At 40.2% G+C, this 72,089-nt stretch overlaps 2 protein-coding genes and 1 long non-coding RNA gene across 3 annotated transcripts in view; 2 read left to right on the top strand and 1 right to left on the bottom strand.

Annotated features, from left to right (window-relative positions):
• acte1 (actin, epsilon 1) overlaps positions 1–5,315 on the bottom strand; it is an 11,026-nt gene extending 5,711 nt beyond the window's left edge. Inside the window, exons 1-5 of the mRNA XM_083561387.1 lie at positions 5,168–5,315; positions 4,691–4,831; positions 2,730–2,858; positions 2,524–2,634; positions 983–1,067 (exon numbers count right to left, since the gene is read on the bottom strand). Of these exons, the coding sequence (XP_083417513.1) occupies positions 983–1,067; positions 2,524–2,634; positions 2,730–2,858; positions 4,691–4,819 (454 nt within the window). The 5' untranslated portion in view covers positions 4,820–4,831; positions 5,168–5,315. The remainder of the gene's footprint in view (positions 1–982; positions 1,068–2,523; positions 2,635–2,729; positions 2,859–4,690; positions 4,832–5,167) is intronic.
• Positions 5,316–11,756: 6,441 nt separating this feature from the next.
• Positions 11,757–71,135, top strand: LOC310737014 (transmembrane protein 263-B). The gene is made up of 3 exons (XM_083561162.1): positions 11,757–11,916; positions 13,230–13,341; positions 66,839–71,135. The coding sequence occupies exons 1-3, from the start codon at positions 11,911–11,913 to the stop codon at positions 67,117–67,119; spliced, it is 399 nt and encodes a 132-aa protein (XP_083417288.1). The 5' UTR covers positions 11,757–11,910; the 3' UTR covers positions 67,120–71,135.
• Positions 31,978–37,618, top strand: LOC310737196. Its single transcript, XR_014536780.1, has 3 exons — positions 31,978–34,393; positions 34,546–34,844; positions 35,034–37,618. It is a non-coding gene; the product is annotated as an uncharacterized lncRNA (long non-coding RNA).
• Positions 71,136–72,089: the final 954 nt, after the last annotated feature.

The following is a 72,089-nucleotide window of genomic DNA, read 5'->3' as shown; positions in this document are numbered from 1 at the left end:
TCCCATGTAGTTCTGGGCTGATTTCTCACCTTCCTTAGGATCATTGAGACCCCACGAGGTGAGATCTTGCATGGAGCCCCAGTCCGAGGGAGATTGACAGTCATGTTTAGATTCTTCCATTTTCTAATGATTGCTCCAACAGTGGACCTTTTTTCACCAAGCTGCTTGGCAATTTCCCCGTAGCCCATTCCAGCCTTGTGGAGGTGTACAATTTTGTTTCTAGTGTCTTTGGACAGCTCTTTGGTCTTGGCCATGTTAGTAGTTGGATTCTTACTGATTGTATGGGGTGGACAGGTGTCTTTATGCAGCTAACGACCTCAAACAGGTGCATCTAATTTAGGATAATAAATGTAGTGGAGGTGGACATTTTAAAGGCAGACTAACAGGTCTTTGAGGGTCAGAATTCTAGCTGATAGACAGGTGTTCAAATACTTTTTTGCAGCTGTATCATACAAATAAATAGTTTCAAAATCATATATTGTGATTTCTGGATTTAATTTTTTAGATTATGTCTCTCACAGTGGACATGCACCTACGATGACAATTTCAGACCCCTCCATGATTTCTAAGTGGGAGAACTTGCAAAATAGCAGGGTGTTCAAATACTTATTTTCCTCACTGTAGATGATCGCTTATTTTTATTATTTCATAATTAAGACTTATTATGTTATAAAGCTAAATCATTTTTGGCCAAAAATATTTAATGTCTTGATAAGCATGTCCATTAGTGTTTAGTGTGCTTATACAGTACATGTTATATATAGTCATGCACTTCTCCGTGAAAAAGTGCAGCGCTGTTTCTTCCTTAAAGTCTACTTTTAACTTCTTCATCTTCTTCTCGTGAGAAGATTCGACTACTGCTAAATTATTTAAGGAACATTCCAGCCACAATCCATCACTTATATATAATCTATTCATCAGTGGGTTTTAATGTCAGTGAGAAGAGAGAAGCAGGGAGTTGGTGTGGAAACGGTGCTCTGACCTGTGGTACGGCCGGAGGCATAGAGGGAGAGCACAGCCTGAATGGCCACGTACATTGCGGGAACATTGAAGGTCTCGAACATGATCTAGAATCACACAAAGCTTAAGTAAGCAACACTGAAGCTAAAAAAAATGTGATTTTAATTACAGAGATCAATCCTTTCTATGGAGTGGAGACCCTCAACAATATCCTAACACTCATCAGGTAAATTACAGACATCTGAGTGATTATCGTTATCTTAGTACGCTGTATAAACAGAAGTTTGTGGACACTTGAGCATAAGATTCATATGTGCTTTTTGAACATCCCATTTCTCATTTAGTTTCGATTTGATGTTATAATAACCTCCATTAGATTTTAAAGTTTGTTTGTGGAGATTTGTGCTTATTCAGGCACAAGGCTGTTAGTAAAGTCATGTACTGTATAGGTGAAGTGAGGAAACCTGGGGTGCAGTAAACGTTCCAATTCATCCCAAAGTTTGTTAATAGGGTTGAGGTCAGAGGTTTATAGAAGGAAATCCCACAACCAATAAAGCATATCTTCATTCAGCTGATGTTGTGCACGGGGGCATTGTCATGATGGAGTAGGTTTGGATCGCCTAGTTCAAGTGTAAAGTGAACTTAAATGGAAAATTTCATGCTACCACATCCAAAGGCGCCCGGTACAATTTTGTGCCCACAGATTTGTGGTAAGAGTTTGGGGAAAGACGACAAATTTTGCTGGAAAAAAATCAGGTGTCCCAATACCTTTGTCCATAAAGTATATGCCAAGCCAGTTTTTTATATTTGAGTAATAAAAACTCTGGAATATGCTGTTGAAAGGATATATATATTTCCAAAATTCGCCAATAATTCTACTTTCCGGACTGCAATTTGGTGATGTTTTTAGCTTTATGGTGGGATTTTCACAGTAAACTCCTGCTATTCTTAGCTCTTAGCATGCATGCTATTCAGGTTATAAGATTTTTAAACATGCATGATTACAAAACACTGATATTGAAGACTCGTTTTTATAAATAAATGTTGTTAAACAGGTAGTTTCATTATATATATATATAGAGTTCATACATTGCTTAATTACTTTTAGATTAAGCTTCTGGCATAGAAGTTACTGTGGATGCTGTTGCTATGGAAAGGTAACTTATTGTAATAAATGCAATAATATAAACCTGTGATTAAAAAATCTAATCTATAGAAAATACAAATGCTGTTAGAGGAAACTGTGATTGATCTAATGGCCAATCAGGATTAAGGTTTCTTTATATGGCTTTGAAAAATGCCCTCAAAATGTACTTTATTGATGATCAACACGAAATTTGTTTCAATGCTTTGCGATGTTAATAATAATAATAATAATATTAATAATAATAATAATAATAATAATAATAATATTAAGATGACATTCATGATACGTGGGAATTTTTTAATAGGAACTCCACCAGCAGCTTTGCTCTCACTCCTCAAACAGCTCTGTCTCGCTCTACTCATTCGGATCCAATGTAAATACAAAGACAGGCGCAATTGCCATTGTGAGTGGTTCACCTGAGTCATTTTCTCCCTGTTGGCTTTGGGGTTGAGTGGAGCCTCAGTCAGGAGGACGGGGTGTTCCTCAGGAGCCACACGCAGCTCGTTGTAGAAGGTGTGGTGCCAGATCTAAAAAGTTCATCAATACCGGTTTATCACTGCTCACCTATATATTATGCAGCAGTCATGTAGCTCTGTCTTACTTCACACTGTGAGTCAAATACCTTCTCCATATCGTCCCAGTTGGTGATGATGCCATGCTCAATGGGGTATTTGAGGGTGAGGATGCCTCTCTTGCTCTGCGCCTCATCTCCTACGTAGCTGTCTTTTTGACCCATGCCCACCATCACACCCTAGAAAGAAGACCATTTAGCCACTCCACATTTAACATAGTACTACCTTTTTTTTTTATGATATAAAACATAATACACAAGAGCATGCAGTAAAACTTGAATTAGAAATATTAATAAATATGGGTTCTTAACATGTTTTATGTATCTGGGAAATGTATTGAATCAAGCTTGATCAGTGTGTGTGTGTGTGTGTGTGTGTTTGTGTGTGTGTGTGTGTGTGAGAGATGTTTGCTTCTTTAACTTTACATTATAAGGCAAATCGTGCTGAAAAGGACTGACAATATATAGACTCCAGTATACTAAAGTTTTGTAAAAATGCAACTTAATGACACCCTTTTTCCTTTCTTTTCCTTTCTTTTCCTTTCCTTTCCTTTCCTTTCCTTTCCTTTCCTTTCCTTTCCTTTCCTTTCCTTTTATTCTATTCTATTATTTTACCTCCCTTTCCTATCCTGTACTGTCCTGCCTCTTTTCTTCCCTCCACGTCCCATCCTTCCCTTGCCCTTCTCTTCCCTTCTCTTCTCTTCTCTTCTCTTCTCTTCTCTTCTCTTCTCTTCTCTTCTCTTCTCTTCTCTTCTCTTCTTTTTTTCTTTTTTTTCTTCCCTCCCTGTCCCATCATTTCTTCCCTCCCTGTCCCATCCTTCTCTTCTCTTCTCTTCTCTTCTCTTCTCTTCTCTTCTCTTCTCTTCTCTTCTCTTCTCTTCTCTTCTCTTCTCTTCTTTTTTCTTTTTTTTCTTCCCTCCCTGTCCCATCCTTCTCTTCTCTTCTCTTCTCTTCTCTTCTCTTCTCTTCTCTTCTCTTCTCTTCTCTTCTCTTCTTTTTTCTTTTTTTTCTTCCCTCCCTGTCCCATCATTTCTTCCCTCCCTGTCCCATCCTTCTCTTCTCTTCTCTTCTCTTCTCTTCTCTTCTCTTCTCTTCTCTTCTCTTCTCTTCTCTTCTCTTCCCATTTCCTTTAAACCATGTGGACTTGTTTAGTGTATTTTTATCCTTTGTTTAGTGTACTGGCTACATCTGCTTGTATGGAGCCACTCTAATTGGCACCAATTATGTTTTTCAACGGCAATTTCATAGTCACTAAATTCATAACTAAATTATCATCTTGATCTTGGAATGATGGCTCAAATCACCATAAGTGACTTTCTTAATAGATTTTTTCACACATTTCTTCCAACGAATTCATCAAAGTGCATGTGTATAGAATAATGTTATCACAGTGTAACAACATTTGGACATTTGGTGGAGAAAAACAGTTTTTAAATGTTTTACTATGGCCTCAATATACCACTTTAAAGGCAGGCTTTGTGACCAGAGCAGCTTCTGTACCCCAGAGAAGTGTGTGATCACTTGTAAGTCAGTGTGTACTTGTAAATACACAACTAACAAAGCAGGTCTTTGCCTGAGCAAACATGGCTTATGTGTCATTTTTGATTAAACTTTTACTTTGAATCGAATAATGATAATTAGTTTCTTTTCCAGAAGATTACAGCCTCATAGGATGTAATCATAGGCAATAACATACGACAATAACGTGCATATTACTATTATACATATTATATGATTTAATCATTCATTTATTTATTTAAAAATATATCTCACCTTTAAGCAGAATCAGTAAGAGCTTTATTTATGGAAACATAGATATAAACTATGACCGAAACTAATGCATTAAATTGGCAACCCGCAAAATTCAATAAAATGGAGAATAAAATTTCATAAAAAGGTTTTATTCTTTCTGTGTTTCCCAATACCAAACGAGCTATGTGACTCAAGGGTGGGGAACCCCTGGACTAGACAACTCAAGAGTGTGTGAGAGTGTGTTAACAGCTTTACTGTACCTGATGGCGAGGACGGCCCACGATGGAGGGAAACACAGCTCGGGGAGCGTCATCTCCCGCAAACCCTGCCTTCACCAGGCCTGAGCCATTATCACACACCAGGGCTGTGGTCTCTTCTTCGTCACACATGATTTACCCCCACTGCCAATGTAGCATGCACATACACAAACATTAGACACACACATCATACAAAATTGTTAAATTCTGTAATAACTGCCTGGGTTAATCAAGAAAGCAGATTGTCAGATAACAATGTTGACCTTCTCCTGACCCCATATAACAGTCGTACACCTTAAATTCTCCTCTTATTCAGTAATTCATCCTCAGCAATTTTTGTTTATTATTCATTTACAGCAGTGCAGCAAATAAAAAACTTTTGTCACAAGCAGTAGGAATCGAGCTGAAACTTTTCTTTATACACTCGGTACCTTTTTATTTCACACACACTCAATTAAACCTCGCATCTCATAGACTCACCTAGAAGACTTAGATAAGGAGGCCTGGAACGCTGACTTCCCTGCGAGAGAGAGGGAGAGGAATTGAATCAGAGAGAGAAATAGAGTGAGCTTGCGATTCACCTCGTGCCTCTATTTAAGCCCAACACTGCAGCTGAGCCATCGCACAGCCGCCAGACTCAACGCCTTTTTAGGACACGATGCACCCCTGCGACACACCCACGTGCATAAAGGTAGACTGTCCTCGGTGTCCCAGGAATCCTGGAATCCGTCCCACAACAAGCGGCTGTCCATGGGTATTTAATATTAGACGCTAATTTATTGCCCTGTAGGACAGTCTGAGCTACAATGAAGAGTTGGGCAGTAAAGAATGGGTGAAGAATGGCATGCCAGTATCTGCTATAAATAAAGCAATAGGCAATGGTCATAATGGTGATGTGGCCGTTTGTCTGACGACTGTTGACTGTTTGGGCATTCCAGCATGGCTACGAGGACGACCTCGGCCAGCAGGCCTTCAAAGGACATTTTTCCACACGGGTAATATGGGTGTGGAGAATACGCCAGCGTGCCAGGTCTATTTTTCTACAGAAAGGGAAGGATCTTACACAGGAAACAATTGACTTATAAATGACAAATCGAGACGTATTGTAATAACTATATGAGTGCATTAACCCCTATACACACTTTATTATGCACTCGGAAGCTCCGGTTTTCTCATATTCAGTTCTTTCGACAGATGAAATGGTCCAAACCAGTACTTGTCACTGTTGTGGAATCTTCAAGAGTATATCTTTAGTACCTTCACTGGGTATATTTTACCAGGAAAGGTACTTACTCTAAAACTAAAGCTACTATAGAAGTATATGTTCTTGAATAATTTTAAATGTATATGTTTCTATGTATTATATAATAATACTGATTGATGGACTGACTGATTTATAGACACTTAAGTATAATAGAATGCATTATTGAGAGTAGAAAGAAAAGGTAAAGGTTTATCAATGTTTTTTTTAATATAAATTTGTGTTAATTAGACAATTGCTGTTTTTTTGCAGCATTAAAAGAACTATGATATGCATAAATAAATAAATAAACAAATTTATAAATGAATGAATGGATAGATGAATGAATGAATGAATGAATGAATGAATGAATGAATGAATGAATACTCAAATGTTCCCGTGAAATAAATAAGACACAGATTTTTTCACATTTTTGTGACCTTTCACTGGAAAGTAAACTGTATGGGGTCAAACATTTGACATTGTTTTCCTCTCTCACATTTGGTGATCTCTGACCTAACTCCACACCTCATGTCTTTTTAGGGGGAAAAGAGTACACCCTGACCCCACACACACACACACACACACACACACACACACACACACACACACACACACACACACACACACACACACACACACACACTCACACACACACGTACACTCACATTTCACCTTAAGCAAACAAGCCTTTCTATTAGGATTCCCCTGTCACCACGCAATCATGTGACCGGCACTGCAATTGTCCCATAGCTCACATTCTTCTTCACTAAACTTAGAAACAGCTCCTCCATTCTCACTGGATGCAGCAGCATATTAATGAGGCAGAACCGATGGAGTATGTGGACGAGGACGAGTGGGAGGTTTACAGTCAATTGTTCTGTTCTTTAAAGAAAATTGGGAAAGTGAGGAAAGTTAATGAGGGTCATTGTATGACATGGAATAAAGGTAATCCTGACCTTTCAGTACCTGAACTCGTAATCAGATCAGAAGAATGGCGTCTCAAACAACTTTCTAAGAGTGTCGTCATATTGATTCTGCTTTCAAGCCATTTTTCTGTAGTCATTTAAAAAATAAAAATCTTATTATTTGACACATTTTACCAATTGTTTTCATTTTCAACAACAGTTTTCCGAATTAGTTATTAAATACGAACTTTTGTTAGATAGAATATGGATTTATGATATTTGCATTCTGTTTTCATGTACATTTCACACAGTGTCCCAACATGTTTGGAATCGGGGTTGTACACATACAGTACATACAATATGCTGCATGTTGGATACCTGTACAATCACTTTATTGGAAATCTGTATTATTAACAAAACTAAGACCGTGTGCAAATATCCATCACTCTGGCTGAAACAACCTTGTTGAAGTGAGAGGAGATGCCATTTATATTGTGGATAACCAGCCCGGTTTGTGCTGACATGAAGCGTATAGTAACTCAAATAAGTCAAGTCAAGTCAAGTTTATTTGTATAGCGCTTTTCACAACAGACATTGTCTCAAAGCAGCTTTACAGAAAACAACAGTGAAGGTGAATGGTGTGCGTTTGTCCCTGATGAGCAAGCCGTGGCGACAGTGGCAAGGAAAAACTCCCTTAGATGTTATGAGGAAGAAACCTTGAGAGGAACCAGACTCAAAGGGGAACCCATCCTCATTTGGGTGACATCAAGAGTTTGGTCATAAATCTTTCAACAATACAGAACAATTTGTGATCATCATAAATAAGCACTCTTTACAACTGTGGTGAGCTGAAAAACATCTCAGAAAGCACAAAATATCAAACCTTAAGGTGGAGCGTTTGGGTGTAAAAATCTCAGGAGATGAGCAGTTTCTATCCAATCAGAAACTAAGCACCATGAAAGGGGTAAAGTCAAAGAGATGGAGATGTTTCATGTTTTGATGTGTGGTTTAAGCAGAACTTCAGGAGTGTATCATGATGGTATGCGCTGTGCTGCTGATACAACACATAATTGGCTTATGTGATAACTGTATGAATTTGCAGGTGTTCCTAATAAAGTGGATAGCAGGTATACAGTTGTGTATGAGGGATGATGTGTGTGTAATACTTCTTCATAAATACAGCAATGCACAAAAGTGTACAGTCCATAGCCGTGCGGTGTGTGAGACACATAGACGCAGAATCTTTTGATCGTGTTTGAAATGCATTCAAACACACTTAGTATTTGATGTGTGTGCGCGTGTGTGTGTGTGTGTGTGTGTGTGTGTGTGTGTGTGTGTGTGTGTGTGTGTGTGAGTGACTGCTATCAGGCTTCTGTTTTCGCTGATGCAGACATGGCAGTCTCTATTCTCCTAGCATTTTCTCTACATATAGACTTCTTTGAATCAATACAGCTGAATTGTATATTAAAATAGTGAATCTCCACACCTCAGGCTTGCTCTTATTCATTTATTTATTTGTTTGCTTGCTTATTTATTGTTACTCCTACTGTCCTTCGGAAATCCATACCTAGAAATTGAATGTCTAATGCTAATGCACCATACATGACCTTGCTTTCAACCAAATGCTAATTCAACCATTTGCTTATTTACTCACGTAATGACAGAAGAATACAGTAAATACAGTGAGGAAAATAAGTATTTGAACACCCTGCTATTTTGCAAGTTCTCCCACTTAGAAATCATGGAGGGGTCTGAAATTGTCATCGTAGGTGCATGTCCACTGTGAGAGACATAATCTAAAAAAGAAAATCCAGAAATCACAATGTATGATTTTTTAACTATTTATTTGTATGATACAGCTGCAAATAAGTATTTGAACACCTGCCTATCAGATAGAATTCTGACCCTCAAAGACCTGTTAGTCTGCCTTTAAAATGTCCACCTCCACTACATTTATTATCCTAAATTAGATGCACCTGTTTGAGGTCGTTAGCTGCATAAAGACACCTGTCCACCCATACAATCAGTAAGAATCCAACTACTAACATGGCCAAGACCAAAGAGCTGTCCAAAGACACTAGAGACAAGATTGTACACCTCCACAAGGCTGGAAAGGGCTACGGGGAAATTGCCAAGCAGCTTGGTGAAAAAAGGTCCACTGTTGGAGCAATCATTAGAAAATGGAAGAAGCTAAACATGACTGTCAATCTCCCTCGGACTGGGGCTCCATGCAAGATCTCACCTCGTGGGGTCTCAATGATCCTAAGAAAGGTGAGAAATCAGCCAGAACTACACGGGAGGAGCTGGTCAATGACCTGAAAAGAGCTGGGACCACCGTTTCCAAGGTTACTTTTGGGAATACACTAAGACGTCATGGTTTGAAATCATGCATGGCAAGGAAGGTTCCCCTGCTTAAACCAGCACATGTCCAGGCACGTCTTAAGTTTGCCAATGACCATTTGGATGATCCAGAGGAGTCATGGGAGAAAGTCATGTGGTCAGATGAGACCAAAATAGAACTTTTGGGTCATAATTCCACTAAACGTGTTTGGAGGAAGAAGACTGATGAGTACCATCCCAAGAACACCATCCCTACTGTGAAGCATGGGGGTGGTAGCATCATGCTTTGGGGGTGTTTTTCTGCACATGGGACAGGGCGACAGCACTGTATTAAGGAGAGGATGACCAGGGCCATGTATTGCTAGATTTTGGGGAACAACCTCCTTCCCTCAGTTAGAGCATTGAAGATGGGTCGAGGCTGGGTCTTCCAACATGACAATGACCCAAAGCACACAGCCAGGATAACCAAGGAGTGGCTCTGTAAGAAGCATATTAAGGTTCTGGCGTGGCCTAGCCAGTCTCCAGACCTAAACCCAATAGAGAATCTTTGGAGGGAGCTCAAACTCCGTGTTTCTCAGCGACAGGCCAGAAACCTGACTGATCTAGAGAAGATCTGTGTGGAGGAGTGGGCCAAAATCCCTCCTGCAGTGTGTGCAAACCTGGTTAAAAACTACAGGAAACGTTTGACCTCTGTAATTGCAAACAAAGGCTACTGTACCAAATATTAACATTGACTTTCTCAGGTGTTCAAATACTTATTTGCAGCTGTATCATACAAATAAATAATTAAAAAATCATACATTGTGATTTCTGGATTTTTTTTTTTAGATTATGTCTCTCACAGTGGACATGCACCTACGATGACAATTTCAGACCCCTCCATGATTTCTAAGTGGGAGAACTTGCAAAATAGCAGGGTGTTCAAATACTTATTTTCCTCACTGTATATATATAGAACAAAAGTTTCAAAAGTTTGAAAAAATTCATAACCGTAGGTTTCATATGCGCTATTTGAACATTTCACTCCACATTTAGTCCTCGTTTGCTGTTAAAATAAAATAAAAGCTCCACCCTTTTGGGAAGATGTTCCACTAGATTTTGGTTGTGTTAGTGGAGATTTATGTTTATTCAGCCACAAGATTTATGTTCATTCAGCCTTCAGCCTGAGTAAGGTCAGGTACTGATGTAGGTGAGGTGTTCCAATTCCTCCCAGATGTATTCAATTGATTTGAGGTCAGCGCTCTTCTGAAGAAATGTTTTTTCCCCCCTGTGATTCCACCATGGAGGCCTGACTTACACAGTCTCCTCTGGACAGTGGATGTTGAAATATATGTGTTACTTGAACTTTGAGAAGCGTTTATGTAAATCTCCGTTTTCTGGTGAAGGAGGACCAGTCATGTAGCTTTTTCACGTATCTGTACTTTACTGAAGTGTTTCCATTTCGGGCGACTTTTACTTTAACTTCATTAAATTTTTAAGTCAAATCTCGTTCTTTTTACTCGGCTACATTTCGTGAAATCCTTTTTGTTTACAAGTGGATACAAACTTAACTGGTCAAACACGCAGCAATCCATCAATCAGAGTCTAGCGCCGCTCTGTTTTGAACTTGTTTTGATTAGCGCTTGGTGGTTTTTATTGATCACCAACACACAGTTCAGCATCAGTTCAACAGCAAGCAGAACATTTTGAGAGGAATAAATGGGTTGTGTACTTCGTCCACCCCTGGGGAAGACATGCAGCTTGGTTTAAAAGAGGCAGATTGATACGGAGGACAGATGATGTCACCACTGTGGTGACCTCAAACAGGAGCAGAAGAAGAAGAAGAAGAAGAAGAAGAAGAAGAAGAAGAAGAAGAAAAATGATAAGAAGTAGAAGAAAATGATGAAGAGGAACAAGAAAAAGAAGATGAAGAGAAAGAGGAAGAAGAAGAAGAGGAAGAAGAAGAAGAAGAAGAAGAAGAAGAAGAAGAAGAAGAAGAAGAAGAAAAATAATAATAATAAGAAGAAGAAAATGATGAAGAGGAACAAGAAAAAGAAGATGAAGAGAAAAAGGAAGAAGAAGAAGAAGAGGAAGAAGAAAAAGAAGAGGAAGAAGAAGAAGAAGAAAAATAATAAGAAGAAGTAGAAGAAATTGATGAAGAGGAACAAGAAAAAGAAGATGAAGAGAAAGAGCAAGAAGAAGAAGAAGAAGAAGAAGAAGAAGAAGAAAAATAATAAGAAGTAGAAGAAAATGATGAAGATGAACAAGAAAAAGAAGATGAAGAGAAAGAGGAAGAAGAAGAAGAAGAGGAAGAGAAAGAAGATGATTATGAAGAGGAAGAAGATGAAGAAGAAAATGATGAAGAGGAAGAAGATGATGATGAAGAGGAAGAAGAATATGAAGAAGATAAAAAGTAAGATGTAGATGAAGAAGAAGATGAAAAGGATGAAGATGAAAATAAAGATGATGAAGAGGAAGAAGAGAAAGAGGAGGAAGATTAGTAGTTGTATTATACTAATGCGGAGCTTTAGTGCCCCCTAGCGTCAGAAATAAAAAAATCTTTATAATCCATAATTCCGTAAACATCCTAAACGTCACTTCCTGTTCCAGTCAGCTGCAAACACATAGGTAGAAGATCTTCGTGCATATTTTCGAGCCGTAGCCTGTGTTTATTTCATGGTATAACTCCTGCTCGACCTCCATTTTTTTTCTTTATAGGCAAAAAAACCCGCTGATTATTACCTGTGACTTCAGTGATGAAGGTGAGTGTGAACAATTGTGTTTTGGTTCGCATTCTAGGCTTTGCGTCATTAGCATCACTCACACTGATCCAAAACTATTGCTAATTTTCCGCTTTCAACACCTTAAAATAGATAGTGACATATTTACCCAAATGGGTTTGGCTTTATGTATATTTTTGGCGTTTGTGCTCTAGGATGTTGCACAAGGATATCGTATTACCATAGTGACACAGTGGGTTTTGTTCCAAACGCCGTCCGGGTGGAAATCTAGTGCACTACGAAGGCTGTAGAGCGTAATGGGGGGAAGGGCACTTTTGTAGGGTGTAGTAAAGGATTTGGAACGCAACCCGTGATATAATCTCCAAATGCAAAGGGGATTTGTCTCATTCCCCATCAGACCTGCAGCCAGCATGCAGAATGTTACTCAGAGACCTGGGCGCAAAATGGATCTATTTTATATATATATATATAAGTCAAGTCAAGTCAAGTTTATTTGTATAGCGCTTTTCACAACAGACATTGTCTCAAAGCAGCTTTACAGAAAACAACAGTGAAGGTGAATGGTGTGCGTTTGTCCCTGATGAGCAAGCCGTGGCGACAGTGGCAAATATATATATATATATATATTTATTTATTTATGGCTTTTAACAAAATAAATATGCCTACATTATGTTTCTGTAGGCAGGCCCTAAAGAGAAAACATTATACTATACAATTAAATTTTTTTCCTATTAAATGTAGTCAAGTTTCTTGTATATCTGTAGTGATCTGGGCTCAAATACCACTCTAAATCCAGAAATACAAATACTTTCAGACATAGTCTTGGTTTAATTTGTTAGTTTTCCACTTCTGGTAAAACGTTACAATTATTTTAATGATTCGTCCTGTACCACTCTTGCTTTCAACCAATGAAATGCTCTGTAACGCATGTATGCCCCGCCCACAGAGGTGTTATAATGGGGAGTGGGAGCTCACTGGTTAAGGCTCTGGGTTACTAATCGGTAGGTCTTGGGTTTGAGCCTTGGTATCGCCAAGCTGACGCTTTTGGGCCCTTGAGCAAGGCCCCTTAACCCTCTGTGCTCCAGGGACGCTGTGCTTTAAACCAAGCTTCTGAAAAATTCACTGTGCTGTAATGCATACGTGATAAATAAATAATAATAAATTTCTTGGTTTATATATTTCTCTGTGGCCAAATGTCCATTGTTAATTTGTTGATAAATCGAATTGAATTGAATTGAACGAAACGAAACCTTTCGCCTGGTTGGCGTTTGGTGTGAGGAGAAACGTGTCATTTTGGCTGAAATGTTTGGGTGTGGCGACTAATCCTCCTGCAGGGCCTCAGAGCAGAGAGCGGCACCATGGAAGTAACAGACGAGAGCGTTACATCGCCCGCCGATCCAAACAGTGACGACCTCCCACCGTACCTGCGTGAAGATCCACCAGAAGGTACGTCACAATCTTATTTCTCTCTCTCTCTCTTTTACTTTCCTCTTGAAATTTCATCTCCGGAGCCGGGATCTCCGATCCTGATTCCCGAACAGCTGAACATATCTTGGACAGCTTACACTTTAATGTGAAATTCCTGCAATTTTTTATCCATGTGTAACTTTCGATTGTGATCTTGCAACTAGTTTCAGAGCAAATAAAGCGTTCAACAGCCACGAGCTATAAGATGAGGTTTGTCCTGCGAAGACCGGATCAGTGTTGAGGCAGGAATCGGTTTGGAAAAGGAACAGGACAGGAACTAACATGTATATTGGCGACCTAATATCTATCACACATAGGTTTCTCACAATGCTGCAGGTGTTCTTATAAAAGAAAAGCCGTGAAAACCGTGAAGGTTCTGTAGTTTTGGCATTGGTTTCAACTAGCAGTTGCTACATTCACTTCACAGCATGAGATTAGCAGCATTTATATGGTAGGAGAGAAAAAAAAAGAGATTTGATGGAAACATCAGAGGGTAATGACCAGGCCGCGTTTCAAAGCTTCTCCATGTTCTAGTGACTCTGAATGGTTTTAATGAGAAATCCAGATGTTTACTTTTATGGCATTTGTCAGCCACCCGTGTCCAGAGAGACTTACAGATATCTCAGTAATACAGCTGAGTAGAGGTCGACCCATTAATCAGCATCGATATTAGATTGCTGGCAAAAACCCATACTGATAGTTTTTCTGGGTTGCAATAGTGGCTGAGAAGGTTGTTTATACATGTGTGACTGCGGGCTGCACAGAAAGCACTATATTATGCGTATTATTTATAATATTTTAATTATATAATAATATTTATGAATTAATATATACATGTTTTTATTTCATTTAGCACATTTTTCAAAATTTCTTTAATTATTAATTCTTTTTTTAATACATAAATTTTACAGTTTTACTTTCCAATTATCGGGGACGTACAATCAGACCTAGCTATCAGTATCGGTAAAATCCACTATCGGTCGACCTCTACAGATAAACAATTAAGGGTTAAGGTTTTTTCTCAAGGGCACAGCTCATGTGGCAGCTTGGTGGTGCTGGGTTTTGAGCCCATGACCTTCCAAATATAAATCCAATCCATTTTATCCACTAAGCTAAATTCGTATACTACATTCATATCAATGGATTCTATGCAAATGGACTCCCTTTGAATGTAACTAATGGTTAAGAGATGAAGTGGCAGTTGAATGGCTCTGGGTTCCTGGCCAGAAGGGTGAAGGTTCAAGCCCCAGCAATGCCAAGCTGCCATTGTTGGGCGACAGAAAATGTTAAAAGCGATGCAGGTATACAACAAGTTTATGGGAAAAAGTTACTCTTGGCTAGCTGGCAATCTAGGAAATGAGAAGCACGATGGCATTGATTTAATTACTTTAAAGGAAAGGCTTTAGAAGCGGTTTTGAGGAGAGCATATGGATGAGGTGGGAAGGGGTGGTAGCTTAGTGGTAAAGGTATTTGACTTTGGATCCATAAGTCATGAGTTCAGATCCCAGTCACACCAAGGAGCCACTTATTGGCGCCTGAGCAATGAATGAGTTGTATTAAAGATTTTCTGATTAAGAGCATCTGCCAAATGTCTTCGTTGGACGACTTACTTTACTCCTGTAGGAGTCCTGCATGTAGCTCTATGTGGTGTGATGTAGCTCTTTGTTGTTTTATGTAGCAACATGGATCTGGAGAAATGTTGCCTCATTTCACTGCCTCAGCTATACATGGTTGAAATGTAGATTTAGAGAGTGGTGGACAGAGTAAAGCCCTGCCGCATTACTTTCTTCCGCTACCAGCGTGTGAACAGGACGTGACGTGGGTGGACGTATGATGGAGTATTTCTGTTTTAAATACCCTCCTTGCGATTTAGGAAAGTTTTGGCCCTTGTAGAGTTCCACACACAGACACCAGAGCAGAAGCACACCCACCACCATGCTTCACCACACTTCATCTGAGCAAGTAATATAAGGGAAGTAGATCCTTGTTATGTACTCATCATATAGACGTGTCTTGCTGTAGTTATTGTTGCTGCTGTCGTTCTCGATGTACAATTTCAGACTCGGGATCAGATCTGTACGGCTGGATCTGATTGTTCGCCGCAGTTCATTTGTAAATGTTCTGTTCCTGCTTTATTTATAGCGACATGATAGCATTTAAGATTAGCATTAGATTAAAGCGAAACTGTGTGTGTTTTGTCCCCTTTAAAGATTTAATATTCAATATTTTTTTAATGCATAGCTATATTTAAAGGGAGGGCACTTATAAGGAAAAAAAAATCTGACTACACGTTTCCTGGATCTGTATAGATCCTCTTTCAAAAGTTTCTAGGACGTCGTACAGAATGAAGCCGGCGGCTCGAACATGCATGTCCCCTGTGCATTCGACTTCGTCAGATCTCTCGGTTTGAAGCCTAATACTGATTGCAAACGCAGTGATCAAAGGATCCTCGCTGACTAAACAAATGCTTAATGAGGAAATAAGCTATATGGGAGGTAAAAAATATTGGGGCACCCGTTTTAATAGCTATATGTAGTTCTTTTCCAAACTCACCACAAATTTGAAGGCAATTAAATGTAAAGGACGTCTTTGGATACGGTAGTTTATAAATAAAGGAGACCCAAACCTGTTCTAGGATTCAGAATCCTATGGTCAGGTGTCCACAAACCTTTTTTATGTCGTCTACAGTATGTAATGTTGTTTCTTTGCACCAGGTGGCAGTATGTGTTTGCGAGAGGCAGTGCATGGAACCGGCGTGTACCAATTGTGCGTGTTTTTTTCTTTCTTTTTTTTCCTCATTAGTGTTGTATGAATTCCTGTCACTATCTTCAGAGCTTTTGCATTTTTTCATTAACTCAAGCAAAAGTTCATTAGCTGCCGGACGCTTTAAGTCAACATCGACACGCAGAAGTAAACCAGGCGGCTTTGTGATCAGATTTTATTCTCTTCTTGAAGGAAAACAAGGCAATAATCTGCAGGTGAACAGTGTACAAATGAAAATAGGATCGCTTTAGGATGAGTGAAGGTGATGCTGTAGAAACCCTCATCCAGGGCGACTTACAGCTGAGCAGGAGAGGGTTAAGGGCCTTGCTCAAGGGCCCAACAGTGGCACCTTGGTGGTGTAAAGTGCCTAAGCTCCCACCTAATTTTCATGAGGTCACATCCCATCCTGTGGTGTGCTGTAGACTATTTTATGGTTGTCGAAGTCTTAAGCGTTGATGTCTGAGTTTCCGGCGTGTACCATGAGCTCTAAAGTCCTCCTAAGCCCTGAAGTCTGAAAGAAGTTCCAGGACAAACCTGTTCCAGCATGACAATGTCGGATGTTGGAATAAAAACCTGCACGAACACCCGCTGTTTGTGGAAAAGTTTGGACGCCCTATTGGATAAATTTAGGAACGCTGTTTTCGCACTGCAGTGTGGACCGTGAAAACGTAGGCTTTCGAAAACAAGGGCTGGAATGTTAATAATCGGAAGGCAGGCGTAAATGACGCGGATCGAAATCGCTACGATTTGGATGAACAACTTTTGGGCAACTTTTAGGCAAAAACGCCATTTTAATATTTGATCAGATTAGTGGAGACGTTGCCTAAATCTACTTCCGACTTCAATTTGACTTCAGTGGGATTTTCCTTTGGGAAGAGCACAACCTGTGGTGAGGAGTTTTATTTATTTATTTATTTTTTTCAAAACCTAGATCCTGCAAAATGTCCAAAATTGAAAAAGTCAGTCGAGTATTCTAACGATTATTCCATCGATTAATCGGATCAGAAGTCCTTTTGCTTTATTAAAGAGCGATACTAAATAAAAGAGAGAAAATAAGACGGATCTTTTCAAATGAACAAGTAATTTGTTTCCTTTTTAGAAAGGAAAAAAAATAAGTTTTGCTGAAATTTCATACAAGAATATCAGTGAAAACTAAATTAATTTGGGGCATTTAATTGGCGTATTACAGCAAAATCCAAATACAGTTGCGTTTAAAAAGTCCCTCTGCAGTGGCCATGTAGAGCAGGTTATGGGAAAATATTTGTTAAATGAAACTCATAATTATTCTCACTTATGTATTTATTAAATCTCACACAGTATCCTGATGTGTTTTTTTTTTTCCATCTCCCTGGAAAAGCTGCTTGAAATCGATGTAAAATTCTTTAAAAAAAACCCACTTTTCTTTGAATTAGTTTAAAATGATTCCAAACTTTGGGAAATTTGTTTGCGTTTTCTTTTGAATCTTCATCTCGATTCTGCAGCGTCTTCTGTGTTAAACCTGTCCCAGAGTTTAGCAGGCGGTGCGTCAGTAATAATGGTCCTTGGGAAACACAGTTTTCCACGTTTTATTATACGGATTAAACAAAGCATTTTTTAATCGAGTTACTCGAGGAATCGTTTCAGCCCCAATTCTGTTGTACCTCGGTAACTTCTTATATATATATATATATATATATATATATATATATATATATATATATATATATATATATATATATATATATATATATATATATATATATACAGTGAGGAAAATAAGTATTTGAACACGCTGCTATTTTGCAAGTTCTCCCACTTAGAAATCATGGAGGGTCTGAAATTGTCATCGTATGTGCATGTCCACTGTGAGAGACATAATCTAAAAAAAAATATCCAGAAATCACAATGTATGATTTTTAAACTATTTATTTGTATGATACAGCTGCAAATAAGTATTTAAACACCTGTCTATCAGCTAGAATTCTGACCCTCAAAGACCTGTTAGTCTGCCTTTAAAATCTCCACCTCCACTACATTTATTATCCTAAATTAGATGCACCTGTTTGAGGTCGTTAGCTGCATTAAGACACCTGTCCACACCATACAATCAGTAAGAATCCAACTACTAACAAGGACAAAACCAAAGAGCTGTCCAAAGACACTAGAGACAAAATTGTACACCTCCACAAGGCTGGAAAGGGCTACGGGGAAATCGCCAAGCAGCTTGGTGAAAAAAGGTCCACTGTTGGAGCAATCATTAGAAAATGGAAGAAGCTAAACATGACTGTCAATCTCCCTCGGACTGTGGCTCCATGCAAGATCTCACCTCGTGGGGTCTCAATGATCCTAAGGAAGGTGAGAAATCAGCCCAGAACTACACGGGAGGAGCTGGTCAATGACCTGAAAAGAGCTGGGACCACCGTTTCCAAGGTTACTGTTGGTAATACACTAAGACGTCATGGTTTGAAATCATGCATGGCACGGAAGGTTCCCCTGCTTAAACCAGCACATGTCCAGGAACATCTTAAGTTTGCCAATGACCATTTGGATGATCCAGAGAAGTCATGAGAGAAGGTCATGTGGTCAGATGAGACCAAAATAGAACTTTTGGGTCATAATTCCACTAAACGTGTTTGGAGGAAGAATAATGATGAGTACCATCCCAAGAACACCATCCCTACTGTGAAGCATGGGGGTGGTAGCATCATGCTTTGGAGGTGTTTTTCTGCACATGGGACAGGGCGACTGCACTGTATTAAGGAGAGGATGACCGGGGCCATGTATTGCGAGATTTTGGGGAACAACCTCCTTCCCTCAGTTAGAGCATTGAAGATGGGTCGAGGCTGGGTCTTCCAACATGACAATGACCCGAAGCACACAGCCAGGATAACCAAGGAGTGGCTCTGTAAGAAGCATATCAAGGTTCTGGTGTGGCCTAGCCAGTCTCCAGACCTAAACCCAATAGAGAATCTTTGGAGGGAGCTCAAACTCCGTGTTTCTCAGCGACAGGCCAGAAACCTGACTGATCTAGAGAAGATCTGTGTGGAGGAGTGGGCCAAAATCCCTCCTGCAGTGTGTGCAAACCTGGTGAAAAACTACAGGAAACGTTTGACCTCTGTAATTGCAAACAAAGGCTACTGTACCAAATATTAACATTGACTTTCTCAGGTGTTCAAATACTTATTTGCAGCTGTATCATACAAATAAATAGTTTAAAAATCATACATTGTGATTTCTGGATTTTTTTTTTTAGATTATGTTTCTCACAGTGGACATGCACCTACGATGACAATTTCAGACCCCTCCATGATTTCTAAGTGGGAGAACTTGCAAAATAGCAGCGTGTTCAAATACTTATTTTCCTCACTGTATATATATATAAAATTTTTCCTTGTGGATAAATGCTGCTCTAAATCAATTGCTCTCGTCTTGTAACCTCTCGCTTCTGCGATCTCTTGCTGCACATGTATTTTTTATTCTACGGTAAATAATGTAGCGTATTTATTACTCAGAGTGCAGCGAAGTTTCATTTTCCCGCAGTTGCTGTCAGACAGCTGTTATGTAACGATGATGTGCTGCAACCTACATTCATTAAGCGTCGCCGTGTGCCTTCGTCTTATTCGTCTAGACGTTCGTCCGATGTGTAACTTTGTCCATTCGAGAAGCCAAAGGCCACATTTAAAAAAAAATAATAAAAAAAAGGGGCATTAATTATTATTTTTTTTTTTTTTAAGTATTGCGGACGAACGTCTTCGTCAAACACGTCGTCACACTCTGAGGGAGAAAAAAAACACCGTGTTCCTGCTCTGTCATACGGATCCGACTGGCTGCTCTGCCAGAACACAGCCGCTGTCGTTCTTCCTTCTAAATGAGGACAGTCCCCTGCCGTCTGGCTCCTGATTGGTCATGTGACTTGGCGCTCGAAGATATTCGCTTGAGCCTGTTTGACATTGTGCAACGAGATCGGACGCTGTTGTGTTTTTTCTTTTTAAAGTAGTTAGCATTGAATTAGCATCGTGTTTCGAAGAATAATGGAAAAACTCCCGTCTGTCGTCCTGTCAAGATTTCACCAGGACAATCTGCGTGTTTTTTTATTTATTTATTTATTTATTTGCTAGCTGCATGTCGGTCTTGCTTTCTCTTCCTCTTTCAGTCTGTCTGTTTGTCTGAATTTGAACTCCTCTGTCTGCTTGATTGTCATTTGGAATTTTTTTCTTTACTGTATTTATTTATATGTCTGCTGTCTGGCAAATTTATTTATTTTTTTTCCTTCCATCTTTCTGTCCGTCTCTGTTTGTCGGTTATTTGTCAGCAGCGACTAACAACCATCAGCCTCTTGTCTCTGTCAGTTTTTCTTTTGTCTTTTTGTCTGTCTCTGTCTGCCAGTATGTATGTGTCTTTTAATTCTCTGTCAGTCTGTCTCTCTCTCTATCTGTTTGTCTCTCTCACTCTATCTGGCTTTCTCTCAGTCTCTCTCAATCTCTCCTTGTCTCAGTCTGTCTCGCTCTCAGTCTGAATCTGTCTCTCACTCTGCCTGTCTCTCTCTCTGTCTCAGTCTATATCTCTCTCTGTCTGTCTGTCTCTCCCTGTTTCTCTGTAAATCTGTTTCTCTCTCTCAGACTCTCTCTGTCTGTTTTAAGTCTGTTCCTTGTTTGAAAGTATGTCTCTAAGTCTATCTCTCGTTGTAAGTCTCTCTCTGTTTCTCTGTAAATCTGTCTCTCTTTCAGACTCTCTCTCTCTCTGTCTCTCTCTTTGAAAGTATCTCTCTCTCTCTCTCTGTGTCTGTCTCTCTTTATTATGTCTCTCTTTGTAAATCTTTCTCTTTTTGTCTGTCTATCTGTTTCTCTGTAAATCTGTCTCTCTTTCAGACTCACTCTCTCTCTGTCTGTCTCTCTTTGAAAGTATATCTCTCTCTCTCTCTCTCTCTCTCTCTCTCTCTCTCTGTCTGTCTCTCTTTATTATGTCTCTCTTTGTAAGTTTTCTCTTTTTGTCTGTCTATCTCTGTTTCTCTGTAAATCTGTCTCTCTTTTAGACTCACTCTCTTTCTGTCTGTCTCTCTGAAAGTATCTCTCTCGCTCTCTCTGTCTGTCTCTCTTTATTTTGTCTCTCTCTGTAAATCTTTCTCTTTTTGTCTGTCTCTCTGTTTCTCTGTAAATCTATCTCTCTTTCAGACTCTCTCTGTCTGTTGTAAGTCTGTCTCTCTTTGAAAGTCTGTCTCTCTCTCTCTCTGTAAATCTTTCTCTTTATGTCTGTCTCCCTGTGTCGCTCTGTAAGTTTGTTTCTATAAGTCTGTATCTGTTTGTCTCTCTGTCAGTCTCTCTCGCTATAAATGTGTCTCTGTGAGTCTTTCTGTCAGTCTGTTTATCTGCCAGTCTCTGTCAGTCACTTTATCTCTTTTGGTTTTTCTCTCACTCTGTCTTTCCCTCACACTCATTAGTGTATATATCCGTGCAGAGGTGTAGTGTGAGCTAATGGAGCTCAGGCTTGCTATTTTTCTCTCTCTGGCTCTCCCGGGTTGGTAATGAGGTCGTTCTGTGCTTTGCCAACACAACAGGTTTTGGTGGGGTAACAGGAGGACCTTAACACAAAATAACCAACTTTCACCTAGCGCCATCGGTTTACTTACAAAAACAATAAAACAAAATGACGCTTACTCCGAAACTAGATCCAGTCACGACCGACACATGTGGGAGCCAGAGGTCAGGGGATTGCTAGCATGCTAATGCTAGGGCAGATTACACAGAGAATATAGGTCTCATTGTATTTTTGTTTTCCTCTGCACCGACTTGCATTTCTCGTTATCACACTCATCCAGTCAGTAGCAGGTGCTAGCCATTAAAAGGCACGAATGTTACGAGGAGGGAAAAAAATCACAGAGACCGGGTGTGAGCAGATTTTTCGCACGTATTTCATTTCGCACGTATTCGCTGCGTTTACCTGGCTCTCTGAAAGAGCGCCCTCATGAAGACGTCTCGGCTTCGTTTGCATCTTTGATTATATGCTCGGATGAAGGGATCGAGGTGTGGAAGAGTCGAGGTGTAAAACAGACGCTTCCTGTTACTCCGTCTGGCATATTAGCATTTTTCTCTTACTTTAACTGGCTTTGTTATTCTCTCGATCTCATGTTCTCTTCATGGATGTTTCCAAAAGACGCACCTGTCAGGAACGGGTATTTGAAACGTCGCGTAGGCGTAAGTAATTGGCACGTGCGGAACGCCGCGCCGCTCTCTCCGCCTCGTCGAGGAACTTCGAGTCCCGCTGTGCACCTCTGTGCTGCGTTAAATAAATCCTCATTCACGCCGATATGTAAAAAAAAAACTGGTGAGCATGCGGTCGGAAAGATCTCAAGGTTCAGATTCTTTCAGCTTTAATGTCATGGCTACCAGCTGATATGGACAAAAGTATTGGGACACCTGACCTTTCCAGCCATATGTGCTTTTCAAAACTTCAAATTCGAGGCACACAATTGTAACGGATGTCTTTGAAAGTAATGCATGAAATTTTCAATACAATTTTCAATACCCCTGTTAAGGCTGCAGCTATCGATTATTTTAGCGAATATTCTACCGATTATTCCATCGATTAATCGCATAAGAAGTCCTTTTTCTTTACTAAAGAGCAACACTAAGGTCATGTCCCTAATTATAAATTTTAGTTTAAAAATTCACATTTTCTCTTTGTTTTTTGGCCTTTCGTTCACACTGAGGCGACCTCTAGAGGCGAGTCACTGATGCTACAAGCTCTTTGTTGAAGTGTGTTTTCTTGATTCGTTTTGGATGTAGCTTTATTCGGAGTGTTACTTTTTATTTCGGTTTGAATGCACGACTTAAATTTTCAAAAATATTTATATTTTGTACTATTTAACATAGTGTTATGTTTGTTTTATTTTAAAAAAATTTTCTCTGGTCGATTAATCGGTTATCAGCAAGTGCGATCCAACCTTGCTATCGGTATCGCTAAAATCTTTTGTTCGACCTCTCATGTAAAGCTTATCTTCATGGAGCTAGTTTTGTGCGTCTTAGTTTTTATAGTGTAAAGGTCAACCGATTAATCGGTTTTGCCAATTAACCGGTTTTGGTAAAAAATCGGCAAAAAAATCCATACAGATTTTTTCCAGCTTCCTGTCCGCTGTCAATACGAGAGCGGCCTCTAGAGGCGAATCGCTGATGTCATGTGCTGTTTTTTTTCGTGTTTTTACACGCGAGACCGCGCGCTGCACGGAGAGCGCTGTATTATATTTATTATTTAGAATTTATTCATTATATAATTATATTAATGTATATATACATATTTATTTTCTTTAGCACATTTTCATTCAGTACTGTTTTTTTTTTTATGTTTGTTATAAAGTTCAGTACTATTTCACATGGAGTGTTTTATTTTTTTTTAAATGTATTTTAAAATCTATTGGTTGATTTTAATCTGTATTTTTTTTTTCAATCGCCAATTACAATCCACTATCAATCAACTTTTAATATGATGTATACTTGGTTGTACAAAATGTTGGCTTAATGTTGTATTTCTTTTCACTTATTTAATGTCTTATTTTTATTTTTGTTGTTTTTGTTTGCTTTATTCCTTGGTTCTCCGTGGGTTTCTCTAACGATCCACTCATGCTATTAGGCTCCAAAACATTCATTAAGATGGCACCAGAGATTCAGCCATTCTTTTAACGTTATTTTCTCATTTTCATTCACATTCGCCTTTTGAAAGCCAGCTGCCACACACGCACACACGCGCGCACACACACACACACACACACACACACACACACACACAGAAAAAGGAAGTCATTCGATCTGATTTTTTTTACCTTTTAATAGCCAATTGGTGCAGTTAGAATAGCGTACATTAGCATTGTCTGCTAATCCCTATTATGAACGCTAGTGTTGTTGAGCGACATGTTCTTTTTAAAGTGCGCTGATATTAAACGACCCCTCACGGTCTGCAGCATCCTGTTACGAACGGCTACCGAAGAGGACTCCGACAGTCGGATGAGCTAATAATAGAGCGAAATGAAGCTTTTATTGACTTTTCCTGCTTGTGTCCTGTTTGCTGGGGGCCGCGTGAGCCACTCCATCATCCTGACAGATCCAGTGCACACGGATGTGTGTGTGCCGCAGCGTGTGTGATGCTCTGTGAAAGTATGATGGATGGGCTGGTGGGCCGGACGAGGTGCGAGGCACAGCGTCCACCTGTGTTTTCGGCCTGAGTCTGTATTTTTTCTAATTTTTTTTTTTTTCTTTTTTGGCCTCGGGCAGAAAGATGCCACATCGGCATATGCAGCGATCACAGGGTACGAGTCTGGTGATGGATTACTGGGAGAGGCAGAGAGGGCAGATACTGAGTTACTATATGGTCAACATTTTCATCTGCCATTATGGCACAGGCTAAAAGAGCCAAGAGTGCAAATTTTATCTTTCTTTTCATCTTAATTTCTTTCTTTTTTTTTTTTAGATTAAGGATGAATAATACAATATAGCTTATAACTCCTTTATTAAAATTGACCAGCACAAAGAACACACCTGTTTAATTAGAATTAACAGACTCAAAAGCCAAGCCTCCTATACATATAATAAGTGACCTAGAGAACGTGTCCTTCACTTCAACTAACTTTCCCAGAGGCCACGCCTCCTTCACTTAAACTTCCCTACCCAGATGCCATGCCTCCTTCACTTGAACTGACAGACCCAGAGGCCACGCCTCCTTCACTTAAACTTCCCTACCCAGATGCCATGCCTCCTTCACTTGAACTGACAGACCCAGAGGCCATGCCTCCTTCACTTGAACTGACAGACCCAGAGGCCATGCCTCCTTCACTTGAACTGACAGACCCAGAGGCCATTGCCTCCTTCACTTGAACTGACAGACCCAGATTCCACGCCTCCTACACTTGTACTTACAGACCCAGAGGCCACGCCTCCTTCACTTAAACTTCCCTACCCAGATGCCACGCCTCCTTCACTTGAACTGACAGACCCAGATGCCACGCCTCCTTCACTTAAACTTCCCTACCCAGATGCCACGCCTCCTTCACTTGAATTGGCAGACCCAGAGGCCACGCCTCCTTGGCTTGGCGGACCCAGAGGTTACGCCTCCTTCACCTGATTTAACAGACCCTGAGGCCACGCCTCCTTCACTTGAATTGAGGGACCCAGAGGCCCTTCCTTCTTCAGTTGAACTAATTGAACCAGAGGCCACACCCCCTTCACTTAAACTGGCCGACGAGGCTACACCTCCTTCCTTTGATCTAACAGACCCAAGGGTCACACCTAATTCACTTGACCTGACCGGCTCTGAGGCCACGCCCCCTTTACTTGAACTGACAACTACGAGGCCACACCCCTTTCCCTTACCTTTTCAAATGGGGAAATATGCAGTAGTCCTACCAGAACGGCAGCTGTGATCCTAAATTGTAATAAAAATGTTTCTAAAAAATGTTTTGTATTTAAAGTAGATCTCAGAGAATAAAAGAAATATAAAATGTGGTTTTGGACAGAAAAGTGTTCACATCGAAGGAAAACAGAAATAAATCATAAATTGTGAACAATTGTAAATAAAGACCATTACATGAAAGGGTGTTACTAATTGGTCTGATTTCCTTTTTTATCGATTGCAGAATGATGCACTGCAGTTTTTATACGTTAATAGTTACATTGAACAACAGTACATTAAACAACTGCTGTGCTTGAAAACAGCTTAAAACTTTAAACATACAGCAAAAAAACAACAACAAATGAGTCCAGACTGCAGAATGCAGCCGCAGCAAAACCATCAAAACTATCATATTCTCTAAAATAATTCCAGTAGGAGGGAAATTGATGTCCTGGCAAAATAGCTTCATAAAATGTTTTGATTTGTTCGTACGCAGCATACAAAGCTGATCATGTTAGGAGTGAAAGCACCGAGCCAGAATAAACACGCATGCATTACTGTCCAAATCATTTCCGAGTTCACAGTTTATGGTTGGTTTTTTTTTTTAGCTCTCTGGGAAATCTGTGTGATTATGGTGCTTTCTGCTGAACTGTAGGAAAATTCCTGCAGCTTCTCATCCATTAACCACACAGTCACACTGCGGTGTCGCGCACACACACACACTCAGGGCTGCGTCTCACACCGTCTGCTTTATCACAGCCAAAGAGAGGAACTTTAGGTGGGGAATAAACTCTGAGGCTAAACTTCAAGACTGCTGCTTTAAACTTAATGTGTGTGTGTGTGTGTGTGTGTGTGTGTGTGTGTGTGTGTGTGTGTGTGTGTGTGTGTGTGTGTGTGTTTTGGTGGGGGGGGTTAATGCCGTCTGATTTCTTCTGATCATCAAACATCCAGTTTCTGTGAACCTGTTCAGATCCAACGGTCATGCCATGGTCAAAATTACTGAGAATTACTAAGATTACTGAGCTTTCCATCTTTTAAATGTTTGGCCACGCCTCCTTCACTTGAACTGACCGACCCAGAAACCACGCCTCCTTGATTTGAACTAACAGACTCAGAAGCCACATTTCCTTTACTTGAACTGACTGATCCAGAAACCACGCCTCCTTGACTTCAACTGACTGATTCAGAAGCCACACCTCCTTGTCTTGATCTGACTGATTCAGAAGCCACACCTCCTTCACTTGGACTGACTGTTCCAGAAACCACACCTCCTTCACTTGAACTGACTGTTCCAGAAACCACGCCTCCTTGACTTTCAACTGAATGATTCGGAAGCCACACCTCCTTGTCTTGAACTGACTGATTTAGAAGCCACACCTCCTTCACTTGGACTGACTGTTCCAGAAGCCACACCTCCTTTACTTGGACTGACTGTTCCAGAAGTCACACCTCCTTGACGTCAACTGAATGATTCGGAAGCCACACCTCCTTGTCTTGAACTGACTGATTCAGAAGCCACACCTCCTTCACTTGGACTGACTGTTCCAGAAGCCACACCTCCTTCACTTGGACTGACTGTTCCAGAAGCCACACCTCCTTTACTTGGACTGACTGTTCCAGAAGTCACACCTCCTTGACTTCAACTGAATGATTTAGAAGCCACACCTCCTTGTCTTGATCTGACAGTTCCAGAAGCCACACCTCCTTCACTTGAACTGACTGTTCCAGAAGCCACGCCTCCACTTGAACTAACTGAGCCAGAGGCCACGCCTTCCACACATGAATGAACTGTTCTCAGACAGTAATGGCACAAAGGTGACACAAGCTCTCGCCTGAAAAAAGGTAGAACGTGTTTATCCGTTCTTCTCACCTCCACTCGTGTCATGATAATGACAGGGTGCAGGAATGTGTGTGATGACTCCATCATTCGCTCCTTTTGTTTAGAGGAACGAGAGACTGCGGAGCTTCCGTTCCCCTCAGTGCAGGACGAGCGTAAAGTCCAGTGACGAAACACACCGGAAATGATCACTGCTTATTTTCTCTTTCACTCTGTTTCGCTTCTTTTTCTCTTTCTTTCCCTCCTATCCATGACTCTTTCATTCTCCCAGTCCCATCTTGCCTTTATCATCCTCTCCATCTCTCTTTTTCTTGTTTTCTCTTTCTCGTACTCCAAGCACATTTGCATTTTTATGTTTCTCTCTCTCTCTCTCTCTCTCTCTCTCTTGCTTTCCTTCACACTATTTCTCCATCCCTTTTCCACTTTCCCTTCCTCCCTTTGTCTCTCTCCCTTTTTACTCTTAACACACATTCTGTTTTTAGACTCTTCCCCCATCACTCTGTTCTTAGACTCATCCTCGCTCTCTTTTTCACTCAACTTTCTTTCGTTTCAGACTCTTCCTCCCCCTCTCAATCTGACATTTTTTTTTCATTCTTTCCATTTATCTGTCTTTTTAGAGTCTTGCTCATTTCTGCTCTAAATGGAGAGAATTGTGTGAGAGGGAAATAATTGGATAGAATTATGTTTGGAACAGTACAATATTCTCTCTCTCTCTCTCTCTCTCTCTCTCTCTCTCTCTCTCTCTCTCTCTCTCTCTCTCTTTTTATCCCTGTTAGATGTGATGTGTGTGGTAGTTACACACAGTGTGTCTTTTCCCTCTTTACCTGCTCTTTGTGTTTATTCATGCTGACATTTGACTTTATCTCTAGGTCTTCTTTATCCCTCTTCCTCCGCGGATCTCTCTCTCTATACGTCCTCTCTCTCTCTCTTTCTCTCTCACAGTCTTTTTTTATTCCTTGTCTCATTTCTTATCGTGTTTCTTCTTTCTTTATTTAGAAAATAATGCCAACGCAATCTCTTCTACATTTCCCCCTTCTCTCTCTCTCTCTCTCTCTCTCCCTCTGTGTCTCTCTCTCTCTCTCTCTCACACACACACACACACACACTCTTTTTCCCTCCATCTCTTCTCCTTCCTATCTATCTATCTATCTATCTATCTATCTATCTATCTATCTATCTATCTATCTATCTATCTATCTATCTATCTATCTATCTATCTATCTATCTATCTATCTATCTATCTATCTATCTATCTATCTATCTCAGTCTCTCTCTCTCTCTCTCTCTCTCTCTCTCTCTCTGTCTATTTTATTCCTTGTCTCATTTCTTGTGATGTTTCTTCTTTCTTTATTTAGAAAATAATGACGATGCAAACTCTCCCTTCATCTCTCTCTCTCTCTCTCTCTCTCTCTCTCTCTCTCTCTCTGTCTCTGTGTGTCTCTCTCTCTCTCTTCCTCTACCGTGTGCTATTATCGGACAAATGAGGGTCCGACAGAAGTGTCAGGATTTTCCAAGCTGTGTGAGATGTCTTCTTGTCCTCCCTGCACTCATGTCTCGCCTGTTAGCAGAGAACCTAATGGTACCTGGCGTTCATTCCCACGGGGGAAGTGATTCCACCGAGAGCCAGTCAGAAGTATTCAGACGCTTTGTCATAAACACCTCCGTGCAGGACGGAGGAAAGGAGGAATGCACGAGAGGTTCGAGACCCCCCGCGTGTCCATGGTTACATCTGCCGTCCACCGACACGAGCAGAGCTGCAGCCAAATCTCCTGCAAGATGAGTGCGAAGTTCATTTTTCTTCACGACTCGCTCTTTTCCTGCTCATCAGCATTCTGTGCAAATCTGTTCTGCAAGACAAACTGTTTACAGAGAAAGCGTTTGGGAAGAGGCGTGGGGTCCCGGCCAACTATTAAAAACTGCTTCGTGAAAACAAACATCGCTTCTTAACCCACAATGTGCCAAAATTACGGAAAATCTGTTAGATAAGTGATGAAATAACAAGAAACTGTGAGCTGTGAGCAGAACCGTGTAACGTGTAGCCCAGTATGGGTGCCGAGGCGAAATCATATCATTCAGGGCATTTCTACAATACGCAATATTTATCAAAATATTTGTTAATATCATAGACGGACAGACACAGTATCTCACAAAAGTAAGTGCACCCCTCACGTTTTAGCAACCATTTTAGTATTTCTTAAAGAAAAATACATTTTATATATATATATATATATATATATATATATATATATATATATATATATATATATATATATATAAAATATATATATGAAATGAAACTGCTATATTTTAAAGTAGTCAATGTGCAGTTTGTACAGCAGTACAGATTTACTATAAATAACTCCAAAAATACAACATACAGCCATTATTGTCTAAATAACGCAACAAAAGTAAGTACACCCCTAATGAACATGTCAAAACTGTGTCCAAACTGTGTCAAAGCACTGCCTTAATCCTCCTGGACATGGAATTCATCAGAGCTGCACAGGTTGTTGCTGGGATCCTCTTCCACTCCTCCATAATGACATCGCGGAGCCGCTAAATGTCGAACACATGGCGCTTCTCCACCTTCCGCTTTAGGATCCCCCACAGGTGCTCAATAGGGTTCAGGTCTGAAAACATACTTGGCCACGCCATCACCTTCACCTTCACCTTTTTCAGCAAAGCAGTTGTAAACTTGTGTTTTTGTGGTCATTTTTATGTTGGAAAACTTCAGTGTGGCCCAGTTAAGGAACAGAGGGCATCATGTTCTGCTTGAGAATGTCGCAGTACATGTTGGAATCCATGTTTCCCTCAATGAACTGCAGCTCCACAGTACCAGCAGCACTCATGCAGCCTCAGACCATGATGCTGCCACCACCAAGCTTGTAAGCAAGACACAATTTTCTTGTTTTTTTCTCACCAGGGATTCACAACTTATGCTGGACACCATCTGAGCCAAACGAGTTTATATTAGTCTTATTAGACCACAGGACATGGTTCCAGTAATTCATGCTCTTGGACTGGTTTTCTTCTGCAAAGCTTTTGTGGGCCGTACTGTAATTTAGTTTCAGGGTGATACTGATCTTATTGCCTCGGCCATCTTTGTGGAGAGCAACAATTCTAATTCTCAAATCCTGAGTCTTTGCCATGAGAGAATTGTACTCAAAGCACCAGATTTAGAACTGCTCTAATATAAGATACACAAACTCGTATGGTCCTGTCAAGCAGACGTGAACATGGTGAATAGGACACCTGGCTTTGCATGGATACAGCTGTTTTCACTGAGGGTGTACTCACTTTTGCTGCCAGTTATTTACAGAATAATGGCTGTATGTTGTTCTTTTTAGAGGACAGTAAATCTGTACAAACTGCACATTGACTACTGTAAAATATATCCACGTTTCATTTGTCAATTTCAGTTTCATATGTGAGGGGTGTTTATTATTCAAATAAAACAATAATAAAATAGTTTTTCAATCAATTTTAAGTCATTTATAAGTACAAACTGTTTTGAATTATTCCGAACTATATAAAAATATATAATATATAATTATCTAAAAATAATTGTATATAATTATACATTATAATGATATAAAAATACTGTAAATCTAAATACTAAAAAAAATGCGTAATTATATACTTGCATACAATTTTAAAATGTCTTATTAGTTTGTCGTACACCAGAACGCATTCATGCATATATTTGATACACAGTGCACATAGACACGCGCACAAATGGGTAAAGGAGTGAAGGGGAAACTGGCGGCTGGGTTTTGCTGTAGTCGGCATTTTGCTTGTTTAAATCAGTTAAATGATCTGTTCAGTTAAATGATCTGTTCACATTGATTCACCGATTCGTTCTGTTGACCAAATGTGCAGCATGGAGCGGTTTGAAGAGGACAGCTAACAGCTTGAGTGTAAAAAAAAAAGAAAAAAGAAGGAAGAAAAGTCAACGTGCTTGTTGTCTGTTTTTAGGGGGGGGGGGGGGGGGTGAAATCAGCAGAAGCCCAGCACAGACAGACAATTCAATGAGCAAAGATATTACTCTGTGCTTTGGGAAATTAAAAGAATAAATTAATCAGGGAAACATGAAATTGTGCCTAACACAGGGCCTTTACCCTAGGTATCCCCCAAAAAATGGGTACGGACCCAAACGGGGCCGAGCATCATTTGGTAATGGGCCAGCGTTAAACTAACGCATTAAAAGTTTTATCATAGGAAGATTTGTCAGTACGCCTGAACCATCCTGCTTCACTTTATCATCAGGGAACCAACACGACTATCTTGGGATCATCGGTGGGGGATGTACGGTCGTCTTTGAAACCTTTTCACATCTCAAAAGTCTTACTGAGCGTCTTATCCCCGTACTCTGCTTGAAGTCTCCTGTAGATATTTGCAGGTTTTGCGCCTTCCTTTACAAGAAACTGGTCCATGCGTGCACTTACACTGTTGTCTAACATATTGATTAACGGTCTCAGGATCGACCCGCGACATGTGCCTCACCTATCAGTGATAGGACACGCTAGCTACTTACTACCGCGTGTATTACCACCACGCTAGCATCCCTTTTTATACCTGTCAAATTAAAAGTCCTTCTTTGACTTAAACGTATGTTCTCGTATGTATAACAGTAATATACTGTAATACACACATTATTGCTGTTAGTTATGCGTTAGTCACCCCATTTGTGAAACTGGTCCGTGGGACAAAAAAAGTTTACTTTAACTAGTCACTGCCATCTGATGATGTAATATGTCGGTCACTTCACCCACTTAATTTCCTTTGTTAACAAAAAAAATCTACTAAAGAATTAATTCAGCGCAGGAATGCAAATTTTCAGGACTTTTTCAGACTGGAAATTTGCCATGGGAATTAACAGGAATTAATAGCAATTACTAGGAATAAACTGGGAATTTTTTATAATTGCAGGTTAACCAATAACAGGGATCTTATATGTAGTTGACCTGCACTTTCATCAATCACATGCAGACTTACTGCCCGTGGTGGACAGTAAGGAAGTAAATGTAATTCGTTAGTGTTTTAAGAAGCCATGTATTTCCATGTATGTGTATTTTACTGAAGTATTTCTATTTAAGGAGACTTTAACATCACTACATTTCAAAGTCAGATCTTTTTTTTACTCGGCTACATTTTGCTAAATCCGTCGATCCGTCATTTACTTAAAATTAACTGGTGAAACACACAGTAATCCACCAATCAGTGTCGAGCGCACGCTCCGTTTTGAACTTGTTTTGATTGGCACTTGGTGTATCTACTTATCACCAACATACAGTTCAGCATCAGTTCAACAGCAAGCAGAACATTTTGAGAGGAATAAATGAAGAAGGAAACTCCAGACTCGAACTCGCCACAACACCAATAGAATTCCAGTATCTACGTGAATTTTTTTTTTTATTTATCTATTTTTTCAAGTTATTGAAAAAGAAGGTTTTGGGCTCCTGATTATTTTAATGCAGCAGATATCAATCAGTGTTTGACTCATTAATATCATTCTATTAATAGATTGGTGAGTTGCCTAGTTGATTAAGCAAATTATTTTTAACAAAAATAATAATAGGAACGTTATAGCCATAATAAATCCATAGTACTTGGAATAGTTAAAATAAAAAATAAATACTTTCGTTCTTTTACTCAAGTGAAAGTTTACTTTTACTGGAGTAATATTTGACCATAGTTTATCTCCACTTTGACTCAACTAAGTGATTTGTGTAATTATTAAAAAAAAAATTGTAAATTGTTTATATAAATTTCTGATATTTTCGAATTAATTCCCGTTAATTTCGAAAAAAAAATTCTGTAAATTCCTCGAAATTCCTGGAAAGTTAAAATTCCCATGAAAAAGTTTCTTAAAATTTAACTGTGATTTTCCACCCCTGTGCAACCGAGATTTAGCCAAATGAAAATTCCTAGCCATTAACATGAGTATGATTATGAACATATAAAAATCTTGGCTTTTCATAATTGCTTGATGAACCGAAGCATTTATATTTAATGTATTTATTAATTAAAGATCTAGCAACGTCTCTGGGTAGATTTTAGAGGAATATTGAAATAGTCTCATCCCTGTGACACACCTGACGGAACCCTAACACGATGAAGCGTCTTTGGGATTATTCCGCTTCAACCGGAAGTCTGTAAAGCATGACAGGAGCTATAGAAGGAATGTTTGAGCGTTACGAATGGACTTTCAGAAGCGTGACGCTGCTCTCCAGGCTGAGACTCTACACACTCTCTGTATTCTTTCTCAGCCCTTAAAGCTGGAACAGTGCAGATGAAATGTCAGGATGTGGGGCAGAATGACAAACCCGATTTTTTTCCCTCAGAAAGTGATCCGCTCGGGGGAGAAAAGTTTCATGCGCCTCGCCGTGGCGTTTCCCCAGTGTGCAGCTTCTGACTGCAGGCTCTGCGCAGTGCTCTCGGAGGATTGATGAATGTCTTGTCTTTTCTCCTTCTTTTTTATTTCTTTGCCGTTTCTCATTTTTGTATGTACGTTAGTAGTTAAAAATAAGTTCTATATTTATTTATGTTTTGCATGTTAGGACATTATATTAAAAATGCACTTTTCGATTGCTAATCACCATCTTTTAGAAGATGACCCTTTAATGAACTCTTTATGGCAAAATTATTGGGACAACTGACTTTTCCAGCCATATCGGCTTCTATTTTTTTTTAACCACAAAATTGGAGGCACAAAATTGCAGAGAATGTTTTTGGATACATTAGAATCCAATTTTCACGTGAGATAGGAAATCCAAACCTGTTCCAGCATGACACAAAGCCAGCTGCATGAAGCAGTGCTGTACATGGGTTGGCGTAGAAGATCTTGAGAGGCTATAGAACAGTGGTCCCCAGCCTTTTTTGCGACACGGACCGTTTTAATGTCGGACAATATTTTCACGGACCGGCCTTTAAGGTGTTTCGGATAAATACAACAAAATCAAATGATACGACCGGCATAAAAACTGTATTTTCTAAATATAATAATAAACGTGAATCCATGTTGTTGTTTGTTCATTTTGCTCGCTTGGGGGTTTCAGTTTAGCGGTAATGTATTATGTGTTAGCGGCCGGAGTCCCTTTAAGAAGGTAGTGGATGCAGGTAAGACATGTGACCGAGGCATCATGAGTGAGTCATAGACAGATGTGGCGGAGAAAATACGATATTTTTCCAAAATAAAACCGTTCAGAATCAAATAATAAATAAAACAGAAATAATGTAAGTTATGTTTTCTTTCTGTGCAGCCGAGTACCAATTGACCCACGGACCAGTGCCAGTCTGCGGCCCGGGGTTTAGGGACCACTGTTGTAGAGCTTTGACCTCAACCCTTGTATTGTACATTTTGGGATGAATTGGAACTGCACCCTAAGCCACCTTAAGTACACAAGCTTTGGCTGAATGAATCTCACACAAAACAACACGATCACACTCCAAAATCTAGTGGAACATCTTCCCAGAAAAGCGGAGGTTATTATAACCGAAAAAGGAACTAGTGGAGACATGGAAGAATGTCACTGTGCTGTAGTGTATATGTGAACCGTAAAAGTATTTTTATTATTTTTAACAGCAAATGGGTCTAAATATGGAATGGGATCTTCAGAGAGCCAAAACGAATCTTATGTTCGGGTGTCTACAAACTTTTGGGCAAAGATTGCCACCTTCAACTAATCTAGTGGAACATCTTCGCAGAAGAACTGAGGTTATTACAACAGCTAATGGCCATAAAGTGGTCATATAATGTACCTGATAACCTCCCAGCTCCAACAAAAATCTAGTGGAACATCTTCACAGAAAATGGAGGTTATTATAACAGCAAATAGGGACAATGTGGAATAGGATGTACATCAGAATCTTCTTGTTTGGTGTCCACAAACTTTTATCCGTAATTCAGTGGTCCCCGGAACTCACTGGGGTTACGTTCTAAAAAAGGAAATCCGGCAAAAAAAAATTAGTGAATTCATGTAGACATTAAATTGTGTTTTTAACATTTTTATTAAATTAGTTCATGAAAACGTAGTTTAAAAGTTAGTTATCCCTAACTTTCCTGAACATTCGGTATCGCAAGATAATCCGCAACTTGCTGTTAGTTCCGAGCCACGAATTATCGGGGGGTTGACTGTTGTGTATTTACGTGGTACTACAATACTGAAATTGCACACACACTCTAGAAATCACAATACTGCAAAATGTGGACGAGTTCAAAGAGGAGTTGAATACTTACATAATCCACTGCACATTTAGACTTTAAACTAGCAGACATCTTTTTGACATAAAATATCTCTCTTTTTTCTGCTCGTTTCCTGACTGAGTGCGTTCTAGCTGCAATTCCTGGTTCCTGTTTGGGTGTTTTAAGCAGCAGTTAATGATGAAATTGCAGCACATTTTGTATCAGTACACCTAAGGAAAGCTCAAGAGCCCCTCGAGTGTAATGTAATATGACGTTAAAGCCTCCTTTGTTTACGGGGAGCTTTTGGCTGCTTTTGTTTTTTTTGTTTTTTTAATGCTCATAACGCTGTGAGAGATGGCCCTGCTTTGTGCAGTCTGCATGGTACCTTTTTTTTTTTTTTTCCCTCACTAAAACTACAGGCATTTAGTTCTCTTTTTAAAAACAAATAAAGACTGTTTTCTGCTTTGTGGATGAAGTACACAAACCATGTATTAAAGTAAAGTAGACTATGGTAAAATATGATTTGATTAAAAGTACTAAAGTTTTTGCCTTTAAATCTACTTAAGTGTCCAAAGTACTGTAGTTTATTTCTAACTATAATGTTCCTATTATCATTTTTGTCACAGAACTCTTGTTTAATCAACTCAGTTTATGTAAAAATGACTGTAATGTTACTCTTAGTACGAAAATCTATTAACAGAATGATATTAATGAGTCAAACACTGATTATTCAAATGATCAGGAGCCTAAAACCTTCAAAAAAGATCGTTAAAATGAGGTCACAAGTGTTGTGGCGAGTTCGAGTCTGGAGTTTCTTCCATCATTTATTCCTCTCGAAATGTTCTGCTTGCTGTTGAACTGATTCTGAACTGTATGTTGGTGATGAGTAGAAACCACCAAGCGACAAACAAAACACTGTTTTTATCCTCATAAATAAAAAGGAACGACGGATTCTAGCGTAGTTCATAAAAGAACAAGGAGATATAAATCTCAAACTAGTTATTTATATTTTTTTTATTAAAGGAAGACCTTCACAAATGAAAATGCAAAAAACAAAAACACTTCAGGCCATGACTTGAGTCGAATGTGAAATATGCACTTTTGCAGCAAAAAACTAAATCTCTTGTTAAAATGTTATTTACGATAATGCGAGAAATTGCAAATGCAGATTCGGAATTCTTTCGATTCATCACGGTCATCTTGCTTTCTTGTGAGTTTTGCCTGTCAACCAGTGCTATAGATTCTGAGGTAACATTTCTTCTTTTTTTTTTTTTTTTTTTACTCATTAACGGATATGATTTAAAATGTATTTAAATACAATCCTTTAACAAAACATACTTATGTAAAAGTAAAATTACAGATTTAAAAAACTAACGCAAAAGAAATACACACACAAAAAAAAAACCCTGCTCGATTCCAGTAACGAGATTAAATGTAATTGTTACTTTCCTCCTCTGGCATACGGTTAAGAATGTTAATGTTAAGAGCAAAACCTTTAGGAGGCCTGTGGAAAACAGTCATTTTAGCCAACTTTGGAGCTCTACTTTCAAGAAAATTATGCTTTAGGTGCTGTTTTGGAGCGAATGATCTATAAAGTTCTTGTTTTTATTGTTTTTTTAATATGGTAAACTTGTGGAACATTTTGTTAAAACTATTAAAACTTTTTGTAGTATTTTTTGTTATTCAGACTAAACAAACATAAAATGCACATTGTTTTACATGTTTTATGATTATAAAATGGGAAAAAATATAGATTTTACACTCTTTACACAATTTTTGTGTCAGTGCCTCATTGTGGTGGTGTTGCTTAGGCATGGGGATGGAGACATTTATTAACCAACAACTTCATCTTTTTCTCTGCTCACACTTTTCCACACTTTTTTCTCTGTATTTCATTCACAGTCTCTTTCCTCTAGCGACACGCACTGTAAACCTTAGAATTGTATATAAACTGAACACTTCGGATATACTGATGTATCTGATGTATATAAGATAAGCGTTAGTTTAAAGGCGGCGGATGTGGCAAGAGTAAGATTGCTTTTCTCAACACGCATGGCTTCCGAAGGGACTTAAAAAGTCTTTAAAAAAAAAAAGGTCTAAAATGTAAAAATGAAAAATGTTATGCCTTAAAAAGTCTTATGCCTGTTTTTGTTTGTTAGTTTCTGTGGTGTGGTTCTTTCTTGCTCTTGTCCGAATACAATTTGTTGTATTACATCCACAAATGAGACCTAGATGCGACAGCCAATCAGATTTCTCTTATTGGTGCAAATCTCTCTCGGATTGTACCACAGACATAAAACTAATTTTATATTTAAGCTATGGGGAAGTGCAGGTTTAGTGATGCTGGGCTTGGAAAAATTGAATTTAGGACTCGGTTAAGGCCAGTAGCTAACAACGTATTTGTGTGTGTTTTTTAATGTCATGATTATTCTTTCGGCTGCTCCCATTAGGGACCGCGACAGCGGATCATCCGTCTCCATACCCCCCTGTTCTCTACATCTGCCTCTTTCAAACCAACTACCTGCATGTCCTACTTTACCACATCCATAAACCTCCTCCTTGGTCTTCCTTTTTTCCTCCTTCCTGATGGCTCCATCCTCAGCATTCTTCTACCGATATACCCAATGTCCCTCCTCTGCACATGTCCAAACCATCTCAATCTCACCTCCCTCACCTTGTCTCTAAAACGTCCTACATGCGCTGTCCCTCTAATAAACTCATTTCTAATCCATGAAGAAGAGATTTACACTCTTTGAGCATACTGAAATACTTTGCCATCCCTCTTGTAAAACATTTTTGTAAGTTGGAGATTTCATCCCAGAGCGGTTCAGTAGGATTTAGGTGGCCGTTTCATGACCGATTGAACTCCAGATTATTGATTGCATTTTAAATACCGCTTGGACGTACGTTTCAGGTCGTTGTCTTGTTGTATGGTGAAGTCGGTTCCAATGAGCCGCATTCTATACAGAATTGCAAGGTGTTGAATGATGGAATGGTTGCCATGTTGGTTCCTTTTACTTAGCAGAATAAGTCTCTAACGTTCCCTGCCCTATAACAACCCCAAACTATCAAGCTTCCAAATCCATGTTTGACTGTCGAGGTGATGCAGTCTGCTAACCTCATGTTCTTCTAGTAGAGCCAAAATGTTAAATTGGACTCATCTTTCCACAGAACTTTCTTCCATTCATTCACTGTGCAATTCTTGTGTGTATTTGCTTTTTGTCGTTTGTTGCATGTACCGTATTTTCTGGATTATAAGACGCTACTTTTTTCCTACGCTTTGAACCCCGCGGCTTAAACAACGAAGCGGCTAATTTATTTTTATTTATTTAAAAATTTGTTTTTTCCTGGGTTTTTTCCGGTTTCACAAACTTTAGGCCGAAAAACTGAGCCCTATAACATAAGACCAATGAAATTCCCGAACGGAAATGAAAAAACGCACCTCACCTGTGTTCTGAGCTGCACTGCATCGGGAGAAAAGCTTCCACCGGGTGATTTTTAAACGCACAACGATGCCAAAACATAAACTCCCGAGAGAAATAGTTGTGAAAGGAAGGAGGAAGACAGTGAACAATGACTTTCTTGGTTGGCTACTGTTTAGATACAAGCCGTTGTAACGCGTTGAGTCTGGGTGAAGGGAGAGCTCGCTAACTCCAGTTACAACAGAAATCATATAAGCACAGACAGGTTTCCAAAACTCGTGCTTTTTTATTTTTCTTGGCAACAGCGTTAAGGGTTAGTCAAAGAAACTTAGAAATGAGCATCAGAAAATAATAAGGACATAATCCTCGTCTTGAACACACGCAGTAATAGCGGAAAAAGCAGTGGCATGCTATTCCCAAAATACCGCTATGCTCCTAAAAGAAGCGCAAAATATATTACACCGTGTGTAACATGTCTTTTGTTAAAGTTTGTGTAAAGAACATTAATGTAGACACCTGCGGCATATAGACAGGTGCGGCTTATTTATGTTAAAAATATCAAATATTTGTAAAATTCAGTGGGTGTGGCTTATATTTGGGTGCGCTTTATAGTCCGGAAATTACGGTAAACAGGAATGTGTCTCAATGCATGTGTCTCAAAAACCATAAAAGACAAGGTGTTTCCAGACTTTTGACAGGCGCACTGGTTAAGGCGTTGGAGCAGAAGGTCATGAGTAGGGGTGTGCGATATTAACAACAAATGATATCTCGATATTTATTTTGGATTTTCTCTTGATAATGAAAATCAGATGATATTTTGCTGAGTGTGTTATTGTGCTGGTACCTTAAGACCTACCGTGGACAGCTGTGACCTGTAGTCCCTGATTTCTGAAACAGCTCCTCGTAATGTATTTTTATCTCCTCTCACATTTTCACGTTCCCTCTCTTTCTCGGCTCTATTACTCTTCTTGTACAGAGAGCTTTTATTCTGCGTTGTCGCTCGTTCTCGTCCCCGTCGTACATCCGTCTCCTATTATTTGTCGTTCAGCTTTATTCTCTCACCTTCAGTATTTCTCATTCTGTCATTCTTTCTCTCTTTCTCGTGCTTTCTTTTTTCAGATTTAGGATGTGATGAGCAGCAGATGGACTTTGGCACCTCTCGGGAAACTGTTGCAGACGGAACACGCGTCTTTTTCTTAATACATTAGAAACGATATTGAAACTGTAAAAGCTTCAAGCAATAGTTTAATAGATTAAGTTGTATGGTTTTTTTTTCTCCGCCAAATGTATTTTATTAGCCATTAGCCTTAGACATGTTTTTGCAGTGGCAGGCCGTGCATTTGGTACCTGGGCCTTCAGTGAGGACTTACCCGACTTAATCCACCTCTTAATACCACTATCACGTCGCGATTATAGAAACAATCAATACAATACAAAAACACAATATAACAACACGTGGCATTACAGAAAGACATTTCACATATGGAGGCTGAATACCATTTTACTAAAGCATGAAACCCAGTTAAGACTCCACACCTCTTACAACTATGCACCTACATCATCTGGAGCAGTTCAGAATCAATATTTGTTTAATAACATGACAAGAACAATAAAATGTAAAATACAACCTACTCATCAGAGATGCAGACTCATAATTTGCAGCGCTCTTCAGAGGCTGTAATCCAGTGGTACCGCTCGTATTCACTGGTCTGGAAGTGGAGAACAAACCCTTTCCCAGGCTGAGACACGCTAGCTAGCTTCAGGGTCGGCAGACCTCCTCACGATGTCTATCTTTTTTTCAAAATGGATTTTTAAGTATATCTGAGACCTCCGTAGGCATAAAAAAGTGTAACTCGGATATATTAATGTGTGCAGAGCTACACCCGGGTTTTTTCAGTCGAACTTGGTTATAACAGTTTTCCTCTGACCAACCAACCAATCAGAGGACGTAGAATGCTGACACTACTCTGTGCCAGCTAGCTGCCCTATGAGGTGAATATGAAATCTGATTGGTTAAAGAAACGGAGACTATGGTAAAAAAAAAAAAAAACGCCAGCCGTACAGACTTTGAATGCCCTGGGCAGATTAGATTGACATGGCAGCACATAGAGGCTGAAATCTGATTGGACAAAAAATCTAACATCCACAAACACGTACTGGAAGCAGTTCGGCGAAGAGAAACACTACGAAATGAAGAGAATAAACGGTTGGGAATAATTTAATACAATTTCATGGAACAAATATTAGAATTTAGGTTGTAAATGTAGGTCAGTGGTTCTGATAGTGTTTTCCAGAAGAGAAGGCCTTATTGGGATATATATACTGTATATATTGGGACACCTGACTTTTTCAGCCATATGTGGTTCTTTCCCAAACTGTTACCACAAAGATGGAAGCACACAAAAGTATAGGATGTTTTTGAATTCGGAGGCATGACATTTTCCCAAACCTGTTCCAGCATGACACTGCTCCCCTGAACAGCTCCATGAAGATATGCTTTACACGGGTTGGAGTGAAAGATCTTAAGTGGCTTACTATAGAGCTCTGACCTTCACACCTTTTGAGATAAATTGGAATGCTGATTGCACCCCAGGCCTTCTCACCTACATCAGTACCTGACTTTACTAACACTCTTGTAGCTGAATGATTCTCGCACAAATCTCCACAAGCGCACTCCAAAATCTGGTGGAACAGAAAAGTTGAGGTTATTATAACAGCAAACGAGAACTAGAGGTGGAAGGGGATGTCCAAAAAGGAGCTGCTACTGTAGAGTAAGAACTCTGTGGGTGGGGCATACTTGCATTACAGAGCATTTTATTGGTTGAAACTAAGAGAAGTACAAGATGAGTCATAAAAATACTTTCCCAGAAGTGGAGAACTGTCAAATTAAACCACAAACATGTCCGGAGAGCTCTTCTTCACACCTTTGGCACGAGTTGGAACGCAGACTGCACCCCAGTCTCTGAAGGAGCACAAATCTCCACACAATCTAGTGGAACATCTTCCCAGAAGAGTGGAGGCCTTGAGAACAGGAAATAAGCCAATGTGCAATGGGATGTTAAAAAAGAAGCACATACCAATCTTCTGATCAGATTGCCACAAACTGGTTCATACTCTATATGGACACCTGACCAATTGAAAGGAAAATCAATCAACGCTATCGACTTCCAAAGACATCGTATACAATCGCATGCTTCCGTCTTTGTGGTAACAGTTTGGGGAAGAACCACATTCGGCTGGAAAAGTCAGGGGTCCCAATGCTTTTCTGCATGTTGTGTATTGTCTGAGTCAGTAACACATTTTACACATTAGCCATACTGTAAATATATTGTAGTAAGTAAAAAAAAAAAAAGTCTTGAACTTTTCAAGGTAAATGCTCCAGGCAGCGCATCCTACCCAAGTGTCTTTCTCAGCACTTCCATTGACGTCATTCCACTCGAGAAACAAAGTGAATCAGCTTCAAGATCGAGCTATGAGTTGCTTCGTGACCTTTTTTCCCCCTCTGTCAGTTGCTGTAGGTAACGTGGGTCGGAAACAACAGCAAATCTGAGGTACGGAGAAGCTCTCTGAAAACATCCACACATAAAGCTGTGTGTGATACCTGACCTGCATTCTTATTAGCAGCTAGTAACTGCCGTCTTTTTGCCTCATGTAGGCTTGTAGTTATTGCTCCTATTGTCGCAACATTGTGGTGTTTTTTGTTTTTTTTTGATGAACCCCCAGTGAGTGTGAAAGGTTATGCTCTGTGTATTGGACTGGAGATGTAGGCTGGCTAGGCTTCAGCGATCTCTGCTACTTCCCGGATTTCTCACTGTAATGTCTGTATACGTGTGTATGAAGAGAACGCAGAGTATCTGGTTTAGATCAACTTTTATATTCACACGTCAACCAGCAAATGCTGATGAAGTGCAGGTAGAAAAAAAAAGAGTAGAAAACATCAAAATTGCTTGAGGAATCCATCCAGGAAATCGTTCGGATTTGTTGCTTAGTGGCTGTACAAATGTGATTTAAAGCAGTTTGAGGCAGTAGCTGTAAAAAAGAAAAAAAAAAAGGTGATTGGGGCAGTCTAAGGCAGTAGCTGTAAAAAGATGATTGGGGCAGTTTGAGGCAGTAGCTGTAAAAAGGTGATTGGGGAAGTCTGAGGCAGTAGCTGTAAAAAGGTGATTGGGGCAGTCTGAGGCAGTAGCTGTAAAAAGGTGATTGGGGCAGTCTGAGGCAGTAGCTGTAAAAAGGTGATTGGGTCAGTTTGAGGCAGTAGCTGTAAAAAGGTGATTGGGGCAGTCTGAGGCAGTAGCTGTAAAAAGGTGATCGGAGCAGTCTGAGGCAGTAGCTGTAAAAAGGTGATCGGAGCAGTTTGAGGCAGTAGCTGTAAAAAGGTGATCGGAGCAGTTTGAGGCAGTAGCTGTAAAAAGGTGATTGGGTCAGTTTGAGGCAGTAGCTGTAAAAAGGTGATTGGGGCAGTTTGAGGCAGTAGCTGTAAAAAGGTGATTGGGGCAGTCTGAGGCAGTAGCTGTAAAAAGGTGATTGGGGCAGTTTGAGGCAGTAGCTGTAAAAAGGTGATCGGAGCAGTTTGAGGCAATAGCTGTAAAAAAGGTGATTGGGGCAGTCTGAGGCAGTAGCTGTAAAAAGGTGATTGGGGCAGTTAGAGGCAGTAGCTGTAAAAAAAAAAAAAAAAGGTGATTGGGGCAGTTTGAGGCAGTAGCTGTAAAAAAAAAAAAAAAAAAAAAAGGTGATTGGGGCAGTTTGATGCTGTAGCTGTAAAAAGGTGATTTGGGGCAGTTTGAGGCAGTAGCTGTAAAAAGGTGATCGGAGCAGTTTGAGGCAGTAGCTGTAAAAAGGTGATTGGGTCAGTTTGAGGCAGTAGCTGTAAAAAGGTGATTGGGGCAGTCTGAGGCAGTAGCTGTAAAAAGGTGATCGGAGCAGTTTGAGGCAGTAGCTGTAAAAAGGTGATTGGGTCAGTTTGAGGCAGTAGCTGTAAAAAGGTGATTGGGGCAGTTTGAGGCAGTAGCTGTAAAAAGGTGATTGGGGCAGTCTGAGGCAGTAGCTGTAAAAAGGTGATTGGGGCAGTTTGAGGCAGTAGCTGTAAAAAGGTGATCGGAGCAGTTTGAGGCAATAGCTGTAAAAAAGGTGATTGGGGCAGTCTGAGGCAGTAGCTGTAAAAAGGTGATTGGGGCAGTTAGAGGCAGTAGCTGTAAAAAAAAAAAAAAAGGTGATTGGGGCAGTTTGAGGCAGTAGCTGTAAAAAAAAAAAAAAAAAAGGTGATTGGGGCAGTTTGATGCTGTAGCTGTAAAAAGGTGATTTGGGGCAGTTTGAGGCAGTAGCTGTAAAAAGGTGATTGGGGCAGTTTGAGGCAGTAGCTGTAAAAAGGTGATTGGGGCAGTCTAAGGAAGTAGCTGTAAAAAGGTGATTGGGGCAGTCTGAGGCAGTAGCTCTAAAAAAAAAAAAGTGATTGGGGCAGTCTGAGGCAGTAGCTGTAAAAAGGTGATTGGGGCAGTTTGAGGCAGTAGCTGTAAAAAGGTGATCGGAGCAGTTTGAGGCAGTAGCTGTAAAAAGGTGATTGGGGCAGTCTGAGGCAGTAGCTGTAAAAAGGTGATTGGGGCAGTTGGAGGCAGTAGCTGTAAAAAGGTGATCGGAGCAGTTTGAGGCAGTAGCTGTAAAAAGGTGATTGGGGCAGTCTGAGGCAGTAGCTCTAAAAAAGTGATTGGGGCAGTCTGAGGCAGTAGCTGTAAAAAGGTGATTGGGGCAGTCTGAGGCAGTAGCTGTGAAAAGGTGATTGGGGCAGTCTGAGGCAGTAGCTGTAAAAAGGTGATTGGGGCAGTTAGAGGCAGTAGCTGTAAAAAGGTGATCGGGGCAGTTAGAGGCAGTAGCTGTAAAAAAAAAAAAAAGGTGATTGGGGCAGTTTGAGGCAGTAGCTGTAAAAAGGTGATTTGGGGCAGTTTGAGGCAGTAGCTGTAAAAAGGTGATTTGGGGCAGTTTGAGGCTGTAGCTGTAAAAAGGTGATTGAGGCACTAATGGGGCAGTTTGAGGCAGTGACTTCTGTTGTAAGGTATGTTTTGTATCTCTGTGAAAAACTTTTGTGTTTACAATGTAGGTTTTCTTTTTTCTTTTTTTTAGGGTTTTTTGTGTTCACTCTCTGTACACTTTCTTTTTCTTAATGTTCACTTTGGGGGTGTTTTTTTTTTTTGTTTGTTTCTTACTTTTTTTTAAAAATATTTTGGCATGTTTACGTTTGAGTTTTTTGTGTGTATGGGGGAGGGGGGGACACATTCTTTTTTGTTTGTCTTGTTTATTTTTCTGGCATGTTTTTTTTTTTTTTTTGCTGTAGTTTTTTGTGTTGGCATGCACACTGTGTTGTTTTTGTTGCTCCTGCTTTTGGAGTGTTCACCGCCTGTGGCTTTGGTGTGTTCGGAGTGACAGAGATTAGCGTGAGCAGGCTAAAGGCTTTTTCAGGATTTCATTCTGTTTCCAGGGGCCAGAAAATAATATCATGACTTGGCTAAACTCTCATGTTCCTTCTGCTGCATGTCTGAGAACCTTTTCCTTTTCTGTGAGAGCAAGCCGTTTTGGACCAGCCTGTGTCTCAGACTGATGCGCAGGAGACAGGGATGTTCTCTAAAAACCAAAGCCTTGTGTCTGGGTTTGTTTGCATTGTTGAATTTTAAATCACTGTTGGAAATTCAGAGCGGAAGGTCGGCTCATTCACGTTCTCACAGGGCCGTGCCGAAACGCTGGGGTTGTGTTTTGATTTTGACCTTCTGCTTTTCTCTCTCGGTGTGTTCAGGTCTCTGCCTGAAGAGGGTGTAGTATTAAAATGAGACAGTAGAGGTAACCGATCTTGCTATGTTTATGTATTAGACTTGCCGTCACGGCCTTTATCCCCGAGCCAACTCCTGTTTCAGGCAGTAGCTGTAAGAAGGTGATTGAGGCGGTTTGCGGCAGTAGCTGTAAGAAGGTGATTAAGGCGGTTTGCGGCAGTAGCTGTAAGAAGGTGATTGAGGCGGTTTGCGGCAGTAGCTGTAAGAAGGTGATTGAGGCGGTTTGCGGCAGTAGCTGTAAGAAGGTGATTGAGGCGGTTTGCGGCAGTAGCTGTAAGAAGGTGATTGAGGATTGAGGCGGTTTGCGGCAGTAGCTGTAAGAAGGTGATTGAGGCGGTTTGCGGCAGTAGCTGTAAGAAGGTGATTGAGGCGGTTTGCGGCAGTAGCTGTAAGAAGGTGATTGAGGCGGTTTGCGGCAGTAGCTGTAAGAAGGTGATGGAGGCGGTTTGCGGCAGTAGCTGTAAGAAGGTGATGGAGGCGGTTTGCGGCAGTAGCTGTAAGAAGGTGATTGAGGCAGTAGCTGTAAGAAGGTGATTTAGGCAGTTTGCGGCAGTAGCTGTAAGAAGGTGATTGAGGCGGTTTGCGGCAGTAGCTGTAAGAAGGTGATTGAGGCAGTAGCTGTAAGAAGGTGATTTAGGCAGTTTGCGGCAGTAGCTGTAAGAAGGTGATTGAGGCAGTTTGCGGCAGTAGCTGTAAGAAGGTGATTGAGGCGTTTTGCGGCAGTGGCTGTAAAAAGGTGATTGAGGCAGTAGCTGTAAGAAGGTGATTGAGGCAGTTTGGGGCAGTGGCTGTAAGAAGGTAAATGGGGCAGCTTGAGGCAGTGGCTGTAAAAAGGTTATTGAGGCAGTAGTTGTAAAAAAGGGATTGAGGCAGTAGCTGTAAAAAGGTGATGGGGCAGTTTGAGGCAGTGTCTGTAAAAGGGTGATTGATGCAGTTTAAGGCAGTAGCTGTAAAAAGGTGATTGAGGCAGTAGCTGTAAAAAGGTGATTGAGGCAGTAGCTGTAAAAAGGTGTTTGAGGCAGTAGCTGTAAAAGGTGATTGGGGCAGTTTAGGGCAGTGGCTGTAAAAAGGTGATTGAGGCAGTTTAAGGCAGTGGCTTAAAAAGGTGATTAAGGCAGTAGCTTTAAATTACTCCCACTGCAGTAATCTTTATTTTTAAATACGTACCACTCATAACGAGACCTCTGTCATAAAAGATATACAGGAAGTAGGAAATTGTTATCTAATAACTTAGTTTTTTGTACGTGTGCAGTTCTACGTTTACGTCAAACCAATATTTTTCCAATAGAGCAACTTTCAATATTTTTACACGTGCCGACTTCTCCTGCTGCAGCCTGTTGTACTTCTTGTAGAAGTTCTTCCTGAATGACGGATGTCTCCTCCAATGAGTTTTCCATTGGCAAACTGTACCGTCCTCTTCTGGGTTGTCTAAATTGTCTTTGTGTTCTTAGATTTCTTCATTTAGTTTTAGGATTTGCCACCCTTCTGATCATTAACCCACTGAGCCCCCTCTTCCCTCAATATCATACCCTTGAAAATGTATCGACTTTTTTTCTTTGATTTTGATTTCCAGAACATGCTGTATGTATGCGTGCCGGAATACAGGCTTCATTTGTGGTGCTTAGGTGGGAGTTTGGCAGTTTGCTTCTCCGAAAAACGCCACCCAATATGCACAGCATGTTTGTTTCACTTCTTGCAGTTGGAATGAATCATGGTTTCGGCACAGCAGAACCGTGCCAGGACTCACTCGGGAAGAGGACCAGCATCATTTCTCTTGCGTGGTCATGGACCAGTGCATCAATCAGCCATATCTGTTTTGGTCTGAGATGCAGTTCTGTAACTTTTACCTCCTGTTTACCTCCTTAAGCAGTCCTGATGTTTTTTTGGGTCAATTTATTTAAATGAAACACAGAAGAATGTTGAGGATGGAGCCTCCAAGAAGGAAGAAAAGAGGAAGGCCAAGGAGGAGGTTTATGTATGTGGTGAGGGAAGACATGCAGTTGGGTTGAAAGAGGCAGATGTAGAGAACATCCGCTGGAGACGGATGATCCGCTGTGGCGACCCCTAAAGGGTGCAGCCAGAAGAAGAAGAAGAAGAAGAAACCTATAAAGTTTCTATAAGAAAACATGGTCAAATGTTGATGTTGGTCAGTGTAATCATCTCATTCAGCTCTCGTTTCAGCTCAGAGAGCATGAATGCGAGGGCAGTTTCCTCCTCATAGTGGCTGCGTTGCATCCCTAAGTGAAATACTGCATTTGCACAATCTGCATTTTTTGCCATTTAAAGGCAACCAAGTAGCAGTGATGGAAAAACCTGCATGGATTTTCATGTTTCATGAAACAGAGGATTATTTGCTGATGGTCGAGTTTGTGTTTATGACCTGCAGTCAGCACACTGCTAGTAATCAAGCCCTATACGGTATGCAGTAGACTTCAATCTGATGAAATGATTTTTTTTATTTGCTAACCTAAAGCTGAAGTCCTGAAGCAAAACCTTTCACCCTTTAACTGCTCAATTGTGTCTTAAATTGTAAGTCACTTTCAGCCCAACGAGTAAATGTAAATGTCAATCCTCTTATTGACCAAGCTTTCTGTAAGCTTCTGTTCTGTTAGAGAGTTCTATAAAGGCACTCTGACTGCTGGAAGGCATGCTGTCATGTGCTAATTGTGTAATCAATGTTGTGTCATTCATCATAACATGTCATAAAATATGTCAAGGGATTGGATACAAAAAAAAAACTGTCAAATCCAAAGGCTTTATTTTCTCAATGCTGATGCTCGCAGGCAAACTGATGTGCTTTGGTTCAAAAAGGATGCACCCAACAGTTATGGTTGACTTTTGGTCAGAAGGTCATGGGTTCAAATCCCACTACCAAGCTGCTTATGTAAGTCCCTCTGGATGTATGTGATTGAGATGTAGTGGTGAAGATGTTGTATTTGGGAAAACATGTCCCCCCAGTGGATAAGATGTTGGAATTCTAAACGAAAGGTTCTGAGTTGAAATCCTACAACCACTAAGCTACCATTGCTGGCCACTTGAGCAAGGCTTTCAACTCTCACATTCTCAGCTGTGAGATGGGAAATTGTAAGTTGCTCTGGATAAAGGTTGTGAATTAATTTCTGATCGAAAGTTCAAATTCCAGCACAGGGACCTTTTTTTTTGTCCTTAAAGTTGATGTGTTAAAAGCAGGAAAAATGGGCAAATGTAAGGATTTGAGCGAGTTTGACGAATTGTGATGGCTGGACGACTGGGTCAGAGCATCTCCAAAACTGCAGCTCTTGTGGGATGTTCCTGGACTGCAGAGGTCAGTATCTATCAAAAGTGCTTCAAGCAAGAAACAGTGGTGAACCGGCAACAGGGTCACGGGTGGCCGAGGCTCATTGATAAATTCAGAGTGAAGTCTGGCCCGTGTGGTCCGATCCAATAGACGAGCTCCTGTAGCTCAAACTGCTGAAGAAGTTCATGCCATTAATGATCAGTGGGTCAGAACTGTTTTGGGGGGACCAACACAATATTAGGCAGGTGGTCATAATGTTATGCCTGGGCCATGTACATTCTTTTATTCTTTTCCCCCAGACAAGGCATGTAGGGCAAAAGTGTTTCCTTCGGTGCCCAACGGAATCATGTGCTCATGTTCCATTACATGGAAAAGCAACAGACTCCGAGGAAAGCGATATCCACTCTCTTCCACATACAAAACTTCTGTGTTTGACTCATGCCATTGTGATAGACCAGGGAAAGAGACCATGCCACCCCTCCCCCTGCCACTTTGAGAACAAGGCTGGTTTTGCTCTAATGACTTCTTGCTATGAATAGCCGTTGCATCATTGGGATTTAAACTCGTGCTTTATCTCCAGACTGGTTTTTTTTATAGTTAGGTCATAGATGAAAAGATGAACAACCAGGTCTTCTGAGTGGTACCCAACTTTTTCTGGTTGTTGATTGTATTTATCCATTCTCGTAATTAATTAAAACATACCATGCAGAATCTGAAATCCCAGGTTCTAAACCTAGTGTGTTGTCCACTCCAGATTGCTTGCAGATTCAACCTCAACACCACTAGATTAATTTCAGCATCATGGTCCCTTAAGGGAGCTGAAGTGGTAAAGACGAAGCTTTTTTTAATGTGCCCAGTCAGCTGCAGAGAATTTGGTTTATACCTCGGTTCGGGGTGATAGTATGAAACAGTGTAGAAGCCACCAACAGGTTACACTCAGAACTTCTCAGCTCTTCTAAAGGTGGAGATGGTACAGGGACGGGACACGGGGAAATAGGACATTTTGGAACTAGGAGTTGCAATCGTGGGGCGTCATCAATTGTTTGGAACTGGTGTGTGCTCGTTTAGAAGCCCTTGCCATTAGTTATAATGAAGCCTTTTATAAGAATGGTGGTGGTGTGAGCGAATGGAATTTCGGTGCCGTCACCTGTTAAGACGTCGTGATTGTGTCCCGTCCGCTCGTGATTACAACATGGGTGCAACATTTTGAAGAAACTGGTTCTGCTATAAAGGTTGAGAATGCAGTCAAGCGAGGCAAGATGGGCATGTCCAATACTTCCGCAAGTGCTTTACGTTTGTGTACTGGTTATAAGTGTATGGCGGTGTGTGTGCAATCACGAACAGCACCTGTTGTTCCTTAGCTTTTTTAGCATATTCCTGCCTGAAAACCTGACAAAACTGAACATAAACAAAACGTATGGCGTCGGTGCAAGTCAGTCCCCCAGGAAACAGGTGGATATTAACCCTAAAATTTGTGGCGTGCCCTTTTGCTAGTACTTGATGTCACTGTTTATCCGTTTATCTAGTGGCCGGGAAATAACCGCAAAAAATAAACAACTGCCATATTGCATTTTTGGAGGAATTGATACAGTATCGGCAAACTAGATATCGCAAAACTTAGTATCGATATTTCCCTACACCTCTACTTAAAAAAAAAAAAAACAGGCCCCAGGTAGTGTTTGTACGGGCCGTAAACCAGAGAATTGAGGCTGTTCGAGCTGCCAGCGTGAGGAGCCCTCGCAGCTCCGTTCCACCACACATCACCGTGTTGAGGTGTTTCTTCCAAATGACGCACTCGTTTGTTTACCTGCGCCACCCTGTGGTATAATTAGTGTATTTGCACATTGTGGCGGCCATGTATACAATTTACAGTGACCTCATTACAGCGATATGTGTATTAGCAATATTTCAGCAGAACCGGGTTCATCTGAACTCGTCTTTTCTTCTCCATTTCTTCTCCGAGCTTTAGTTGGCAAAAGGGAGGGAAGGCATGTACAGATCTTCGGCATTAGCGCAGAGCCGAGGGGTCATATCCATCGCTCCTAAAAGGTCAGCAGAGAGTGAAGCGTTGACCTTTTCCGTTTTTTTTGCGCTCACGAACCTGTCCAGAATGTGAATCCTGGCTGAAAGTCTAAGCGTCTTAATCCACTTTCAATGTGTGCGTGTGTGCGCGATCTGTCGAAAGAAAAGCCAATTTGAACACACACCTGGCCACGTTCTCGGAACTTTAATTGCAATGCGCGGTAGCATTAGCTCGCTAAATTGCATTCTGGATGCAGGATTGGCCTCTGGCCAGGATAGATTAATTCTGTGTGTGAAGAGAGTAGGCCACTTTGGTCGCTGCCAAGGTTGCGTGGCTTCTTTTCGAAAAAAACGGCAACAATCGCACTCTTGTTAGGGATTCATCCCTTTAGATTAGCCACGTCGAGGCCATTATCTTACCCGTCATGTCCCCGAGCTGCCGAACAGACTCGTATTGTTTTTCGTCAGGTTTTTCATTACAGCCAGGCCTCTGTCTTTCCTCCGAGTTTGCCGTTTGATGGCGTTTCTAATCCGAGCGACTCCGACGTTTCCCATAAGGAGAGCTTCTGACATGAGATACTCTCACTCTACTTTCTTCAAGGTGCGATTTTGGGACCATTTTTCTGTTCCGATTCTCACACACACACACGAGGGGGTGGATGAGGGCGGTATTTTTGTTCCTGTTGCCCAAGTGCACGGTCTCACGAGAACGTAGCCTCTAAAGACATTGTTTAGCGGCACACAAATGCACTGTATAGCGTTCAGGATCGTGGTCCTTACGTGTCGGGGCATCTGAGGAGAACTCTGCTCATTAAACTGTCTAGTAGCTTATTAAATTTGGTAGAAAACCCAAGGTCATTCGGATGAGTCACGGCAGAACCCGTTCGAGATCAAACCGCAAATCTAATTGCACTATCGGAGAGACGATTTTTCCAAATCTGAGTTTCGTTTAACAGGATGCCACTTAAGTATCGAAGCTATTTGAAAAGAACAAGAACCGATGGGTTTTTTGTTGTTGTTTTTGTTGTTTTGTTGTTTGTTATTTGGCCTGGATTTGAAGGGAGCCTTTGGAAAGGGAATGAAGAATTAATCAACACCTGCTGAACAATCAGAATTGAGAATTTATTATGAATTGTGTGGATTTTTGGCTCCATTAATGTGGCTTTTAGTTTGTTTTCCCAAGTGGACAACATTTTTTTTTGTTTTTTTTATAGTAATATTTCCTGGCAGCGACTAAAATAGGAAATTAATTACATTTTTCATATATCCAAAGCGAAATATTGATTTATTTTGACCTGAATCCACTTTGGGGTGTCCCTGACTAAGGATTTACAATGCAAACTCAATCACATAAGGGGCCAAAAACAGTTTAAGTTGCGGCCAAATTGTTTGAAAGATTGAATTGAATTTGGCTGGAGCTTTAATAAACATTACCTGCAGCGATTGCAGTCTGCCTTTTAATTCTTGGAGAATTAGATGTTTTTCTTAAAGGGTATATTTAGCATGCTTAGCTCAATGTTTGGTGTCATAATGCAGACATATATCGTTCTCCTTTACCACCGTCCTCCTCAAATTCATTAGCGTTATACTGGAAATGAAGAGCCTTATTTTTTTGTTTGTTTATTTATTTATTTATTTAATTATTTACTTACTTACTTACTTATTTTCTCTTCATCCTCCTTTATGCAAATATTTTTGTTAGCAGGAACGTCTCGCAGTAACGATGAGCGTTAATCAAACCTTCTTGCTAATACCCACCCAGTTAATTGGCGATACGCATCCAGGGCATTCAAAATCGCTCGTTAATGGTAGACCGGGGACGAAGGCGGAAATGCCAATAGCGTCCTGGGACGACCTGGAAAATATTTTCCATAAAATCGCATTTTGTTGAAATGAAAGACGGACAAAAACGATGAGGAAAATCATCATGTTCGGTTCGTGCCGCGTGATTAGCAGTACATCGAGACGCTCTGTAGCCTCTTTTAGCACATGCCTCAGACGCTAAATTGAAACGTGCTTCAAGAGCAATTCATCTTTTTTTTTTTCTCTCCTCCCGATACACAGTTTTGACCTTACACTGTGTTTCTTTGCCCCGTGACATCGGCAACGTCTCGAAAGAAAGCTGTGGACGCAGGGATTAAAAAAATAGCCGGTTCAGCAGGGACATCGCAGGCTGACATGCTTCCTGCTGTAGAGGGAGTCGAGCGGTGATGAACTCGAGCTCACTGAGGCTTAAACATCGCAGGGGAACACCTGATTCTGCTCTCCCTTTCTCTCGCTCTCTTTTGCTCTCTCTCTACATCCAAATGTCGTGCAGATTCTCCCTGCCGACTTCTTGCACGTTCCCATTCAAGCTGTTCCTGTAACCTGTTTATCAGGAAGTACTGACGTTGAGCTGAATGAAAGACCAAACCTCAATGTGATTAATCAGCTTTCAGGTGCCTTTTATTTTGCACAAATAGTGAACATATTTCGATGGTGTTTTTTATTTTTTTTAGCTGACAGATTCAAAATAATTGTAGGCACCATGTGTGCTGATGCATCTCAGTATAATATAATATAACTGTCATATATTCTATATGGACAAAAGTTTGTGAACATCTGGCCATAAAATTTGTATGTGCTTTGTACATCCCATTCTACATTTATTCCCCATTTGCTATTATAAAAACTTCCACACTTCTGGGAAGATGTTCCACTAGATTTTGGAGTGTGTTTGTGGAGATTTCAGCCACAAGGGTGTTAGTAAAGTCAGGTACTGATGTAGGTGAGGTGAGGAGGCAGAATTCCAATTCATCTCAAAGGTGTTCAATAGGGTTGAGGTCAGCGCTCTATAGCAGACTACTCAAGATCTTCCACATCGTCCAACCAATTTAAAGCAGATCTTCATGGAGCTGACTGTGGGCAATGTCATGCTGGAACAGGTTTGGATCTCGCAGTTAAAATGAAGGGACAATTTCACGCTACCGCATCCAAAGACTCATATAATATATACAATTTTAATAATAATAATAATAATAAAATAATAATCATAGGCAATTCTAATAATTCGATTAATAATGTTCTTGAATATAACTTTCGCCAGGTTAGGGTTTAATTTCTTTAACTTCCTTTAAAAGAAAAATTAAAGCAAGTAATTATTATTAAAGTTCATATAAAACATGGAACCATTTTTTTTTTTTTTTTTTTTTTTTAATTCAAAGGTTTTAGTGTGTTTTTACTATGTATTTCTTTCTTTATTTTTTATTTTTTTTAAAAGCACCACTTTACTACATAGCATGTGATAAGTACAAATAATTATTTTGGTTTTTATGAGAAAAAAACGGTTTGATTAATGGAATATTTATGGAATAAATGGAATAACTATGGAATATTTATTATTTTTAATATATATATATATATATATATATATATATATATATATATATATATATATATATATATATATATATATATATATATATATATAATAAAAATAATAAATATTCCATAGTTGGCCATTGTGTTGTTTATAGGTGCCGTACCATTCTGATATTCCTTTTTCACCAGTGATGTTAAAAAAAAATGGCCTGGAGCACAGAGCCATTATTTATTGTTATTTAGTAAAACGGTTTCCTGTTTTCTTTCTACGTACACCACCTTTTTTTTCCTCCTCAAGATCATCAATCGAATGATATTTTCTCATTTATTCAAAACTGTCTTGTTTCACACCTGGTCATGTTTTAGATACGGAATTACACATAAAAGCAGGTGACAAAGTGCTTCTGCCTCCGTTTCAGCATCTGTCTCCGTTCCTTGTCTTTTCTCCCTCGTGTTGTGTAAATCTCAGCGCCAAGTGACGAGCACAATGTTTTGCCCATTAGTTCTCAGCACTACAGAGAGGTGATGTTGGCTTGGAGTGGTAAATTCAGTCGAAGGAAGATTAACGCGTTCTCTCTGCATCACACTCCAAACCCAGGGGCTGCTGATTAGGAGTCTGGGGTCTTGGGACCATCTGGTTTATCGGTTTCATTCAATGAAATGCACCTGTCCTCCAAGAAGTAGAGAATGATAAAGAATGATAGAAAAATTATTTGGTTGAAAAATGTATTTCAATATCTCCCAGCGATTAATCAACTAATCGGTTGATTAATTTGTATTTTTTTTTAAAGCAACGTAAATTGACACGTCACGTAAAATAGTACTGAATTAAATTATAAAAAAAAAATTCTAATTAATAAATATAATTTAGTGCTCTCCGTGCAGCATGCAGTCTCATGTGATCGCCTCTAGAGGCCGCTCTTATAATGGCAGTGGATGCTTCCGGGAAAACCATGCGGTATAGATTTTTGCCAATAGCCGATTGATCCAGCAATCAACTATTGGTGCTGATTAATCGGTAAAACTGATAAATCAGTCAACCTCTAATCCACACTACCAAAACAGTGTCCTTTCAAACCATTTTTCATATTTGGGAATATGAAAAATCTCCAAGAGCTAAGCCAAGATAAGGTTAAATACATTGCTCTAGGGCCCAACCTTGGAGGTGTTGGGGCTCGAAACGCCAACCGTATGAGCCTTAATTGTTGAACTAACACTGTCCTATAATTATTTAATATTTTGAATTTGAGTCATGTTTGTGCTTCTACTCATCTGAGCAGCTTCTTTAGTCTGAGGGAAGTAATCAGGATTCCACAAATTGGTATGCTCCATGGTTAAGGATCTTCACCCCCCTGGATAGCTGAGCTCATTAAGGCTGAGGGGAATGTGAGAGTGGGGAGGGAGGTGTCAAGAGTAAGGGGAGTTGTTAATATGTAACTACCCCAGAGAAGGAGAGTAAGGGGAGAGTGTATAGAGGTAAAAGTGTAGTAATCAGGGGTGGGTCCTTTGACCATTGCTGTTGTTTACATTTGTTTGCCAAAGGTTGCTTATCCACATTGAAAAGTTTATGTCCCTGTACTGCGCATGAGTAAAACGTAGGACACGTCATTGCCGCCATTTCTGGAGTAATTTACTTCCCGACTGTTTGAAAGGTCGTGGCGAAGTTAAGGAAAGGCGTGGTCACATGACAAAAATTTCCATTGTTTTCAGAAGCCTTCTGTTTTCACAGTCCACACTGCAGTCTTGAGAAGGTCATTGTTCATATTTATTTACTTTGGAGAGCGTTTTCAAAAAGCTGGCATGAAACTTTTGGGGGAAAAAAAAAAGGTGGTTATGAGTTCGAATCCCAGCATCACCAAGCTGCCATTTCTGGGCCCTAAACCCTCAACTGCTCAGTTGTAAATCTCTCTGAAATATAAGTTTTTCTAAATATTATTTATATATATATATATATATATATATATATATATATATATATATATATATATATATATATATATATATATATAAAGCGTGATGTGAAAGCCTGCCGATTACGCCCCTGCTTCAAACTTTTCGTACGTCACGCCCCTTTTTCCACGCTGCATCGATGAAGGCGCGATCGGGCTGTTTAATGGAACGATTTGAACTAGACAGATTAATTAGCACCCACACATGACAGATGATCTTTTCCGAATCGGCAACGCGCCGAACTTTTTGAGGTCACTGATTACGCCTGTGTGATTGGCACATCCTTTTTGTTTTGTTTTGTTTTGTTTTTGCCTCCTACGTCGTTTTGAGCGAAGCGGCCTACGTTTGCCGGGTTGTATTTGGTTTGATGTTGACAGACCAAGTCGAAATGAAAAATCGTGTTATTAATGTTTTGTCATATCAAGGAAGTGCCAAGTTATGATGCGTTCTGATGAACCCATTGTAACCTAAAAGAAAAATACATAACTTACATTATTTCCGTTTTATTTATTATCTGATTCTGAACGATGTTTTATTTTGGAAAATTTCCCGATTCTCTCCCCCACATCTGTCTATGACTCACTCTTGATGCATGTCATGATGCCTCGGTCACATGTCTTACCTCCATCCACTACCTTCTTAAAGGTGCTGCTCCGGCCGCTAACACATAATACATTACTGATAAATTCAAACCCCCAAGCGAGCAATGAACAAAAAAACAACACAGTGGATTTACGTTTATCATTGTATTTAGAAAATTCCAGTTCTGGTCGTATCATTTTATTTTGTTGTATTTATTCGTCACACCTTAAAGGCCGGTCTGTGAAAATATTGTCTGACATTAAACCGGTCCGTGGCGCAAAAAAGGTTGTGGACCGCCGCTCTACAGTATATATGTATAGTGTCAGTGAGCGCGTGGAAGAACCCCGGTGTGCGAGTGGATGGTGGAGCTGGAATCTTTGAAAAGAGCTCAAATTGGGCTTCGAAACACCAAAAATCACAGAAAACAATACACGATCTAACACCAAGACAGCTAAACTCAGCGAGAGTAAGGCATCGCACAAGACAGGAGGAAATGCGTACATCCTGGCAGCGTCCCAACGTATCGTACCGCGTATATCATGCTACGTTTGCCTGGCGTTTTTCACATATCATTATTGTCATCGTAAGATCGAAAAATCTTAAGTCGAATCATTGTAACTCGGGAACTGCCTGTATGTACTTCTTATCAATAGCAATCACAACCGATTTGATGTTTTTTATATGGATCATTGATTGTGATAGAAGAGTATCTGTGAGAGTGAAAGGGAAGGTTTATAGGACTGTGGTGAAACCTGCGATGTTGTATGGTTTAAAGACAGTGGCATTGAGTAAAAGACAGGAGGTGGAGCTGGAGGTAGCAGAGCTGAAGATGTTGAGGTTTTCGTTGGGAGTGACGACGATGGACAGCATTAGAAACGAGTTTATTAGAGGGACAGCGCATGTAGGACGTGTTGGAGACAAGGTGAGGGAGGCGAGATTGAGATGGTTTGGACATGTGCAGAGGAGGGACATGGGGTATATCGGTAGGAGAAGGATGTAGGAAAAGAGGAAGATCAAGGGGAAGGTTTATGGATGTGGTAATTAGGGAGACGGATGATCCGCTGTGGCGACCCCTAATGGGGGCAGCCAAAAGAAGACGACGGCATGTTCACCAAATTTTATATTATAGTGTTTATTAATGTATGGATCTGAGCCGCATGTTGAAATTTTGTCCAATAATCATATCATTTCTTCATTCCTTAAATACGATATAAATATTCTATATAAGCAATATCATCTCACTGTATTGTCAGTTCCTCTATAACTGACCAACTCTGGTGTTTTTTCTGTACGCCTAACTGAATACATTTTAACAGGAAAATCTTTTTCCCCCTTCGTTTTTATCATTAATTAATTTCCCTCTGGTTCTCTCTCTCGGCTCACGGCCGTCGCTCCCGCTGGGAGTTTGATGACAGCGCAGCGGGATCTGGACGTTGCGTGAAAATCTTGTGGAAATGTTAAGCGTGCCACGTCATTTCCTTCACGTCCTCTCCATCTAACGGATTTGGCTCTGCGGAGGAGACGGAGCCGAGCGGCACGCTGATTAAATTCTGGTTATAGGTCGGGGCGAGGTTATGGGAAAGATTGTCTGGGAGGAAGAAAAGAATGAATATTAATTATTCAAATATTTTTAAAAAAATCCAATTTTTTTAAATAATTACTTATAACTACAATTACTTGAGTTACTTTTTACATCCTGCATACCTGATCCCAATACTTATAATAATAATAATCATTTATTCCTATATTTATCAAACATTTTCGAATATAAGTATTATATATCAGTATATAAACATTAATATCTGCATATGATATGAAGCGTAAAAACACGGATAAAAAGTTTGCGATAAAGTTGCGATTAATTGCGAGTTAACTCGTGACAACCATGCGATTAATCGCCGTGATCAATGAGGGTGTACTTACTTTTGTTGCCAGTGATTTAGACAATAATAAGTGATTTTCAGAGGACAGTAAATCTATACGAGCTGCACATTGACTCCTCTGAAATATATAGGGGTTTTTTTTCTATAGTATTTTCTTTTGAATATATAATAAAAAGGGGTGTACTTACTTTTGTGACACTGTAAAAATTGCTCACAAATTATTGGTCATTTTCGAAATAATTGAAGTACAGCGCATCTGCTAACAATTATATAGAAATAGATCGTTTTTACAAACGCAAATGGGTTCTAAAAGGGGCATCGCGATGTAAATGGCAACTTATATCAGATGCACACTTTTTTAAATCGAGGCAACACTTCAGCATTTATACCACACACACACACACACACACACACACACACACACACACACACACACACACACACACACACACATAAACATATACACGCAGTTTTATTACCCTTGGATGTAATGTGTTTCTTTGGGTATGACTTCCACACCCTCGTATCACATTTTGTGTTCTGAACATCAGCAGTGGTTTCTGTTCTGGAAACATCTGGAAGAATGTTGTGCCCTTTTCGTCTGAGGCATAAATGCCAGCGCTCGTGTTCTGTAGTTTTCCGCTTTGCTGCAGAAATTTGATCAATTCTTAAATTTCCTGGTGGAGGAGCAAACTGGGCGCCGCGGGGCAGGAACCGAATGGCTAGGTAGGTAGGTGTGTGTGTGTGTGTGTGTGTGTGTGTGTGTGTGTGTGTGTGTGTGTGTGTGTGTGTGTGTGCTGTAGTCGGAAAAATTGAGGAATTCCTGTAACTGATCTAAATGTGTTCACTAATTACAGCACCACAGGACGGGAAGCTCAGGGAGAGTTTCAGCTCCTGAGAACTAAACACATTGAAACGAGAGAAATAATGCAGCATTTTTTTAAACACCTTCATTCGTGTTCTTCGATCATTTCTTTCTATTTATTTCTTTCCTTTTTTTAATTCTTTCTTTCAGTCCTTCATTTTATGCCTTCCTTTCTCCTTTTCAGTCTTCCTCTTCCATCCTTCTTTAGTTCTGTCCTTCCGTTTGTCTCTTTGTACGTTTATTACTTTCTTTCTGTCCGTCTGTTTGTCCGATTCATTTTATTTTTTTTTCTTTCCTTCCCTCTATATCATCCATTCCTCCTTTTTCATTTCGTTCTGTTTATTTCTTCTTTTTGCTTCCTTTCTGCCTGGTCTTTCCTTTTTTGTTTGTTTCTCCATCTCTCTTCCCTCTATTTCCTTGAATTTGTTTGGTCCACTTCCATCATTCCTCACTTCTTTCCTTTTTCCTGCTCATTTTTCCCTTTCCTTCCTTCTTTCCTTTGTTCTGTCTGGTTTATTTTCTACTTATCCTTCCTTTCTACCTTGTCTTTTCTTCCCTCCCTCCTTTGTTTGTTTATCCTACCCTTTTCCTTCTATCTCCTTCATCTTTTGGTCTACTTTCCTTCCTCCCTTCCTTTTTTCCTTTCTTCCTTTATTCTCTTTTCCTGCTCATTTCTTCTTTTCCTTCCTTTGTGTCATTCCTTATTTTTTGTTTTGTTTTGTGCTGTTAATTTATCCTTTTCCTACCTTAGTGGAATTCCTTTCTTAGGTCCTTCCCTTTTCTCTGTTCATTTTTCCTATTTCCTCTCTGCCCTGTCTTTCCTTCCCTCTTTCCTTTGTTTGTTTCTTCATCCCACTTCCCTTCATTTTTTTTTTTATTTAATTATTTTTTTTGGCCCACATTCCTTCCTTCCTTCCTTCTTCTTGCTCATTTCAGTATTTTCTTGTTTTCCCTTACACCCTATTTGTTTGTTCTTCTTTCCTTTCTTTTCTCTCTCCCTTCATTATATATGACAGACGGATTCTTGCAGGTGTTGTTTAGTACATATGCAGTGTGTGTGTGTGTGTGTGTGTGTGTGTGTGTGTGTGTGTGTGTGCGCGCGCTGCCAGTGAGGAGCCGAACGCATCATTAACGCTCATTAAGCCCAAGTGCTCTGAGTTAGCTAGTTTTCAGGAGTGCAGGTGTGAGAGTGAGTGCAGACAAGCCACGTCCCTCTGACACTGGGTTTGTGAGAGAGAGAGAAGAGAGAGAGAGAGAGAGAGAGAGAGAGAGAGAGAGAGAGAGAGAGAGAGAGAGAGAGAGAGAGAGTGAGAGAGAGTGAGTGAGTGAGTGAGTGTGAGGGGGAGAATGGCAGCATTTATCCAGCACTTACAGACACTATGGTCTGTTTTACCTGGAGTAACAGCAAACATCCAACGAAACCATCCATCATAAAGGAAAATTCTCTCTCTCTCTCTCTCTCTCTCTCTCTCTCTCTCTCTCTCTCTCTCTCTCTCTCTCTCTCTCTCTCATATGACCCTGCAGCAGTGTTAAATGAGATGAACTGGCTAGATTTAAAATGTAATATGTAATCATTTACATGTAAACATTTCCTGTTTTTTTTCCCCCTGTTTCATGCCCAGTGCTTGGATTTGTGTTGAAACATAACGAGATTGGCGAGTTTGTTACTTAACGATTAATGGTACAGTATAAGTGACTACGATATGCAAGTGTGTGCAGTGACATTTCACATCGATTCAAATCCATATATCGAAAACGACTAGCTAGTCGACAGGACACACGGTTCTTGGTCTCTGTTAAACACATCAGAATCATCAGAGTTTTGGTCAAATAAACCTTTCCAATACATTTTCAAAACTCTAATTAAGGTTTATGTTGAATGTAATAACAGAGACCAAGAACCTTGCATATACTATACAGACAAAAGTTTTGGGACACCTGATGTTTCCAGCCTTGTTTAGTTCTTCACCAAAGTCTTACCACACACTTTGAGCCACACAATTGTACAAGGTGGCTTTGGATACCGTAGAATGAAATTCCCTTCACTTGACCCAGGAGACCCAAACATGTTCCAGCATGGCAATGCCCTTTAGCACAAAGCCAGCTTTATGAAGATATGCTTGGCATGGGTTAGAACAGGAGATCTCCTGCTGTATAGCTCTAAACCCAAAAGCATCTGAAAGCATCTTTGGGATGAATCGGAACCATGACTGCAGTCCGGACCTCCTCATCTCACCTATTAGCACAAATCCCCACAAGAACACTCCAAAATTTAGTGGAACATCTTCCCAGAAGTGGAGAAAGTATAACAGTAAATGGGGACTAAATGTTGAATGGAATGTTCAAAAAACACGTATCAATCATATGGTCGGGTGTCCAGAAACTTTTGTCCATAAAGCATATAATAAAATGATTAGATTGTAATTTTGAATATTTAGAATGGAGCCTGCAGAAATGTATAATGACAAAAAAAATAATAAGATGCTGCATAAACACATTATAATATAACCAAACATTTATAGCCTGTACGTTACCTGGAAATGTGTTCAGAACAGAGCAAGAGAATGTTCAGGAGTCATGCGTAACCGTGACAACAAGTATAAAGTGCCTACGGTAGTAATTTAATGAATTAGGTTGGATAAATGAAATGAAAATGGATTTTCGATTTCCAAACCACGCAGTTATGTGAAACTATTTTTACCCTGATAAATCGCCCTTTTGTACGACAAGATCCAGAATTTTTAGCACTTTTTTGGTGCTTGTCTTTGTAATTGCTCATTAGTTTTTAGTTGACCTTAGATGAAAGAGTCATTGGATGGATGGATGGATGGATGGATGGATGGATGGATGGATGGATGGATGGATGGGAAGGGTTTGTTGAGTCAGTGGATACTTGGATAAATGGAAGGAAGAGGTGGAGAATGGAGAGTTGTTTACAGTTGGTAAGTAAATGAATATGTGGATGGATGAATAGTGATGTGGAGAGATGAAAGGAATGGGTGGTGGAATGGACTTGAAGAACACTTGATCATAGATGAAAAGGTAAATGAATGGTTTCAATGAATGAAAAGAAGAGATGGGTCAGTGAGCGAGGGAATGGATAAATGAATAGAAATGTAGATAGAAGGAATGGGTGGAGGATAAATAGGAATTTGGATGGGTGAAGGAATGCAGGGCAAGGTTTGTCATGGATGGATGGATGGATGGAGATGTACAGTAAATGGGTGGATGCTTTGATATAGGTGAAGGAATTAAGAAGGCAAGTGAGTGAAGGCATGAATAGAAAAGTGAATGGGTGGAGGTATAAAGGGCTTAGATAGTGGTGGATAGATGGATAAATAGATGGATGGGAATGTAAATGGGTGGATGCAGTAAATAAAAAGTAGGTGGATGGTGGAATGAAGGGCTAAATTAATGAGTAAAAGATGGATGGATGAATGGGTGGATGGAAATGGAACTGGGTGGATGCTTTGATAGTGCTGGTGCAATTAAAAGGTGAGTAAATGGATGAATAGAAAAGTGGATGGGTGGAAGAATGGAGGGCTGAGTTAAGGATGGATGGATGGATGGATGGAAATGTACTGTAAATGTGTAGATGCTTTGACGGGGGCAAAAGAAATGAGAAGGGCGAGTAAGTAATTGGATGAATAGGTATTCAGATAAAAAAAAAAAAATCACACGTGACTGAAATCACATTTTATCTCTATATAAAAAAAAGAGGGAAAAAAATATATAAAAATTCCAAAAAAATGGTCTTATGTTCTTTCTATTATGGGGGGGAAAAAAAACACCTTATAATCTTACAGTTCGTTTCCCAAACCTAAGGTCACTTCACACTCATAATTAACAACATAATAGAAGCAAAGCGAGACTAATGTGATGCAGGATGCACACACAAATGAGCTGACCCTGTTTCGCTTATTAGCCATGAGCTTATTTGCCTGCTGCTTTCATTCTCGCCGCATGCAGTAAACACCGGCGCGAGAGCAGCGAAGCGTCCACGCAGCAGGCCCACCGCTCCTCGACTCCACGACTTTGACCTCCCGCAGACTCTGCCTGTTCCTCTTCTCTGCTCCTACGTGCGAGTCAGAAGGAGTTCACCGAAGTAGCAAGAAAGAAAAAAGACAATGTTGTGTTTGATAAATCCTCACCGACGTGTGTTCGAGGCACGTTCAGTGTTTCTGAATGTGGAGCTCGCCCCGGTGCATACATTTCAAAAACAATTTTTACATTTTGAAAAAGCTCGGCTGAGATGACTCCAGCATCTCGACGTATTCTGCCTGACTGGGCTGATCGTGCCATTTATCAAATGAGAGGTTTTAGTCCATATCAGGCAGCATGTGTTGATTGTGTAATACACCTGCACACGCTACTGTGTATCCCCAGGAGTATTTCCCTCAAATCAGGACCATGCAAAGATAACAGATTTGTCTGCGCCGCACTGCACGGCGCTTTGTTTTGCTCGCGGTTCGCATGTCTGCCGTTACAGTGTGGCAGGAGAACTAAAGGAAGCAGAGGTGATGCTGCTGTGAGGTGAGGTGTAGTGAGGTGTGTGGGACTGCATCTGGTCTGCCTATTTCACAGTGTGTGCAGGTGAAAGATTTCACAATTCTGGCCGAAAAAGTTTTTTTTTTTTCTTTTGTTTTTTTTATTTTATAGAAAAATAAGTCTAAGGGCAGGGTGAAGAGAAACTGTCTGTAGTCTGTAGGTTTACCGGATATGAGAGATGGATGGATGAACAGATCGAAGGTTGAATGGAAAGGTGGATAAATAGATGGGTAGCTCAATGGATGAAAATTTGGAGAATGGGTAGATAGATAAATATAATTTAACAGGATGGAAAGATGGGTGAACATTAATTTAAATGGATGGGTGGACATACATTTTAATGCATAGATTAATTGAAATGGATGGAGGAAAAAATAGATGGACATATGGATGGATGGATGGATGGATGGATGGATGGATGGATGGATGGATGGATCGATAGAATTTGACAGGATGGAAAGATGGATAAAAATGAATTTTACTTGATGGATGGACATGAATTTGAATGCATGGATGGAGAAAAAAAAATAGATGGACATGAAGATGGATGGATGGATGGATGGATGGATGGATGGATGGATGGATGGAAATGAATTTGGATGAATGGCTGGATGGATGAAAGGACATGAAGATGGATGGATGGCTGGATGGATGGATGGATGGATGGATGGATGGCTGGAAATGAAGATGGATGGGTGGATGGATGGAAATGAATTTGGATGAATGGCTGGATGGATGGCTGGATGGATGAATGGACATGAAGATGGATGGATGGATGGATGGATGGATGGATGGATGGATGGATGGATGGATGGATGGATGGAAATGAATTTTGATGAATGGCTGGATGGATGGCTGGATGGATGAATGGACATGAAGATGGATGGATGGATGGCTGGATGGATGAATGGACATAATGGATGGATGGATTGATGGATGGGTGGATGGATGGATGGAAATTAATTTGGATGGATGGATGAATGGATGGATGGATGGATGGACATGAATTTGGATGGATGGATGGATGGATGGAAGGAAAGGTGGATGGAAATAAATTTGAATGAATCGCTGGATGGATGGATATAAATGTATATGGATGAATGGATAGAAGGGAAAATAGATGGACATTACTATGGATGGATGGATGGATGGATGGATGGATGGATGGATGGATGGGTGGATGGAAAAACACGCATTTGGATGGGTGGATGGTGACACAAACACCATGAGAATAGTTAAAGCATATGAATAAGTAAGAAAAATGCAGGATACAAACAAAACCCTCAGACTCTGTATTCCATAAATGCTGCATATCGCAGTATAATGTATGATGTATCGCATATTAATTGTCCATCTGCTGCTCATTAGTCCCACAGTGGGCTTTAGTCAGCAACCATATTAATGCTGTCCAAGTCCAGCCTCACACTGGATTTGTTCTAAACTCTCAGCAGTTGGCAGAAAAGATTCCCCAATGCGACTCTGTGCTTTCTGATTGGATCAGCACAGATCTTTTTTTTTTTTTTATGTTGAATGGTACTCTGTGTATAAAATGGCTTCTTGATCGTGCTTGATGATGCTTGGAATTAACTCTAAATTTAACAGGGAATTAAATATGTGCTGGAATGTCATTACTGGCATTTTATTGACATTTTGATAGAAATCCAAGATGCATAATTATCTCCTGTTTTGTAAGACTAGGTCTGGATTTAAAAAAAATATATATATATAAATAAAATAAAGTCACACAGTAGTGTTACAGGCTCAGTTTTACGCAGACTGTGACATTTTCTCTTCTGTCCTTCAGCTTAGTTTTTAATCTTCTCTTCTCCAGTCCCAAATACCAAGCTGGAAACTTCTGGCTGGTAATTTTACATTCTCTCCCTCATTACCGGCGGATACCGAACTTTTACGGCTGGGAGCGAGGTGCAAAGTCACACGGACCTTTTTATTTTGGCAGCGAGCAAATTTCAATGTCATTTTGACAGGCAAGCTTATAGCATCACCAGCTAATTAACCTCTGCTCTGCAGGAAACACGCTGTTTTTCATACACCTTCACATGTTGTGACTCAGAATAAGGATATTGAATAGATATTGTAGTAGAAGACTGTGAGATGTTGAATGATCGAGGAGCTAAAAAGTACTGTTTTCTAACTAATCGAATTTTTATATTACGGACTAAAGATGGTAGGATTCACAACGGGGCATCAGCAAAGATTTATTTAGATGTAATTATCAGGAGATGCGCTATACACTATGGAGACCGAGGCGTGTCCTGAGAGTCACTTAGAATACAGATTAACATGGCAGAGGTAGAGCTGTAACCTCCTGGAGACATGACAGCAAAAGAACATCTGGTTTTATTTCATCTTATTTCTTTTCCTTTTTTTTTTTACTGCACTACAATCAGAATACTTTATTCATCCTATAGGGGAATTGTTGGGTTGCAGTTGCTCAGTGTGAAATCAAAGTAAAGATTTAAAGTGAAATAAAAATGTAATTAAATAAACATATGTATTTAGTGAAATGAATTGTGAAGCATATAATGAAACGTCAGACTCGAATCTTTAGCACCAGTCATCCGATTGAATCTTTCCTTCTGGTCTTCTATGCAGATCTGGACAAGGACCATCCAAAGAACGAAGGGGGCGTGGTCTGGAGAATGACAGGCGGCCTCTTTAACCTGACCAAAGGAGCGGTGGGCGCTACCCTTGGTGGAGTGGCCTGGGTGGGCAGCAAAAGCTTCGAGCTGACCAAAACGGCCGTGACTAGCGTCCCAGCAGCCGGCGTGGGATTGGTCAAAGGCAGCGTCTCCGTGGTAACCGGTGGAGTCGGGGCGGTCGGCTCAGCCGTGGCCAGTAAAGTCACGACGAAGAAGAAGGACAAATCGGATTAGCGCGGGTGCACACTCACTCCGATGTTTCCGTTACTGTCCGAGCGGTTGTAAGGTCACCGTGTTGGGTTTAAGCGTTACCAAACAGTACATGATGCTGATCGAGATCAAATTTCTGGACGAAGTTGCCCTCTTGTGCCTCGACAAACACGGTTAGCACTACACGCGGCAAAAAAGGGCAACTTCTGCATTTACTGCTGGTGTGTTTTTGATGATCGGGCTCTCCCTCTGTTTGTCTGTTTTGTTTGTTTAGTTTTTGCTTTGCTGGTGTTCTAGCTGAGGGACAGGTTTGTTCTATTTACACTTTTTCTATGGGGTAAAAAAAAAAAAAAAAAAACAGATCCCTTATAAGTTACACTTACAATCCACAAGATCAAATGTGAAAATACTGTATGGCGTATTTGTACGTTAGGATCAATCAGTGTGAGATCAAGTATTACCTTTTTTCCCGCTTTTTTCTTTCTTTCGTGAAATTGTTTCATAATGATTTACTAAAAGAAAACTAGAAGGACACAAACACACACGTACAGATCCCAAGATTTAAAAGCATCTCAATCAGGGGCCGTGTATTAATCACTTAGCTGATCCTTTCCGTTCCACTTTCGCCGTCTCGAATGTCCGTGTCATTGTCTGAATGAAGGAATGTCGCGACAATGGCGTTTCCTAAGAATCCTGACCCCCATGATACAAATACTGTGGGTTTTTTTTTTAAATGGGATATTTTTCTGTCAGATCTGCAATGAATGAATTAATGAATAAGGAGACACAGGATGTCATTTCGATGCTTTTTTCATTCATTGACACTAAAATTATTCATCTTCACACTGCAGGCAAAAAAAAGTACATGGAAATAGCCCTGTGGTCTGGTCTCCCGGATATGATATTTAATAGACAAGAAATTGGGTATGAGGGATGCATGGAAGGTTGGATGGTTGGATGAATCGAGAATTTGGGTGTGTGGATAAATAGATGGAAGGCGGAATGGAAAGCTGGATTGATAGATAAAAGGGTGGGTGGATGGGTGGACAGTTGGTTTGAATGGGAATTGAATGGGAATGTGGCTGGAATTTTGGAATTTGGTGGATGGGTAAAACGATGGATGGATGGATGGATGGATGGATGGATGGATGGATGGATGGATGGATGGATGGATGGATGGATGGATGGATGGATGGATGGATGGATGGATGGATGGATGGATGGATGGATGGATGGAAAAATGGATGGATGGATGGATGGATGGAAAAATGGATGGATAAGAATTTAAGTGTATAGAAAGATGGATGGACATAAATTTAGATGGATGGATGGATGGTTAAATGAAGGAATTGAAAAGAGTCATTGGGGGTGTGGATGAATAGATGCAAGGTGGAATGGAAATATGGATTGATAGATAAATGGATGGGTGGGTGGATAATTGGTGGAATTAAAAGGTGGCTGGATTTTGGTGGATGGGTAAAACTATGGATGGATGGATGGATGGATGGATGGATGGATAAGAATTTAAGTGTATAGAAAGATGGATTGACAAGAGATTGATAGATGGATGGATGGATGGATGAATGGATGGATGGATGGACGGACGGACGTCGTCTCGAATGTCCATGTCTGACTGAATGTTGTGACACAATAACTAGTGATATTTTTTCTGTCAGATCTGCACTGAATGTATGAATAAGGAGACGCGGGATGTCATTTCGCTGCTTTTCATCAGTCATAAACACTAAAAGTACATTTGATTCTCGACAATCGTCTTGATTTTTTTTTCTCGTTGGGCAGCACTTACATGGGATAGTCAGCCAATAAAAAAAAAATTGAGTGAGGACCTTACGATATACTATTTATATAATATTCTCCTGTTATATGTAAAGGCATTATGCCTCGCACATCTATAGTTAACTCCGCAAGTGTGTACCAGATACAATGCTTTCATTACAATAACAAATCCAAATGTCTTTTTAGTGTTCCGCGTTGCAGTCAGGAGTCACGACGGTACATTTACGTGTGGCTGTTTACACGTCCAGAGCCCACGCTTACACAATGCGTTTCAACTGAGATCTTATACTATAGGTACATCTGACTCGAATATTAATTAGCTCGGACAGATGCTGGAATATTTCCAAAATATTGACTATGAGGGACATGTGAGTGAACAGAGTACAGGGAAATGTAGTCAACTCATCTATAGACACTTTGTCGAGCAAAAAACATCACACTTTTATTCTCCACAGTCTGTATTAATGCATGTCAGTTGCCAGTTTTGAGTCTTGGTTTACGCGGTCGCTGGCGAAGAACTGCAATATATGGACAAAAGTTCGTGGACGCCTAGGCCATAAGATTCCTGTGCTGTTTTTTTGGACATAAATTTGCACATTTCTCCCCCATTTTTTATCCACTCTTCTGGGAAGACGCTCCACTAGAGTTTGGAGTGTGCTTGTGGAGATTTGTGCTCAATCAGCCACAAGGGTTTTAGTAAAAAAAAAAGGGTGCTTGGTGGTTAAGGTGTTGGACTTCTGATCAGAAAGTTGTGAGGTCAAATCCCATTACCACTAAGCTTCCACTGCTGGGCCCTTAAACAAGGCCCTTAACTTTGAACTGCTCAGTTGTGTAAAATGAGATTTTAAGTCACTCTGCATAAGGGCTTCTGCCAAATACTGTAAATGAAGCAAAGTCAGATACTGATGTAGGGTAAGGTGAGGAGGCCTGGGGTGTTCAAATTCATTCCAGAGGTTTTCAATACGGTTGGAGCTCTATAGCTGGCCACTCAAGATTTTCCATTCCAAACGATGCAAACTGTATCCTAATGGATCTTGCTTTGAGCACTGGTGCATTGGCATGCAGGTTTAGGTCTCCTAGGTTTGGATCTCCTAGTGAAGAAAACGTTTAATACTGCCACATCCAAAGACTCTGTTTGTCCAACACGTCCAAAAGTTTGAGGAAGAACCTTTACATGGCAGGAAAAGTCGGTTGTCCCAATACTTTTGTCCGTATAGAGTGTCACTCGTCTGATGGACTTGATCATTTTTGTGCTTTTTTTCTCCCTTGTCCTTTGGGGGGTCATCAACTGAGATCTATCAAAACCGCAGGCCAAATAGTTATCTGTAAAGAGAGACATACAAACTAAAGACTTAACTGCTACTGCTGGGCCCCTGAGCAAGGCCCTTAACCCATCCTTAATTGCATCTTGCCTTATTTGTAAGGATAAAAGCGGCAACCGTAAGAATAATGAATCGTCAACGTGCAACGAGAGCCTGAAGCTTGCAGATTTAGTTTTGGGTTGCAATTCATAAATGAAATCCCCATTGCATTCACATGCCTTTATTTCTGACAGGAAATGAGCTCGGTATCATATCGCCTTACAAAACAACTCCATTTAAGCAAGAGAATCCTTTCTGCTCTGCGTATGTGTATCTCTACCTATTAATAATGCTGTGTTGAATTTTGTGTTACGTTTGAATTAATCTGCCAGGTTTACACGAGACCACGAGGTCACATTTACTTGGGTCGTCGCTCACTTTTTGGGGAGTTTATTTTGGGATGTTTAGTCGATTAGCCGTAAACTTGGATCCCCATACCGCATTGAACTGGAACAGTAATCAGGTAGATCATGTGGAATGAGATGTGGGTACAGTATACTGTATGGAAACTGTCCTGTCATGAAGGTTAGGAAATTTCAGCCACAAATCCAGTACCGACCCAGTTTTCTTTTCCCTATCCATTGTAGTTTACATACAACTTCTACACAATGTGTTTTTTTTTCTTTTTTCTAGTTTCTCCTCTGTTGTGTCTTTCCATACCCTTATTCATCGCAGTTAGCTTCTAATGACTGCGCTGCATGCTTCTCCGTGCTGTCTTCTCATCTTTATTTATCCATTTCCCATTTCACTGAGAGACCCCGTTGTTTCGGGGGCCCTGTTACTCGAAACTGAACTATAGGAAAGTAGTTTTTTTGTCTATTATAGAACTATTTTTGCTAAATTGATGCTGTATTCTACAATTAAAGCAATTCTGTATTTTAAGGACATTTCTGTTGCTTGTTTATTTGTTTGTTTGTATTATTTGCTCATACAGTTTTGCAATTGTAAAATGAAAATGAGAAATATGAAAGAAATGACACTGTATATAAATGGGGTATGTTTTGGTGTTATTTTGGACATCAGCCAGGAGGTGAGAAGGGATTCTTAAACCTTCATCAGCCCTTTAACTGTAATCCAACTGAAACAGATTTGCTTTTATTTTTAAACATACACTGATCAGGCATAACATTATGACCACCTGCCTAATATTGTGTTGGTCCCCCTTTTGCTGCCAAAACAGTCCTGACCCATCGAGCATTACCACCATTAACTTCTTCAGCATTCTGATCTAGAGGAGCTCGTCTATTGGATCGGACCACACGGATCAGCCTTCGCTCCCCACGTGCATCAATGAGCCCCAGCCGCCCACGACCCTGTCACCAGTTCACCACTGTTCCTTCCTCGGAGCACTTTTGATAGATACTGACCACTGCAGACCAGGAACATCCCACAAGAGCTGCAGTTTTGGAGATGCTCCGACCCAGTCGTCTAGACGTCACAATTTGGTCCTTGTCAAACTCACAATCATTACGCTCGCCCATTTTTCCTGCTTCTAACGTCAACTTTGAAAACAAAATGTTCACTTGCTGCCTAATATATCCTACACACTAACAGCTGCCATGATGGGAATAATCTGTGTTATTCACTTCACCGCTCAGAATGTTGTTTTAATGTTATGCCTGATCAGTGTAAGGCTTGTTATTTAGGCGTATAATAATAATCTGACTATTTATTGATGCCACAGAGCATTTTATTTGTGAATATTTCAGGAATCTTTGTATTATTATTATATAATCACTTGAGGTTATTAGATTCGGATTAAAATTTATGCAAATTTTATTAAAATAAGCACAGACTTCATGCCTACAATACAGGCATCCTCAGGTGTCCACAAAC

Source organism: Silurus aristotelis (genome assembly GCF_946808225.1).
Source record: "Silurus aristotelis genome assembly, chromosome: 14".
In the NCBI taxonomy this organism is placed as follows: domain Eukaryota; kingdom Metazoa; phylum Chordata; class Actinopteri; order Siluriformes; family Siluridae; genus Silurus; species Silurus aristotelis.
The sequence above is the reverse complement of the archived record's forward strand: the minus strand, read 5'-3'. Positions and strand labels throughout refer to the sequence as shown.

Bases quoted from the DNA above. Each gene is read 5' to 3' on its own strand.
- LOC310737014 (XM_083561162.1), top strand. The intron at 13,342-66,838 runs GTACGTCACAAT...TCTTCTATGCAG, and splicing joins GCGTGAAGATCCACCAGAAG to ATCTGGACAAGGACCATCCA.